This window comes from Xyrauchen texanus, chromosome 43 (genome assembly GCF_025860055.1).
Source record: "Xyrauchen texanus isolate HMW12.3.18 chromosome 43, RBS_HiC_50CHRs, whole genome shotgun sequence".
Classification (NCBI taxonomy): Eukaryota; Metazoa; Chordata; class Actinopteri; order Cypriniformes; family Catostomidae; genus Xyrauchen; species Xyrauchen texanus.
The window spans coordinates 18,185,224-18,246,171 of NC_068318.1; the positions used below are offsets into that span (position 1 = coordinate 18,185,224).

Genomic DNA, 60,948 nt, shown 5'->3' on the forward strand with positions numbered 1-60,948 from the left:
AAAAACTACAGTAAGGCCTACAACTTCATTCATTTTTTTGAATATTGGAACCCATTTGAATATTAGATGTCAGATTCTTAAAAAGTGGGACCTTTATTTTGAAAAATGATGTCACTGTCTCATTATCAACACATGCGCCAATGCAGAGTGAAATCACAGGACAGCACTGGTTACAGCTACTTCCATCAGTGTAGATTCTGGGGGGATGGAGGGGGAGGTAACCCTCCAAAATCTACACCCCTTCTTTCACGGGAATTCTGAGGATTTATGAGGTTTATCCTTCATAGTCACTCACAACAAACGGAAATGTCTATAAAAACAAATGACGCCAATTGTCCCGTAAATATGATGTTCAAACGCAAGTAATGTTAATTCCCAAGTTGAAGTTCCTCAGTAGATGGGTGCAGAGTACATAATATGTATGATTATATTAATATATATATATATATATATATATATATATATATATATATATATATATATATATATATATTTAGTATTAGACTAAAAGTACATTTTTAAAATCTATTTTCTTTTCTCTTTACATCATTAGGCTATAACTCTACTATAATGTACCTCGTGCATTCCCTTCGCTCGTGCTTGTGGCGTGTTGTCATAGCAACCGTGTTACGTTCCGTTTCCGTTTGTCCTCCGGAGGCCGTCTCGTTTAAACGAGGCTTGTTTAAAGGAGGACGGTCGGTATACTGCAGTCTTCAAATGACGCGTCCTACCTAGCACGCAGCCTTCGAAACGAGACACTGTATTCCACGAGGTTTTTGCTTGTTTTTTTTTTTTGTCAAAATTACGGACAGATTAATCTAGCGCTCACACACGATATTCTGAGAAAAATCCGTAATATGCGCGATAACAGTAAACAACATGTCAGCGTGCTAACTCACTAACACTAATTCAGTGTGACGAGCAAATCTCAAACATAAAATAAAGAAAAATCATGAAATGTCACTCTACCAATAACAGCCTCTTTGCTCAACTGCGTGAGGATGACATGCACCTTACATTGATGACATTACAGTATTCTGCATCTAACGCAGGTGCGCTGGCTGTCGCGTGGACGAGTACTTGTGGGTTTTCTTTTCTTGGATCTTCAATTGTCATGATAATTCGTTTTGAGGCACTCTTCAGCCAGTGTGACATTGCATAACCTTTGCATATGCTGTATGTGTAGACATACTGACAGTATATAGAGGGGCTTCAAGGTAAAAAAAAAAAAAAATCAACATCAACAAAAAAGGTTGGGAACCACTGGTCTGCCTCATTTACATAGAATAATAACAATTATAATAAAACAGCATATACAGATGCAGAATTGCTTCTTTCTGGTAGTTTATGTCATATAAGATATATTAACATTGTATAACTTTCATGAATAACCCATTTCGCATTATACAATGCTTAATAGACTGATCAAACTGAAAATACATTAATGTAGTTGTCCTGAAGTTTGATTTGAAAGATTTAAATGTTGATGAACTAGCTACTAATCTGTTAATAATTAGTCATACGTACAGTATATGTTTGTTAATGGCAAATGGAAGTATAAGGTGTCATCAATATATGAAAAGTTTATTAGTGGAGATCCGTCAGGACTGCTGTAGTTTGGTGCTGCCTGTAAGGTTAATTTAAGAATAATAATTTGAAAAATGATTATCAGAGAAGACGTCCTTTGTCATGTATGAAGAAACTTTTGTTAATGTATTCTGTAGTAATTTTAATGCATGCATGCTCTGTTGCGATACATTAGTTGTATTAACCTGAACACCAACTGTGTCCTTAAATATCATGAATGAAACCATTAAAATGTAATATTATAACGTCAACCGCATTAAATAAATGTGATGGCATTTAACTAATCTCACTGATCATAAATTAAATGCAATTAACTGATTAATTCTATGAATTAATCAATTCAAACAGTACATGAAAACATTTTTATGTTTTTATAGGTGTTGATATGTAAAATGATGACATTTAGATGGTGTCAATATGTCAGTATTGTACAATTCGTTGTCTACGTAAGAGAATGTATGTTTGCTAAAACCAAAGTTTATGTAAGAATTCATACAAAGTCTCATGAGATCACAGTCATTTCAGAAATGTATTCCAATTTATCATTATAATTTTAACATCAATATAAACTTTTGTTTTCAAAAGATTTGAAAACAAATGTTTATGACGATATAAAAATGTGATGTTTAAATAATCTTTTGGCCCTAAATTGATGCCATATCTGACTAACTGTAACTTTTCACAGAAGTGGAATGGTTTAACAAAATATACCCAACAACATACTTCTAAATTTAGTTAAAAAAAAAAAAAAAAATGTCAGCCTTTATACAAACATCGAAGACATAAGGCTTTTCTCACTTTTACATAAATTACAGTTTCAAATACACAGCAATACTCTGATAATATAGTTATTGCTAATTAAAAAAAAAAAAAGTTCTGCTACTACAAATAAAGGCTAAAATACATTAAAATGAGTGTTAAAAAACTACCAAAAAAAAAGGGGTAGGCAATATGTTTTATCCAAATAACGTTCACACCTCTACTTCTGATGTAGAGAATGTCTCAATATATTTCTATCTGTAAGGACAAAGAACACAGAGTATAAAGAAGAGCTCTAATACAACCCTGATGTCAGTAAGACGCTTTTTTTTTTTGATGGCTAAACCCAAATACCGTGACTATGGCAGATACAGAAATTTCATTACAGATTTGCTCTATTTTGGTAACCAAACGAAATAATTTGAAATGAAAATGACCGAATGATAATCAAGCATCCCAGTTTAACCTTCTGAGGTACTCAAGCGGTGTTGTAAACAGCATTGTGAACATTTCAATACAGCTGATTAAAAAAACAGTCAAACAAAATGGTTAATGCACTATACACTATGAAACACAAAGATTGCAGGTCAGATCCTGTGCAGAGACCATACAGGAATTTCTGAGTTTGTGTGAACACATTCTCTGTCACAATTGTGCCCTTGAAAATATATTAAATAACAAGCAACTTTTTTCCTATCAACTTCAAATTATCTTCAATTGAACCAGTGCTGATATTGTGCACACATCTTGCCTGCAGTGATTACATTACAAAATGTTTAATATCCACATCATTAAAGTAAACTTATAACTGCCTTCAAACATTAATCTCTCATTTAATCACAGAGTTCCAGGGCAAGGGAATATAATAGAGAGCAAGTGTGTGCAATATCACGAGAGAAATTTCCATGTCATTCTTGGTTTATGGGAAGACACCTCACTGGCAACCCAGGGTCCGTCAGCCCAGCTGCACATCCATGGGACACAGCACATATCTAGGGTCCAATTTTGGTGTGAAGTTACCAAAGCTTCTGGAAGCCTCGGTTCCAAATGTATCAAGCACCTTTCTGTTCATCAGAGCAAACCTGAAGAACAAGATCAATCATTCACAATGTACCAGCAGTTCAAATACATATAATCAGTAAAACTTTTCAACTAATACACACCTGCCCTTCGTCAACCGCAGTAGAAACTTCCAGTATGAGGGTCTCAGAGTTTGCACCTCCATAACAGCCTATGAGAAGCACATAATACAACATAGCTCAGATCAGCCCACAGCATGTTAAAGAAAAATTATTTCACGTTACAATATTTTCTTCTATCACTACTTTACATGCAGTGACAACTAGAAGTAAACAATTTTTAGGATGATTCCCTGAAAAGGGTTAACACTGTGACTCCTTTAATATTGCTGTTTTTTTTTTGAGCACTCAAAAAGTTGAGCGGTTGGACGTTCGCTTTCCTTTTCTGCATATTGCGGCGATGTTTTGTGGTCCATTCTGCATAACGCAGCAGCTCATTTTAACTTATCGCGGCCCATTTGGCCCGTTTCGCGGAAGACACATTGGCCGGTTTTGCAGCCGATACATGGCCCGCTCAGTTCTCCCGATGGCCAGTCTACCCCTGCCAACCAGCCAGATACACCAACATCAGCTCAACCAATGGTGTGAATATTGGGTGGGATCAACTATTTTCTCAACCAATGGCAGATGCAGGGTGTTTTCAGAAAGCTGTTTGAAAACAATGTTTCCTTCTGCAACTTGTGCAGAAGTCACAAACTTCATCTTAATAATCTTCAACAGATAACAATCCCTGGTAATTAGGACTGTCACACAAACTCAGTAGTCGATCCCAATAAGAGATTCATGATTCTCGACACCAATTTTGATACCACACCAAAACTAATATGATACTGAACTAAATCTTTTACTTAAAAAGTTAAATATTTATATTAACAAAATATATTATAAAAATAATAATATATTATTATAAAAAAATAAAATAATAAACATTAATAAAATGCTAACAAATAAATAATAATAATAATAATAATAATAATGAATAAATAATAAAAACTCAGTTGTTTTACAGAGGTAGAAAAGACATTAGTAGATACAAAAATATAGATGTAAGAAAAAAAGATACAATTTTATAAAAAATTATCTTAAAATGTTAAATTATATACATTTTAAATAATGTTGAAAATATATAAATTTAAGATCAATTCAATTAATAAAATGAAAATAATGGCATGTAACATTCAAGTATTTCTGACTTTCAGCTTCCCAGTTTTTAAAAGTACATTTTCAAGTAAACAGTCAGAAATAAAGAAATAATTTAAGAGCACAGTGTTTCTTTTTCTTAAAATAATTTTCTAATACATTTTAATATGATTAAAATTATTGACTTAATATACAAAAGCCTAATCCACAGATCTGACATTTTGACACACATCTGATTTTTTGTCCCGCTTCACTCAAGACAACCCAAATAGCAATAATAGATCGTTCATTTCAGTTCCATAATTTATGATCAGATAATGCCACAATTATCTACTGTGGCTTATTCAAGTGCAGACTCTCATTCAATAAATGACTAAAGCATCAGTAAGCAACAAGCTAAATTGGCTTCTAACAACAACTGCATTTTAATGACGATTTAATTTTCTCATGATATAAACTGTCCTTGGGTATCCAAAAGGTTCTCATTTTTTTTACTTACCGCTTGGAAACAGACAGCGGTGGAGATGGCATAGACTATTGTGTCAGCCTCAGGGAAGTACGGAAACCTGCCTGCCTCGATCCCTTTTAAATACAGTGTCTATAAAAACAGAAATTACTACTACAGCATACATATCTATACAGATATAACTCTTCTAAAAGTATAGTATAAAATACTAAACATAACTGACAAACGCCATCAACTATATGCAAAATGTACAATTTCATGCTGCCCTTCAAAAGGGGAAACACAGAAACTACACATTTTGTCAAATTCTCACTGAGTTATAAACTAAATTGGACCTCTAATTGGGTCTCTATGATCTGTCCTATGACAGATGGGCTTCACGCAACTGTTTAATTTGTAAATTACTGGACAATATAAACAAAAACTTTAAAATCATTTATTTTTACTTTGAATGCTGCCGTAGTTACAGCATTTTGGCTTTGTAGGGGCAGCGTTGTTCTCCAAGAATAAAAGTAGCAGAAAATTTTATGTGAAGCACAACCTGCTAATCGGAGTACACCCAAAAATGTAAGTTAATAATTACCTCCACTAGTTTGGAGAAGAGGTACATGGAGATGGAGGTGCTCTTGTAGAAGAACATTGAGATGCCGGCAAGAAAACCTGAAAAGATAGAGCCAAGAACTTCAAAAGACTGTGCAAAGTCAATCGGTTGCAGTCGGATTGGTAGCCAATGGGTTCAACATCCAATTTACCTGCTATAAGAGCGTGAAGCTCATCATCCAGGTTACGCATCCATCTCAGTAAACAGCTTGTGCCCTTTTGAAAAATGGAAGAGAGAGATGGAGTTTTCACTGACAAAGGGGAATACAAACAAAACCCACTAAAAGTTCAAAAGACAAATCACTGTCTCATAGGAAACACAGTAGAGGAGCCAAAGTACCTTATATATACTGACAAAAGATCCCAGGAAAGCTCCTAGCTGGAAGTTCTCTTTGTTGTAGAGCAGCGAGAGCAGACGAGAGGGTTTGGTGAAGACCTGTCTGAATGCTGATGGCACCTTCAAACAGCACTGAATCAGATAGCCCACACTGAACATCCGGATGAAACCCTTTAAAAATATAAGGCAACAAAAACCTTGAAGTGTTTAAGAAGCTACTCTTCGGCTTGCAACCAGACGTCAGTTAGTGAGCAAAGGGCACTGTTATCGACATAGTATAAATATGAAGCCTTCCTCTGGGTGAAAGACTCTCACATTCTCGGTCTCTCTCCCTTTCAAAACACAAGCACTCAGAACAAACAGACAAATAGTTTGAATGACAGCAGGATATGAAGTCTTAGAATCTTACTTTAACACAGTAGGAGATGCAGTTATCTTGATAGTGTTTGCAACATCTATGTCTCGGTCCATGTTTGCACCTGAAGGGGACAAGACACACAATTAATGCACACCATTGGTTACGAAGCAAGTGGACATACACAGGACAATGGAGCAGAGTTGAAAATGTAAACTCTTCAAGCTCTAAAAATAAAAAGGAGTTACTCACTAGTTGGCCGGTAACTTGATTAGGAAGGTCTGAAATGAATTAAACAATAGTCTGACCCTTGCTGATGTAAGTCACGTGAGCTCTTAAAATAAAACCATCTATTACACACACACACACACATACGTAGTGTTTCCATGTTTTATGGGGACTTTCCATAGACATAATGGTTTTTATACTGTACAAACTTTATATTCTATCCCCTAAACCTAACCCTCACAGAAAACTTTCTGCATTTTTACATTTTCAAAAAACATAATTTAGTATGATTTATAAGCTGTTTTCCTCATGGGGACCGACAAAATGTCCCCACAAGGTCAGAAATTTGGGGTTTTACTATCCTTATGGGGACATTTGGTCCCCACAAAGTGATAAATACACGCTCACACACACACTTCAATAAAATAGGTCCAAGTAAACAATAACATTGAATCAATGTAAATGTAAATATTAAAGAGAAGGTGAGACCTGAGAAACTTCCAACTTACAGAGCGGTTATCTAAGTTACCATAGACTTTGGCAGTTCAAACCAGTCTGGCCATTCTCAGTTGACCTCTCTCATCAATGAGGCATTTCCATCTGCAGAATTGCCCCTCACTGAATTTTTATTTTGCTTTTGGCACAATTCTGAGTAAATTCTAGAGACTGTTGTGTGTGAAAATCCCAGAAGATCAGCAGTTACAGAAATACTCAATCCAGCCCGTCTGGCACCAACAATCATCCATTTGATTATCTAATCAGTCAATAAGATACAGGTCAGGAGCTTCAGTTAATGTTCACATCAACCATTACAATGGGGAAAAAATTGGATCTCAATTATTTGGACCGTGGCATGATTGTTGGTGCCAGATGGACTGGTTTGAGCATTTCTGCAACTGCTGATCTCCTTGGATTTTCAAGCACAACAGTCTCTTGAATTTACTCTGAATGGTGCCAAAAACAAAAAAACATCCAGTGAGAAGCAGTTCTGCAGATGGAAATGCCTTGCTGATGAGTGTCACAGATCTACCGGACACTCCCAGCACTAATACTCTACAATCCCTCTCCCCCGAGTACTGATCATCTGCACCTTAGCAGGAAAAAGCAATGCAAAGCTTACCTTCAGTTGGTGCAGTAATTTTTTACACTCTTTGAATCCACCCCCTTTCGCTTGTGTCGCTTTAGCAAAGATCGGAAAAACCATCATGTTTTGGTCCTCCCAGCACAACTTGCCTTTATGCCTCGCCGCTCGTAGGACAGTCTCTGTCTTCTGACCACAAGAATCTTGCCAGAATATATCAGGGTCTGTAGCCCACACCGAGAAGATGAGCGAGAGCTCGGTGCGCTCACTTTGAGCCGGCGGCCCACTGTGTCTATAAAATTTGGAATAAGCCCCTCCAAAAACTGCACCATATATTGACCTTCCTTTCCCTCGAGGATACCAACAATACAAACACTATTAAGTCTGCTCTGATTTTCCATATCCTCTAGTTTTTTCCAAACCCGTTCCATATCAGCCTTGGTAGCCGTAAGCCTGTAGCTCTCTAAGCCGACTCCAGAAACTCGACCCGTTTTTCAACATCGTCTATTCTTGTGATCAGGGTGGAAAGTTCTGCCTCCATAGATGTGGTCGCTCAATGCATTTCCACAAGGCCCTCCATGTCGGTCAAGATTTTCATTAGTGCTGCATAAATGTTTGAGATATCCAATCTATGTCATGAACCTGGCTGCTGTCACTATCAACTGGACCTCTGCCATCTTGATCCTGCGAGGCGTCCAACATGTGAGAACGTAAGTGGATAATATTGCTTAAAAGAATAATTGTAGCAAAGTTTAAGCGGAGCTTGCCTTTAAGTGGCCAACTCTTGCTTAATGTCATGTGACTCCCCAATACAATTAAAATTTAATACAAATTAAATAAGAAAATGATTTAATTTTTAATAATAAAAATAAAAAAAAATAAACTTTCCTTGTCTTTCCCTTTCTCCTACTCTATCTTCTATAGTACTCTAGCCACTTTGGGAACTTGGAAGTGCAAAACTTCAGATAGTGTTGACATTAGTATGACAAATTGATTGTTATATTCCTCATTTGTAAGTCGTTTTATATCAAATCATCTGCTATATGACTAAATGTAAATAAAAGTTTCAAACACTTGTGGTAACAGTTTGATCGACTGCTGATAAGCAAGTGAATGAAGAGGCCAATGCATTTTCTACTAAAAATACCATAGTCTCAAATACAGGTTTGGAAAGTATGCTTGCCAAGTGGATGTGTCACACTCACACAGAGTCTAGCAGTCTGCATGTAAGCGCTCTGATGCAGCTCCCTCTAGAGACAGGTGTGTGCTCTGGTCTTTGCTCCGGCGGTAGCGCGGCTCTCTCTGAGCCTTGTGCGTATGTATGCTCGGACAAGCAAGAGTGTGTCGGGATCTCCTCCTTCCCAACTATAAACCTGTCACAGCCAAACATATAATATTCTTTAACAAATCAACTAAAGTCTTTATAAGAGGTTATACTCTGAACAGTGTGTTTTCTTTTGATGCCTTAGGATTAACTGTAAATTCTCAAGAGTATCAAAATAGCAAATACATGAATGTTTACGTCATGTCATATAAATCTATAAATAAACACTTACTTCAAGGCAGAGAACGCAAAGCCATTCAGTCCATCTTTACATCTGAAAAAACAAAAATCACAAATCAAAGTTAATGGTTGTTAAAGGGAAAACCCTTTTTTTGGGGAATGCCCAATTCCCAATGCGCTCTAGGTCCTCATGGTGGCATAGTGAAGCGCCTCAATTTGGGTGGCGGAGGACGAACCTCAGTTGCCTCCACATCTGAGACAGTCAATCCACACAACTTATGATGTGGCTTGTTGAGCGCGTTACTGTGGAGACATAGCACATGTGGAGGCTTCGTGCTCTTCTCAATGGCATCAATGCACAACTCACCATGCGACCCATTGAGAGCGAACCACATTATAGCGACCATGAGGAGGTTACCCCAGGTGACTCTACCCTCCCTAGCAACCAGGCAAATTTAGTTGCTAAGGAGACCTGGCTGGAGTCACTCTGCATGCCCTGGATTCGAACTTGAGACTCCAGGGGTGGTAGTCAGTGTCTTTACTCGCTGAGCTACCCAGGCCCCCAAAGGGAAAACACTTTTAAATCAAACGCTTGCCTTAGCAAACACCACTAATTACATTTTGAATTACCTAAACCGAAAAATGGTAATTTAGCACAGCACATGACAAATTTAGTTTAGTTTTGATTGAAAAACTTTTGTATATATCAAAGCAAAATAGGCTAAAGGTTTTCTTCACAGATCTCTTTACTTACAGCAATAAACTGACAAACTTACCTGAAGAAAAACATATAAAGAGATGCAGTCAGGCAGAAGAGAAGAACCTGAAAAACAAGTAGAATTAGCAAGATACAATAATAAAAATCAAAACTTTAATCCCTTTTTATATTCAGGTCAGGGTCAGTTCAACCGGCTGGCTGATTTCAACAATAACACTTTTGAAATAGTCTTAAATTCCATTGTCTCAAGAGTAATAGCTAAATCATCCTAGTGCATAAATCAATGAAGGTCCAGAAAAAAAGTGACACTACCTCTCCATGTTTCATAGGCTTAACGAGACCCCTAGAGACAGCCATCCGAAAAATTGTCTCTGTTGCCTGGAAATGACACAGAGCACTTAAGATCAAGATCAGCTTGGTTTTCTTGAAACAGACAGTTTTGACCAGAGCATGCCAAAAAAGTAATATAAGTGACAGATAACAGATGCGATGCGGACTACTGCCCGGAAATGGTCGAGAAAGTATGAAAGAACAGTCAAGAAGAATTAATGCAGCGGAACTGAAAAAGAAAAATCCTAAATTGTCTTACCAGGTTTGCCATATAAATTGTTAGAAGTCCTCTCCTGTAAAAGAGCAAAGAGTAAGAATATAAAATACTACATATGTAATATTTAAGCAGTAGCGTTCACAAGAGGCCATGCTATACTGTGATTACATTCACAATCTATTACAGCCATGAGTGCCTAATTTCTTTTCATAAAAAATGTTACAGCCTAATAAATTAAGGCTGCAAATTGTTAGTAAAACTTTGTTGTTAAAGGGATAGTTCACACAAAAATTACAATTCTCTCATCATATTCTTACCCTCATGCCATCCCAGATGTTTAAGACTTTCTTACTTCTGCAGATACACATTACAAATAATGATTTTTCAAGAATATGTCAGCACTGCAAGTCCATAAAATGCATGGTGATGCAAGTGAATGGTGACCAAAACTTGATATGCTCCAAAAAATATGCTGCACAGAAGTAACCCATACAACAAGTGGTTTAATGCATATATTCAGAAGCGATATGATAGGTGTGTATGAGAAACAGATCAATATTTAAGTCCTTTTTTAATATCAATCTTCATTTTCACTTTCACATTACTCTTCTTTTGCCGATTTGCATTATTTGCGCAGATCACCACATACAGGGCTGGGAGGAGAATTTATAGTAAAAAGAGGACTTAACTATTTTTTTTATATGACTTAAGACTATAATAGGACATTTTAAAGTCCTTGTTTACTTTAAATTCCCCTCCCTGCCCAGTAGGTGGCGATATTCACGAAAAATGTTAATCGCCAAAAACAAAAGAACAGCAACATGAAAGTGGAGATTTATATTTAAAGGACTTAAATATTTATTTGTTTCTCACCCACACATCACATATTTATGTGGACACAAGGATTACACAATTGGAGTCTTATGGGTTACTTTTATGCAGCCTTTATGTGCTTTATTGAACTTCAAAGTTCTGCCCACCATTAATTTGCATTGTGTGGACCTACAGAGCTGAGATATTCTTCTAAAAATCTTTGCGTTCTGCAGAAGAAAGAAAGCTATACACATCTGGTATGGCATGAGGATGAGTAAATGTTTTTTTTTTACAAAAAAGCATGATTGGGTTAACTATTCCTTTATGCAAATTCATGAAGTGTTCATGAAGTGTTTTGTATGGGTGCTGTGAAGTTATATACACAGTAGCTAGGAGGACAAGTGAAGCAGTAATGAACAAGTAAAAATGTTATGTTTTTATAAATGTTATGTTTTTATGTATGACTAAATGGAACTCTGTTTAAGCCTTAACGTTTTGCGGCATATTATTAAAAAGTAACTGTGTATAGTCGTTACTTTTTTCCATCAGAGCATATCTCTGTATGTTGAAGTTGCCCCTGAACTCAGCTGTTGTAGACCTTGCTTTCACATTCTATGGAAAAGACGGAAGAAGAGAAAAGATGAAACTTCAGCATGAAAGGAAATAGTCATAGCTAACCTGCTTTTACGCTCTATTAGTATAGCGATGTATGAAGCAGGCAGTGCTGCACCAAAACCAGTGGACCAGGAGTAGAAACGTCCCAGCAACCTCCTGAAAAAACAGCTAAAGTACTAAACAATGGAAGCATAGCTGGACATTTATATTCAGAATGTCTGCATGAATAAACTACTCAACAGAGGGCTCGAACAAACTGTGGTGCATTGAACCGAGCATGCTATCGCTGGTTAACATTTGTTTCAGTTAAAAGGGATTTCAATTAACCCAATAAGGTAAACAACATTCCAATGAGTGGAACGGTCATGCGGAACACTGGTCATTAATTCAAACATTCTCTCTGTGAATATTGCATCTGATGTGTCAAAGGACTAGTTCACCAAAAATAGAAAGACAGACTTTAAATTGCATTTTTGGCTGAACTATTCATTTCAGGATCATTTATGGATGGGAGTGTTCTTGTGTTCAGACTTTAAACACATTGATAAGGACAGGGATTCAAAGGTTGTTTTACAACTCCTGATCGAATGACAATGCACGTAGAAAGCACTCACAGAGCAAACAGTTCTCAGAACTGCTTTTAAACAGTATTTTGTTAGCTTACCGAAGAATGCAGAAGAATGCAATGTAGAGGCCCCCATTTGCAGTCAGGAAAGACGTGGACTGCAGGATCTCAGGAACCAGCCTTTTCTTGTAGTAATCCTTTTTCCGTCGTCTTAAGATGGCTGCAATCTAGAACAAGAGATGAAACTTCCAAGTTTAAGAAATTCCTTGCTTAAATATCTGAACCCTGCAAGCCATAATACAAAGATCAAATTTGATGAATCCTCCAATTGTCTTAAGAAACTGCACCCTCGTTTTCACCTGTGGGTTATTTTTGACCCACATTGTGAATGATAACAATTCAAAATGATTCTAACAATTCTAAATTCTTGATTAGTGTACAACAGCGCTAAATACCCCCTTAACAAAGGGGTTTATTGTGGTCCCAAATTATAAAATGATAGTGCATAATTTTTTTTCATAATTTTATAAAACTAAAAAAAAAAAAAAAAAAAAAAAAAAAACTTTAAAACAGCTAACTTTGCTAACATTGGCTAAGAACATCTCGATTTACATTTATTTCAATAACTTTTGGCATTTTATAATATCTCAACTATATTACAACATTTTCTGATTAATTCTGCTTGTAGAAAATCAACAGTAAATTATAGGGTTAAAACTTGAATCCACGCCTACTTCAATAATGAATGTCTATTGACTCCTCCAGCAGTCAAAATGGGCCCACTTTGCACGCCCATTGCAACAAATCAATTCCTTACAAATGCCAAACTTTGTTACAGTGTTAAAAGTGTTTAGGAAGGTGCCATAACAGGTACTTCTGCCATCTAATGTTCATCTAATGTTTTAGGAGAAAAATATATGCACTAGGTATTTAACCATTAGGGTTTTTTTTAGCCCCATTGGAACATAATCGTGTTAGTACAATTATTTACTAACATACTGTCTGTTCAAAACTTAAAATAGTTTTTTTTTTTTAAACTCTGTGTGTGTTTGGACATGTGTATGTGTGCACAAACCTCATTTGAAAGAAAAGTCTGCAAACTGTGTAAGAGTTGCAGTACCCAGTGGAGCAGAGAACAGTTTGGTCTAGAGGCTAAATTTGAGAAAATGTTAAATATTTTAGGCCAAATTTGATTAATATATACACAAAAACTATTTAAAGCTGCATAACATCCAGAAAGAATGAAGGTGAAAGGTCACAACTGGTTCTTCACCATACCGGTCAAAATTAGGGCTGGGCGTTTTTTCCGTTTAATTCAAATTTGTGTTTTAACACAATTGTTTTTGCTTTGTTTTTTAATTGAGAAAAGGAAATTATGCAAAAAAATATTGCAAACACTATAGTTAGATTTGTTGTCAGTCCACCAAAGGCTGAATAATGAAGAGAAAAATAATTAATAGTGCTTGTCTTAATGATGCTACCGATGTGATTAGCTGCCGATCAGTGTGTGTCATGCTTTAAATTAATGTAACAGGTTAACAACATGGACACTAACATAAGTGGCAGTGGTAATATTCCCAGTACGACTGTACACAGTGTGATCGTAGCCAGGGCTGGACTAGGAAGAGAAATCGGCCACGGATTTTACATAGCAACTGGCACAAAAGTTGTAGTTCACTGTCCTTTTCGTGGTCCGTTCTGCATAACGTGGCAGCATTTAGCTTATCGCGGCCTATTCGGCCCGTTTCGCGGCAGACACACCGGCCTGCTTGGTTCTCCCGATGGCCAATCCACCCCTGATCAGCCCTAAAGTGCGTCGGTCCACCGTGAAAATACCCGATATGCCAGATTACCAGTCCAGCCCTGATTGGAGCTCTGCTTAGTCCATCATGCAGGTATACACCGGCATAAGACCATAACTAGCCTCGGCGTGTGCATGTTGATGAACTGCCTCATTTCTTTTTACCCATAAAAAAGCATTAGTTAAGTGACAGTTATGGGTCACATTTCAAATCATGGAGAGGCTATATATGGGAGAATCAAACATACACCACTCCTTTTGCCATGATGATTCAGATATATCTATAATTATTGCTTTGTTCTGTTCTGCATATATAGCCAACATTTGACAAGCAATCATTTTGACAAACTTTGTTAATTGTAATGATACATTTTTCATATTGCTGCGCTGCTCAGTGTGAACCACTAGAGGGCTCGTCTCTATCTGCAGGGGTTTATGAATATACAAATTGTTAGATATACAATGAGTACTTTCTAGATCAACTTGATAATTTATAGATATTAATTTCTAAGTAACTTTCTAGATAGACTTGGTTTAGATAAAATGAATCCCTACACTGTCTAAGTATTTTGCTGTTTTCTTATTCTAATATACATCTGCATTTATTAGATTTTAGTATCTTACATTTACACTGTTGACAACATTGTGCATTTGAAAATTTTTCCTTGCACATCTTTGTTTCCTATAATGAAAATATGTTGGATTTCTCAAACCAGGTTGCCTAGCATTCTAATAAAGAACATACAATTTTAATAATGTTTTTTATTGTTATTTCTCTTTACTTTATTTTTTGTTTTGTTGTTTTGATGATTTTTTCAAAAGTCCATGTTTGGTTCCAGTTCCAAAAACTATGTGGTATTAATAAAGTAATTTTTCTCCTGTCTTGGTTTAAAAATGACCCTAAGACAATAAGAGGGTTAAACACTGAATAACACATGACAGCAACTGTTATTCATGGCCATTTGCTATATCTGAACTACTCACATTTCATACTGAATTTTATTTAGGGAAAAGTATAGTATAGGCCATTCAAAGGCATTATATTGCGATTAAGAGATCTTCTTGGGCTGCAAACGTATTGCATTATTCACACACACACGCATTTCTGTAGGTCTTGTGGTTACAAGGTGACCCTTACTGGTCTGTCAACACATCTCAATATCACCAAGGTACACTAAATATACTTTTCACCATATAGTGTACTTTCCAATGAGGGACCATGAACCACACTTTTTGCAAAACTGGAGTAGATGCCAATAATGCCAACACTGCAACCCTACAGTTCAGGCATTGCACCACCATGAAACTGCAGTTTTACAATGGAATACAATGACACTGTAAAAAAAAAACTTTCACTGATGGTCTTGGGTCATGCCATTATGCACCAATACATTTAATAATTTGTCCTTTATCTGACACTTTTATGAAAAGACAATTGCAATACATTTATTACAGAGACAACACTCCTAAAATGACCTGTGGTTGACTGGGTACATGGTGTGGTCTAGTGGCTAAAGTTCAGGCCTACAAACCCTAAGTTTGATGGTTCTGATCCTTGAGTAATCACTATTGAGCCATTGTCTTAATGATCAGTTGCTTTAAAACTGGTGAAGAAGAATCACCCCATCCAGATTAGAACCTATACCCTTTCACGTTACCAAGTTACCAGAATCCAAAGCCAACAATAACATAATGCAAAACACAGCAACTGACTTGACCAGTGTAAGGAGAACCAGTGGGCATCTAGGTCAAATAACACATCTAACCTCGAACTAAAATCCTCTTGTCAGCTTTGTTTTGCAGGCAAAGGGTGATTCAAAATGGGCAATTTCGGTTCAATGAGAACAACTGCGTAAACCAGGCGTTTATTATCAAATTAAGTGTCACAATTCATTCTACTCGCGGAGGTCCAACATCATGATAATGCAATACATTTCAATAGTTTTAATGCGGAAAGAAAAGGGAAAGAGCAGACGTTTTGGTACAAAGTTGCGGCCAGAGTATTTAACAGTTGATCAGTATCACTGCGAGAGCTTTTCAGAGCAAGATAACGTTGCTCTAACATTCCGTTTAAATATTAAAGACGTATACGTGTAAAACATGACGGGTTGAGACCATATATTGGGGTACTCAATACAAATTTCTCTGTACTTAGGCCCTTATATCGTCCAGCAGGAATCTGGTGGTGTAGCTGCAAGGCAAACTGCGCTCTCGCGCTAGATAAATAACATAAACATCCGCGCTATATACTCACCAGATATAGAGGAGCATATATTTTGAAGGAGACCTCCAGGGCACCGGCTGTCACCTGCAGTGTGGAAGAAATACATGAGGGATCCCATGTGTGCCCGATCTCGTAGCAGCTGTGCGGTATGGACTTACTGAGAGCAGCCATGTTTAACACCGCCGCTACGCGCATCCAGTCAGTGATCGAGCAGCGAGCTCGCACTAGACGCGCGCTCCCGGTAAATGCAAACTAATGGTAAAATTAAAATCACTACTTTCGAAAGTTTAAAATAAGTGAGTTCATTACGTATGATCACTATATTTTCCCTTACTGAAATATTAATTGGTCACCGGCTTCCTTCAAATAACCATACTCGTCAGTTATTGCTACTACTACAATTAGCCAACACGTCACGACATTATACAGACATATTCTGTATAATTGTTTCTGCATAATGTTGGCCTTAACCAACCCCTGCTTTGTAAAAAACACACACAAAAAAACAGATACTATTTAGCCCGTGACATACCACTGGTATTTAAATGATTGGGAGGATTTGATTTATAACGTGTCCTTCCTGCCCAGTAGGAGGCGATATGCACAAAGAATGTGAGAGTGAAAATGGAGATTGATAGTAAAAAAAAAAAGGGCTTAAATATTAATGTTTCTTAACCACACCTGCCATATCACTTCAGAATATAGGAATGTAATAACTGCAGTCTTATGGATTTCTTTTATGCTGACTTTGTGTTGTTTTGGGGCTTAAACAATTTGGTCACTATTCTCTATTGTATGGACTAACAGACCCGAGATATTCTTCAAAAAACCATTTGTGTTCTGCAGAAGAAAAAGTTGTACAAAAGTTGGACGGCTTGAGTAAATAAGAGATTTTCTTTTTTGAGTGAACTATCCCTTTGTACACTTATGAGCTGTGAATAACTTGTGTTCTTCTTTCAATTTACAAACATTAAGCTTTTTTTTGCTCACAAAACCATGATATTTTTCTAGAATATGTAACTCATAATGCAGCATCACAACATTGTGGTGTTCCGTTCAGTTTTCAAGAATTAAAAACTCAATTCAGGAAGAGTTCAGTTTAACAATTCAGAGACATGTTGACAGCTCAAGTGCCTTTTAATTGGACCAGAAAAACAGTTCAAAGCCACTCAACTGTTAAATGCTTTAACAAAAAAAATACAAAACAATTGGAGCTAGACTTTAAATACACAAAACTTGAAGAGCTAAGACAGTGAGGAGAACATGGAGGAACACACAGGCTAGTGACATCATTCATCCTCATCCCAGTCCTTCTTTCCTTGAGGAGCTTTGGGTCCACCAGCAGGCTTGGCCATGATAATCTGAAGGATAAAACGTAGACATGTTCAGACATTAAAAGCATAAAAACAGTCAATATTATTGATTAAGTGCAAATATTAGCATTGTCATGGGCACTGCTCTGTGTTTCCTCCAGGGAGGAAAAACTGATTTTAGTGCATGCAACATGCAAGTTAACCATGCCAAAATACAAGGTGAGAAATTATGAAAAACACAAAAATGCCACACAATTTAAACAGCGGATGCTTTTGCAGTGGCTAACTAGATTCAAAAAGTTAGATATATTAGAGATGCAGGGAATAATAATTAAAAATGACCTAAAAAATATATACATGTCATTCTCCTCTCACCCTTTGGGGCTGTTCACACTAAAGCATTTGTGTCCACCTTCACTGTTTTTTTTCTTAGGGATGTCCCGATACCGCTATCGGAATTGTGCTCGTAAAAATGCTCAAATACCAAAAACTGATACCATCTGACATACAAATGTAATTCCGTAAACATTCAGCACACGCAAATTAAAATCCCATTATGTCCTAGTATGATAATTAAAACACTAAGGCTGTGATTTAATGAGATAAATACACAGTTTGCATTTACATTTATGCATTTGGCAGACGCTTTTAACCAAAGCGACTTACAGAGCCCTTATTACAGGGACAATCCCCCTGGAGCAACCTGGAGTTACGTCCCTTGCTCAAGGACACACTGGTGGTGGCTGTGGGGATCGAACCAGCGTCCTTCTTATTACCAGATTACCAGTTATGTGCTTAGACCACTACACCACCAACACTCCATGTGCAGAAAATGGCATCATGAACATTGTATGCTCTGTATGTAGTAGATGACTGTGAGCAGAGTGTTAATTCACTTTGAAGCACATAGACTACATATTTAATTACATAGCAGCCTTTTGCATTTTAATAATCATTTTGAGTCATGTCGCAACCTGCTTTACCAGAATCTATCATCATAGCAACATAGAAAAACTTTAAAATAAAAAATTTGCAAAAATAAATTCTAAATTTAAATGGAAAGTATGACAACTGCATCACTGCTGTATAGTTATTTAAGATTTACTGTACTACTAATAATAAAATCAATAGTAATTGTATTATATAGAAGTATAAATAAATAACTTAAATATAAGTACTGTAAATACATTTAAGTACTTCATTTGACAAAAATATAATGTTGACAATTGGGGTATTTTTATTTTGTATGTTAATGAATTCCTTTATTTAATGATAAAATTGAAATAAACCATTTAAAATCGCATAAAGAAAAAAAAAACTAAAAAATGTATCATATCGGGGAGTCCTGAAAAGGAAGAATAGGGTACTTCTAGTCACTCCAAAAACATTCACAAAATGTGACATCACAAATGTTTCTATATAAACATGCCCTAGACGAATGCCTTTGACCGTTGGGCAGCGTCTCGCTATTTTTTATTTTTATTTTTTTTCAACATCTTGCACAGAATCACTGCGTTGTTAGACACAGTCCAAAAAAAGTCAACTGTTTTGCTCGCTGCACTGCACCTAGCTTTTTAGTGCAAGAACACGATCAGTCTGAACAGACCCCTATGTTGGTCCATACATGTATTACTTGTTTGGAAGATGTTACCAGAACGTTACCGACTTACAGACAATGTATGAGAACAAATAATAATAATAACAATAATATATTATTTTTTAAATAGTCTAAAAAAAGCATCAAGATTCTTTAATATTTCTCCATGTTCCACTAAAAAAACAAGTGATACAGGTATGGAACATCATGAGGGTGAGTAAAAGACCACACACTAGAAAAACAACTAATTCTCATTTTGGGTGAATTAACACTAAATTCTAAGATCATCCACATCTGAATAAACATTTATCAACATGTGAAGTCTTCAAGTAAAACAGCTAATATTATTATACAGTATAATGCTTCCCAAGTCAAAAGAAGAGAGAACAGAGTAATCTGTGACCTAAAGTATTTTGTTAGACCACACTCTTATTGTCAACTCAAATTCAAGCAGAACTTCCACACAGTGATCATGCAGCCCCATTTCAGTCCCCTTTATCACTCCTCTGGTTAAGCACTACAAACAGTGGCGTGATTTCGGGCACCTTATTTATTCATTTCTTATCAATAATGTGTATCAAATTTGTCTGGCTCCTCTTCCCAACCGTCTTTGTCCCAGTGTCCTTGCTGTTTAGGGGCTTTGGGTCCCCCTGCTGGCTTTGCCATAATGATCTGGCATACACATCACATCAGACAAATAAACAAGCTAACACACCACCGAAACTGACAGCAATGGGGAAATATGTATGGATAAGAAACTGAATTGATACACAGAAATAACTGTATGTACCTGATCTACACGGAGAACAGTGATGGCAGCGTTTGTGGCCATTTTGATGCCCCAGTGTTTGACCAGGTACGGATCGAGGATGCCGGCCTCCATCATGTCCCTCACAGCAAGTCCCTCGCCCTATACACAGTTTAAAAACATAAGTACTACCTATATTAGATCTATTTCTCAACAGATGTTCCATTCACTGTAGATGCTTTACCTCAATGTCAAAGCCTGTGTTCTTGTTGCCTTCGTGGTGAGCAGCGTACAGTTTGGAGATCAGCTCATTGCCCTTCACACCAGAGTTCTCGGCCAGAGCGCGAGGAAATACCTCAAACGCCTCAGCGTACTTCTTGATTGCATACTGCTCCAGGCCTGGGCAAGTCTTAAAGAGAACAGTATCTCTTACACACTGCAGTTCAGAAGTTTTGCAAATAACAGAATGAAATTAGGATTATTTACTCACTTCTCCAAAGGAGGTTAGTTGCTTGGCAAGCTCAATTTCAGTGGCACCAGCACCAGGACAGAGACGCTGGTCCTGAGAGGAAAAGAGTTCTGTGAATGTCCCATTTGCTTACGGCTTACACAATTTTAATTGCAAGCAGTTTTGGAAGGAGGAGTTTTAAACCATCTCACCCTAACAAGGACTTTAAAGGTGTTAACACCATCATCAATGGCACGCTCAATATCATCCATGAGATTATCTGTGGACCCTCGAATGACCAAAGTCGAAATGGCTCCATCCTCTTTATCTATAAAGCAAAAGATAGAATGCATTAGCTGTACTTATCTTAAGGGATTTCATCACTGCAAGAACAAACTAAAAGATTTAAAAGTTCCATTAGTTAATCAAGCTCCAATATGTATAGAAAGTGACAAAAACATGCATCTACGTGGTACAAACATTTATGCCTGCAAAACAACATCATCAATAAAGTTAAAACTGATGTAATTTCTGTGCCACTAGTGCCACCAAACGTAATTGCAAAAATAAACTTTTTCAAAACAGCTTTTTGAGCAATCCCCCATCGGTCAGAAAAAAAAAAAAAAAAAGGAGATAGTCCTGCCCCCAACACACGACATTGGTTAAGTTGTTGCGGCGTGTCTAACTGGGTCGCTTAAAACAAGAGCATAGCAAAACACTGTGCTTAAAATTTTCAAGAAAATATACCGAATAGCTTAGTTGTCTCTACATATAACGCTGGGATAGGAGAAGTGTTCTAAAACAGAAAAAGTTACATACTTGAGCTTTTATGATTGTTATTATGTCAAGAAATTTTTGGGACACATTTCACCCCAAAATCAAATGGAGAAAAACAATCAATTATATTTTGTATAAAGAAAATAAAGCCTAAAATTAGGGCCCTTAAGATTTTTAGTAAAACCAAATCATAATGTGATAATCTAATACTCATAATTGAAATGCTACAAAATAAACAAGTGCATCTTATTTAAATTGTTAAGTAAAAGTTTAGATGAGGCATGTTGACTGTACAGATGGAGTTGTGTTGACTGACCCCTACTGCCTCAGATTCGTAAAAACATCAAGATGGTACATGAAGCTCCAAATGATCCGATGGTAGCAACATACATTACAAAACTTACGTTTTTTTCTTATCATATAGTACAGTAATTAATCACGCTTTTAACACATACTGACAGCCATAGTTTTTTCCTTTAATTTAGGGGTGAAATATGACCCAGATATTTCTTTGTAAAATTTACCCAAGGAAATATAATTTTTATAAATATCCTTACCATGTTTAAAGACCACAACCTGTGTGTCTCCAACCTCTGACAGGTAAACACTGTCACAGTGTCCCATTTCCTCTGGGGTCGGTGGTGTCTGTTATCCAGTAGAAAAAAAAAAGAAAGAAAGAAGAAGAAGAAACATTGAGTAAGTCACAGAATGACCATAATACAATCAATTGATTTGTCACCAACTAATTTTGCTGCCTTACATCAAGTGGAAATAGTGAAGTAAAACTATATTTCTAATCTAAAAGACATTCTTGTCAACCTTTCTTCTTCCTCCAAACTCTAGTCTAGTATGAAAAGTTGGAAACTAAAATTTACCAGTCTTGGCAATGCTGTGGCTCCAACAGTTTTGCATAATCTTCTGAGGTCCCATTTTGAGTTCAGCCTTGGTAAAGTACAAACAGCATCATTCAAAAATATCAGGCATTATTTTTATTTATTCTTTCATTAAACATACTAATATGTCAATATTACTGGCAAAATGATAAATCAAGCACTGTAAAAAGTTGAAGGACTTCGTAAAAAAAATGAAGCTTACCTGACCACCATGAGATTGTATTTATTGGCGTAGTGAAGAGCCATGTCAGCTACTTTGCCCCCAGTCACGATAACATTGGCCCCCGTTTCAGCAATGCCCTTCACCTGGGCCTCCATCATGTCCTCCTCGCCTTTACTAAAATTCATTAGCTCCTCTGCATTCTTTATAAGTACTGTGCCCTATGAGACATCAAAACATACCACTTAAGAAAAGCCTGAATAGCTATGTGAAAGAACAAAGAGGAGCACTTTATTGCTGCCCTTGGCCGACAACAGGCTTACGTAACCAATTAAACCCACCAAAAAATTATGTTTCTACGAAGAAAAGCATTTAAGCTGAAGTGTGTAACATGGTGTTAAAATACTTTCTCCTATCCCAACTTAATATACAGAGACAACTGTAAGTAAGCCATTTGTAGGTTGTACAGAAACCGCCATCCATACATCTAAACTCAAAAACTATACATAGTATTTTCATACCTTGGTTTCTGTTACCATGCAGTCGAACACACAGGAGAACACAGCTATCTTTGCATCTTTGACTGATGTGATGTCACCTTCTACTTCTTTCTTAAATACCATCCCGTGAAGTACTGTAGAAGAGTTCAGTCCACAACCCTACATAAAAAAAGAAATGACTGACTTAGCCACACAAACACACAAAATCTCAATTCAGCTCATGCATTTCACTTACCAAAATCTTGCACACTCTAACATTATCCACATTGAAATTGCCGGACTCAGGGAAGATAGAGACTGCAAAATAAATGAATGAAATTATTTTTCATAGAGCAGATGACTGATGAGCATCAAATCATTCAGCATTTTCTTGTTTTTAAAGGGTTTATGGATGTGCTTAATGAAAAAATTCAAACTAGAAATCAGAATTTTATATAATTTCTCCAGCGTAACCTAAAGTATTCCAATTCAGGCTTTACCGCAGGCCTGTCCGATGAGGTTGGCCAGGAAGTCCTCATTGCCGAACTGTTTGCTCATGACAGCTGTGCGGATCATGGCTGTGGCCTCATCCAGATCGTGCAGGTTCTTAGCGGACGAACAGACGCAATCGGGCAGAATCTCCAGAGCTTTCTTACATGCCATCTCATAGCCCTCAATCACCTGTGGCAAACAATCAATGTAATCATAAAATCAAGCAAATAGAATGAGTGTGTCTATCACTTTGGCATGTATTTGCAGAGTCAAAAATTATGCATTTCAAACAAGATAAAACAGATAATACTGTCAACCGCTTCCCAGACATTTACATATTGGATAGACTGGGTGTTTACTAGAGATGCACCGATCGATCGGCCAGTGACCGGAATCAGCCGATTTTCCGCATGCTCAGCCAGACCGGTGCCCGGCCGGTCAGTCTCACATCTTTCAGATTCTGAGCTGGTCCGTTTTGTTGCCAGCGGCGCAGGCAATAACGTCACAGCCACGCGTAAACATATCGTTGGCGTGGAAGTTCTTCACTGTGAGTGAAGACACAAAGTTTGCAAATTGTAAGGCTAAAGTAAACCGTGGGGAAACCACCACGAAAACGTTCAGAACAACAAACCTTACTAGACACTTTAAACACCTTCACCCAGCTGAACATGCCAAGTTTGAAGAAGCTAAAAAAAGGGAAAGCGGCTAAAGCTAGCCAGAGCTCAGAGCCAGCCACAAGTCAGCAGCCTCTCCTATCTTTCCTTGGTATGAGCAGTGAAAAGACCAAAGTATTTATGAAGAAAATTATGGAATTCATAATTTTCGGCCCAGGATGACCAGCCGTTCTACATAGTTGAGAACAGAGGCTTCAGAAATCTGATACATTTCCTCAGCCCAAAATACACAATACCGAGTAGGTGGTACTTTTCCGACGTCACGTTGCCAGAGTTGTTTAATCATGTGTCATTACACACACGCAGCCTGTTACAAGGTGTATCTCTAGTGTTTACTGACCTCTGACACAGACAGGCCCATCTTCAGCAGCTCCTCCGCTAGCTCCAGCAGAGCGCCAGCAAACACCAGCACAAAGTTTGTGCCGTCACCCACTTCCTGCTCCTGCATATGGGATGCCATCACAATCATTTTAGCAGCTGGGTGCTGAACCTAGGGAGAAAAAGAGACACTACAAATGGAAATGATCTTTCAAATTAGTTTCAAACTATGTAAACTAATTCATATTGTGATTAAGGAATGTGTTATATTTCTATTCTGGTAAATTACATTACTAATAATTACCTCCAGCTCTCGGAGAATGGTGGCAGCATCATTTGTGACAAAAAGCTTCTCCAAGTGGTTGATGACCATTTTATTCATGCCTGTGCAGAATTAAATAAATAGGTAAAATAATCACCAAAAGGGTCTAAAATGCAATATTTGATGTAAGCCTCACCATTGGGTCCATATGCAGTCCTTGTGGTCTGTGCCAGTTCCTTGCAAGCCTGGATATTCCTGTAAACTGCCTCCTCAAGACCCGAATAGTGCTGATTGTAATAAACAAATAGCAACCAGTCAAATCATTTCATATTTCAAAAACTTTACAAATTAGTTTTTAGTAAGAGAGTTTAAAAATGTGTTTATAAATTAATAAATATCAGTAACAATTTTAATTAAACATACTTTTTAATACCCTTATTTACAGATTGTATATTTAAAAATGTAGGATCAGCTATTCAGGTTCTTAATGTTATAACCCAATTATATATTAATTGCATTGTGCAGTAATAATTACAGTGATTAAAGGGATAGATCAACCAAAAATATCTCAGCTGTGTTGGTCCATTCAATGCGAGTAAATGGTGGCCGGAACTTTGAAGCTCCAAGCACATAAAAGTAATCCAATCGAATCCAGTGTTTAAATCCATGTCTTCAGAAGATAAATGATAGGTGTGGGTGAGAAACAGATCAATATTTAAGTCCTCTTTTCCCATAAATTCTCCTCCCTGCCCAATAGGTGACAGCATGCACACAGAATTTGAATCACCAAAAACAAAAGAAGAATTTAAAAGTGAAAGTGGAGATTTATAGTTAAAAAGGACTTAAATATTGCTATGTTTCTCACCCACACTCATCATATCGCTTCTGAAGACAAAGATTCAACCACTGGAGTCTTATGGATTACTTTTATGCTGCATTTATTTACTTTAAGAGCTTCAAAGTTGTCCACCATTCGCTTGAATTGCATGGACCTACAGAGATATTCTTCTAAAAACCTTCATTTGTGTTTTTCAGAAGTCATACACATCTAGGATGATACAAGGGCAAGAAAATGTTAGCTTTCGGGTGAACTACCCCTTTAAAATCTTCTAAAGTAAGCCAATGGGAATGTTACATGCTATGGTGGAACAGAAAGAACCAGAAAGTAAAATACAGTCTGTCTCCATGCATTCTGCTGGGATAATAACCAAAATGCTTAAATCTAGTCAGATACGAGTGAAACAAATCTCAGTCTTTAAAAAGTTACATTTTAAACAAGATAATACATTATATCAAGTATTATGAATAAATATTCTGGTCACACCACCAAACGCCAACAGAAAAATTGTTTAATTGTCCAGAGATTATTAGGGGAACTGCACAGTGCTGCGGAACAGTGCGCATCCTCCATTCATTGTTATGCTAAATCATAAATAATTTCTGCAAAAAAATATTTAAATAGCAGTTTCGTGATACTGAGGTTTAACACAAACAATGCCATTCCTAACAATAACATAGCTTGATGAACGATGGAGATGTGAGATCATCAGTGACTGACTGGCAGTGCAGTGGTGTACCGGTAGGCGCACATGTCTTCAGCTAACATGCTAACTTCATTCAGCTATAACGTTCTGATGTGAACCACAAATTGTCAAACTGTTCTCTTAAGACCTTGTGTTCATTAAGTTCTTCCTATAAATACTATTTTTCGGTTGGTTGTTAAAGCGTCTGGCAGATTTTACCGGTAGCTAGCTGGCACAGAAGGCCCATGTTCGAGAAAGGTATTGAACTCACTAGGTTTGCTCTTAAAAAGAGCAGAACCGAAACACGCTTTCTGCGGCCCTACCTTTGCACCATCCTTTAACATCTGGGCAAAGCCCGGAGCTTTGGGGACGTGAAGGGCCATTTTAAGCAGATCCTGAGGATACTAAACTGATGAAGTGATAAGGCTGCGGCGCTCGGGAAGCATGCAGCTAAGAAAGAACAGGCGCGGCTGTAGAGAACAGAAACACGGATTACCAATCAACACAGGGGAGACAGTGGATCACCGATTAAATCCAATGATTCCCACCCTATAAGAGAAGTCTGTCAAAAGTACATATTTTGACTTTTAGCGGTTTTAATAAATATGTGTTCGGTTTTCAAATAATTTTACAATTTAAATGATAAAATAATTTTAATGTAATTTTAACAATAGCCTACATTACAATTTTTTCTCTAAAATTGGAATAATATTTCTGATTACTTCATTGAAAAAGTAATCTACTAATTAATTTACTTTTAAGATACTTTGGAAAAGATTTTCACAGAAATTTCCGCTCAATGAATTCAAAATAATCTTGATATTTCCTGCTTGTTCATTGTCCCACACCCTTCAGCTGTCACAGAAACACAAACAGAGGTACCTAATATCTTAAAATATAACAGAAGTGTATATTATGATTGCTATCTTTGTATTGTTTGTATGCATAAATAAAAAAAAAAAAAATAAAAAAAAATATCTTAAAATATATATATATATATTTTAGAAATATCTGTAACCCAAGTAATGTACTTAAAAGTAATAACTTAAATTGAATGTCAGAAACTGTAATCTCATTACGAGACTTTGTCTAAAAGGTAATAAGATTATATTAACGAATTACTTTGTAGCCTAATCAGATTACATTCAATACTGTCTGACACCAGCTTGTCTCTTTAATACATTCTCTTAAATTAGCCAACAACATAAAAAATGGCTGATGTTTTTGACATTGCATCCATATTTTTTCTTTGTGTTTTATGGTTATTTTCTTATTGAAGATGCTTATCATTTTTGCCTATATTGTTAATTGTATACGTTCAATGAAAAGTGAGATTTAACATATAAACAGACACTTCTTAAAAAATGTCTTGCTAGAAATGTATCATTTGATAAATGTACTTGAATAATAATCAAAGTAGACATTTTAAAGCTGTTACAAAGAGGTCTTGATCTATTCAATTGTTTTAGTATTTTTTATTATATATTTGCCTATGTAACATAAATTATTAATAATGAATATATAAAAATTCATTATTTTAATTTATGCTATCTCATATATTTTAATACAAATTATCATTTATATTTATTTTAAGTTATATTGGTTAATTATAATTAATATATTTATTGATATAATGTTATTATTTATCAATGAATAAAATGTTATGATGTACAATTAATACCATTTGCAATTTATTTTATTGCAATGTCTATGTCTCAGTTCTATGTCATGTGTTTTTGTATTCTTTTCTTTTTTTTTTCAAAGAAACTGTGCCATTTTTGTTATAGGTTTTAAACTATAATTGTAGGTTTTCGATATCTGAAAACAATACTTATAATAAAAACGTTTCTATCAAAGATATAAAACAAAAAGGGGGGGAAAATACTATCAAAAATGTAACTGGCATCGTTTAAATTATAATGCCTGAGTCACTCAAAGCTGATTGGAGAGATGGACATTGTTCTCGTGTAAAGTCATGCCATCTGAGCCATTTAATTGGCGTCCGGCTGGCACAGAGTGGCACTCCGAAGACTCGTGAAAAGCTGTGATTACTTTGGCTGTGTTTTGTGAACGTACTTTTGGTTTCTTTGTGTACATTTCGCGGATTGATGCGGCTTAAATGCGATACTTAATCAATTCGAGACGTTTTACAGTATAAACGCGGTGTAGAGGATCTACAAGTCTCAATGGAGTGACTTTAGCTCCGCGTCTTTTTGAGCGACGCTTGAAGCTCTTTTAAGCGCGTGATTTGAGAGATTTCTTTATTTACGTTTCTGTTGGCAGGTAATGTTTTTATTCTATTATATAAACATAATATGCAACGTATTCTAATATAATGCTGTAGTTACAATATTGTACACGCGTGTAGCCTTGTTCCACATAAATGTGACACAAAGACATGTAGCCTACCCTAACATTGGACCTTGTCATGTATAATGTGCAGTTTACGTTCATCAAGCTGTCACAAGTAAATCTGAAACGATTAATGAAACATGTTACAACTAATTGCTTATAAAAGACCTGATTGCTTGTATAATGTATTTCCATCTACACGTTAATAGGACCTTGTATTTTAAGTAGCCTAACACTGATTATTCCAGAGGCATTATGCGGCCCTTAGCCTATAGAAGTTTGGTGTCAGTCTCTGGCTGGGAGAGGTTTTATCTCCAATTGTTTAATCCGTGTCTGCTCCTCTTCCAGTAATAAATGATCACCTCAACTAGACGAGTCTCTGCAGAAAAACCTGAAGTACAAATCGCATTCAGCCTCGACGAATCATCAGGTAACTTATCTACAAAGATAGATATTAGTATTGTAGATGTTTACATGGTTGTGACAAAAAGACTGATTGAGGGACAAAAATAGAGTTGCCCCTAAACCCCCACCCCACACTCAATGTGCACGGTCCATGCATGGCTTCTACTAAAATGGCAACAAGTAAAACCCACCCAAAGCCTGTCAAGTGGGATTAATTCAACTTTTGCCATACTTTTCAGAGAAACAGGTGCCCCCTCTATTTTAGGTGATCTCTGGCATCTTAAAAACAAAATGTCTACCTAACCACAAAGTCAACAGTGCTGTCAAAGTGTTTTACAGCTATTCAGGCAAATGCTTTGATGGCAGCTGCTGCCTGGACATTGCAGCATCAGGTTTCCTTTTTAATACCTTGCTGCTGCATGATTCACTCATTTGCTTTTAGAACACAGGCCTAAATTTAAAAGCATTTAATAACTTCACGCTTCGTGGCTGCTTTGACCTACCTTTTTTCTATCTCACCCAAAAGTACAATGCAGACCCTGCTGGGGGGAAAACGTCTTGGTTTGCAGGTCTTAGCTGGTTTTAGCTTGTCTCCCAGAAAGTCCAGTTGTAAAAAGAGCCAAAAACCCTCAGCTGAGACCAGCTAACCATACTCTTAAAAATAAAGATCCTTATTCAGCATTTATGTTCATAATGGGAGTAAAGTTGGAAAATTGGATGTAACTTTACACAGAAAAGGCTAGTAAGCAATTTTATCACCCTAAAATCATGTATGTTAACACGCATATTGTTTACGTCTTGTGGCTATACTTTTGAAACTGGTTGTTTTACTGTTCTCTGATTGGTCACATTCACTTTCATTGTAAGTGCCTCACTGTAACCCACAATTTTCTTTTGTCGTAATCAACATTACTGTATGCCACAAATGCTGCTGATTAAGCTTATCTTGTATTTATCCCAGAATATTCCTTTAACATCCACGAAACCTTCTCATTGCACAAAAGTTTTTTTCCCCCGATTAACACTTTTTATTGATTCAGACAAATGAAACAGAAAAGAAAACATATTTTTTTTAATTGTTGATAAAGGTTCTTCAGACTATAAAACGGTTCTTCATAAATGGTTCTTTTAAGAGCCTTTCAAAAGGGTCTTTGGGGACTAAAAAATGGTCCTTCTGTGACATCGCTGCAAAATCCCCTTTTTGGAACCTTTGGGCTGGTTTTAGTTTTTTGTTTCAGCAGAGAAAGAAACACAAAAATGTAGACCATAACACAAAAATGCTAATTTTCGTTATTTTAGGTAGGCTATGCCCTCTTTCTCAGAATATACTTGTTGATTTTGTGTAACACACACCAGTCTTGTGTAATGAACAGTCATTGGTGTGCGATCAATCAGCCACAATGACACAAAACTGTCATGTTCACCTCCATCCGTCCACATTCTGCCGGAATAAAGCTAGATTCTTAATTTGAGTAATGGGCATATCAGGTTTTCAATAAGACCCATGTGCAAATTTCATGTATATATAACTTTTAATTGGCCTCCTGGCTGATGCTGGACTGTAAACAGCCCTGTTTTTAGCTGGTTGCATTGGAGGATTCTCAGCATAAGTGAATAAGCCCCACTTGGACACAGTTGACATGGCGGGAATCAACGCAGACAAGTTGTCTGTCAGAGTGCTCGCTAAAGACAAGTCATTGTGAAGAATCTGAGAGATAGTTACTCACAATCTGTCTATTTAGGATTAAACGTCCATGGTCAAACAGGTGCTGTATAAATTTGGCTATTTGCACTGAACTGGGACTAGTTTTTTGGTCTCCATTGCGTGATGTTTACCATGGAGAAGTTGGACCTGGATCAGCAAACTCCTAACATAACAGACTGCAGATTCAGTGAAGTCATTGTGGTGCCATGTGAGCTGTGGTATGTTTTAGCTGATTAGTTGAATGTGGATGTCACCACTGAGGCCTTGCAGTGAGGATCTCAAACATTAGTTGCATCTCATCATGCTCATACCAGACATGCTGATCTGGATTTCTTTTCCTCTCAGAGTTGAAAGATGCAGAGGATCCCTTTCCAGCTTTCCCTGACCTTGAGCAACGCCTGCAGGTAAAGTTTATTAATAATCTCAGAATAGCCTCTTATACACATGTATGGAGACCCTTAGAGGACAGGGAGGGACTTTATTTTCTGAAATAGTTTTGCGTTCTCTCGCAAACAGTTTTGCGTTTCTTTGCAACCATAGCTGAAATGTGGTATTTGTTGTAAAACTATAGTAACCAGCAATTTTCCCATGGTTTTACTATAGTAAATGTAAAAGTAAGCGTAGTTCTAGCAGGAAGATCTCAGGATTCATTCTAGCAGGCATCTCATCCAATCACAATACAGCCTCCGCTTCGTAAGCCTGCCAGCTACCTCTTATTGTTCGCATACTTCCATGTTTTCACCCCCCATCCCACCCCATCTCCACCAGTTTAGATCCCATCCTGGGTGGGGGTAAGCTCAGCTCACCTGCCGTCATTGCCTCCAGCAGGATCTGACGGTTCAATCAGCATTGGAGTGCTGAACCGTAGGACGGGTCTTACGCCAAATGACATAAGTATCTTTCCTTCGTGTTAATTCCAATAATCTTGAGTCTTTCTTATAGAACTATAGTTCAACTATGGTATTTGTAGTAAAACCATAACCACAACATTACAATGGTTTTAAAAGAGAAACCATATTTTAACCACGCTACTTGAAGTAGCCATAGTTATAATACTGGAAAATAATGGTAATAAAAATCATAATTGTGTTGTTACTATGGTTTTACTTTCCACCCATTTCCCTCGTTTCTTTTCTTTTTCATTTTTTTTGCTTGTCTACATCTTGCGTCTTGACTGTGTGCATTCGCTTTCTCCACTGTGTTTTACACGGATTATTGCATCAATCACAAACATCTTCTGATTAGGAACCACATTTATCTCAAATCCTTGCCACTCAAGAATATCCATAACAACAAAAACAACAAACAATTGTGGTAAGTCATGGCATCCGCTCATGTTATTTCTTCCTGCATTACATGCCAAATGTTTACTATAGCTTCTTCCATCAGCAGTAAGGGTTTATTCAGGAATATGGGGAAGGTTAATGAGCTAGAGACACACATCTGAACGCTAGTGGAGGTCAGTGAGAACGAGAAGTTGGTAGATACTGCTTCTGATGCAGGTAGTACAGTGAGCAACACACACACTTTGGTTCTGGCACTAGCAGGGTGATTGGGTGACGTCTCAGCAGCATACATGCTCAGCAAAGCAACACCACTCTCCCGTTCCTGTTGGGATTTCCAATCGATTCTCCCCATTCAGTGATGCACTCGCTGAGAATCATGTTGAAAGAGCTATTGGTAATTCTATTGTAAGGACTGTGGAAATAGAGACTCCAGCCACTATTGTTAAATGCATTTTGGGTGCCAGAGAGTCTAAATTCAGATCAAATTTACAAGTGCTGGCTAATGCTAAACGTAGATTTTCAAAAATTGTTATTCATTTCAGCACTATGATGTCCGGCTTCGCCAGTCGGAGATCACTAAAGATGTTAAAGAGGTGTGTGAACTTGCAGAAATTATGTCAGACTCTGTAATATGCTCTGGCCCCCTCCCTGCTCATCGTGGTGACGAGGTTTATAGTAGATTAGTGTCACTGAATGGCTGGATGTCTGAGTGGTGTCTGGAGAATAGCATAGGATTTATAGACAATTGGAAGAGTTTTTGTGGTAGACCTGACCTGCTAAATAGAGTCGGACTCCATCCCTCCAAGGAACGTACCGCTCTCCTCTCTAGTAATTTGGCTCTTAGTCTTAATCATATTATTTGACTAGCTGGGGCCCAGGTCAGGAAGCAGACAAACTGGTTAATCCGAATGTCTGTGAGCTGTTTTGAGATGTCACATAGGTCACATAAACTACAACACATAGAGACTGTATCACCTAGATATCATATAGAGATTGTGTATGTTCCCTGAACAACCAAACACAAAACTCTCACTAAATAATTTAGAAACATTTTTATTAAGGTCAAACTTGAAAAACAAAATAATAATTTAAGATAATCATCATATAAAGGTAGGGCTACAAAACATTAGATCTCTTTCTACCAAAGCACAAATTGTAAATAAATTATTACAGATCATAGTTTAGATGCTCTCTGTTTGACTGAAACCTGGTTGAAACTGGATGAATATATTAGTTTAAATGAATCTACTCCCCCAGATAATTGTTATAAACATGAGCCTTGTCTGAAGGGTTGAGGAGGAGGTGTTGCTACAATTTATAGTGAGGAATTTGGTGTTACTCAGAGGACAATATATAAGTTTAAGTCTTTTGAACTAATAATGCTTTGTATGACACAGTCAGATATAAATAAAAAATATCTGTCATCTTTTGCCCTCGCTACATTATATACATCACCCGGGCCTTACTCTGGTTTCCTTGATGAATTTGCTAATTTTCTATCTGATCTAGTAGTTATTGTAGATAGAGCTTTCATTTTTGGTGACTTCAACATTCACAAAGATGATGAAAATCTCACACTGAGATTAGCATTTATTGATATTCTTGGTGTCAGACTAAATGTAACAGGACCAACTCATCACCATAATCATACGCTAGATTTAATTCTGTCTTATGGAGTTGAAGCTGATACTGTAGAAATTCTACCGCAGAGCGATGACATCTCAGATCATTACCTCATCTCTTGAATGCTGTGATCAGCTAATGTCACTCAATCTACACCACGTTATCGTTCAGGTAGAACTATTCATTCAACCACTAAAGACAGCATCACTAAAAATCTTCCAGAATTCGCTCACATACTCAGTAAGCCAAAAAGCCTAGAAGAACTTGAAGAAATAACAGAAAATATAAATACAGTCTTCTCTAGCACTCTTGATAGTGTCGCCCCCCCCTTCGAATAAAGAATTAAAGAAAAAAGCCTTACTCCGTTGGTACAATGATATCACTCGGAAAATGGAGTGCAAGTGGAAGAAAACAAAATTAGAGGTTTTTCCCCATGCATGAAAGGATAGTGTCGGTTAGTAGTGTCGGATAGTGTAGATACAGACAGGGACTAAAAGCTGCCAAGTCAGCATATTTGGGCAAACTCATAGAAAATAACCATAACTTTACTCTTTATTGTAGTTTATTCAGTACTGTGGCTAAATTGGTTAGGAATAAAGCATCAACTGAGCCAGATATTCTGTCGCAGCACAATAATAATGACTTCATGAATTTCTTTACTGATGAAATTTAAATAATCAGAAATAAAATTGGAACTATGCAATCAACTGTCACAGCACCTTAGAAATCTGTGTCTCATAATTTTGCTCATGAGCAACTTCAATCCTTTGCTGTCATAGGTCATGTAGAGCTAATAAAGCTTATAAAAAAAATCAAAAGCCACAACATGAATGTTAGATCCAATACCAACTAAGGTCATAAAAGAGGTATTCCCGACATCGCAGTACCTCTTCTTAATATCATTAACTCCTCGCTATCCTTAGGACATGTCCCAAGAAACTTTAAAATTGCAGTTATCAAACCGCTTAAGAAGCCACAGCTTGATCCTAGAGAATTGGCTAATTACAGACCGATTTCACTGCACTGCACACAGCACTAAGATCTGTCCTTTGAAAATCTAATTCACAATGTTTGTAGAATAGAATTCTTCCACCTGAGAAATATTGCTAAATTACAACATATGCTCTATGTTGCTGATGCCGGAAAATTAATTCATGTGTTCATGACCTCAAGACTAGATTATTGTAGTGCATTACTGGGAGGATGTCCAGCAAGTTCAATAAATAAACTTCAATTGGTTCAAAATGCAGCTGCCAGAGTGCTGACTTGAACCAAGGAACATGAACATATTAGCCCAATTTTATCATCATTAAATTGGCTACCTATTTACATTTTGTATTTATCTTCAAATTCTGTTAACTACGTACAAAGCTTTGAGTGATCTAGCTCCACAATACTTAATTTATCTTCTGACACACTATTTTCCATCATGTTCATTACGTTCTGTACAATAGTTAAAGGATGGGCAAGGAGGAGGCGAGAACCGGCTTGTCAATATAAATAATAATTTAATGAAAACTCAAAAACACATAAACAAACACACATGACGGACATGCCCGTAATTCTCTCTCTCTCGAACAATCGTCTCCGGCCGCCTTTATCCCTCGCATGCCTCATCAGACCGATTGGGGACCAGGCACGCGATATTCCGACCCGGCCCCGCCCCCCTTCGCTCCACAGGTTCATATTTGGCTCCTGAACTATGGAATAGTCTCCCTAACAGAGTTTGGGATGCAGACACACTCACTCAGTTTAAGTCTAGACTACAGACTCTTCTATTTAGCCAGGCATACACATAATTTATCCATAAACTCACAATTAGGCTGCTTTAGTTAGGTCTGCCGGAACCAGAAACATCCATCATGATCTATAACTCTGCATAAAATTGAATGGCATCTATGCTAAAATTATTCTATTTGTTTCCATGTCTCAACCTTGGCCTCAAGCCTGCCAGATCCAGCTCTGTTCCTATTGGTGTCTGACTCCACTGCTACATGTCGATGAGAGATGATGACAAACTACAGCTGTTGCTAGCCAGACATCACTTTATTTATGTTTTTACTTCAGAAGATGAACTGATGCCAACTCCAACTGTAAGACATCGGATACTTCATATGCCACTGCCTGAACCTTGGACTTAGGATAGACCACACCGAACCTCACCGAAATGCCCTGCAAGTTGAACTGCGATGCACCTCATCATTAATCTCTGCCTGCATCATCTTTGTCAATTGATGGACTACACCCTTGAAATGGAATACATAGACTATCATTTAATTGCCAATAAAGCCTTCATCAGCCAACTATTAAAGGACAATGCATCTATGTGAACATCTGCAATTAATCCAGGATGAACTTCAAAGACATTAGTCATTAATCTTACAGTTCATAAATAAAATATTTTTATTTTTAAAACACTGAACCTTAACTTTTACTTAATTTACAACTTTAAAACCATGACTTTCACTGCACACACATAACTGATATTAGCATATGTGTGTTGTTTAGCCAGAGGGGAACTAGCCCCCACTGTGAGCCTGACTTCTCCTAAGGTTAATTCCTGTAAAGCTGCTTTTAAAGGATTTATGTTGTGACAAGCGCTATACAAATAAAATTACTTGACTTACTTCAAATACCATAGTTCAACAATTGTTACTGTTGTAGAATCATGGTAGGTTAACCCTTATGAAAATTAACCACAATTAATTGTATCCAGACCATGATGTCTGCCAAAAAAAACAAAAAACAAAACATGGTTACAGTCATTGTAATGTCTCCATTGCTCTCATAACCTTGGTTCCCTAAAAGGAAGGACAGAGACACTGCATCAGAAACTAACTCTATGGGAGCACTCCTCAGGAGACGGTGACCTTAAAACCCTTAACTGCTTGGCACTCCACCTCTGCTGACACCCTTTTGGGCATATAAGCAAGAGCCCAGCGTCACATGATCCAGATTTTCTTACTGTTGGAAGAAGAGTGTATCTCGCAGTCCCTTAACAGCAAAAAATCAGTAGCTGCAGCACAGCTATGCAACATCATGTTTCCTCCTTTCATGGAACCAAGGTAACAAGAGTAACCGAGATGTTCCCTTTTCAGATGGTAAATTTGATACTGCATCAGAAGCTGACACTATGTGAGCCGTAAACCATAACGCTGTAGCACTTTTGAGTAGTAGTGACAGGCAGTTATCGTTGAGTACCGGCTGGCAATAAATCAACAGAAGAAGAACAGCGTTTGGTCAACCAAACGTCAAGAAGTCTCCAGGATTCCGGGCTACATTTGTTACGCTTGGTCTTACCTCGCTAGTCGCTACTTACCTGTCGCTCCTGAAAGATGTAAGTAGACTTTATAATCATACTGTGCCAGCGGTTAAATTTATTTTAGCTGTAGTTTGCTAAAAAGTTCCCCCCCTCTTTTTTTGATTTCCACGATGCTTGCTAGCATACCTGTTGTCATTGTTTAGTTATTGTCAATGATGCTAACACTTGCTATGTAATTTGACACAATGAATAACTGCTATGAATGCTTACACACCCACCCAGTTTGACCCACATATGGAAAAAAACGCAATAGTGTATATCAGACATTAGTTTTGCAATGATTAGGAATTTTTTTTCCATTAACTATACACAATATTGTGTTTATAAGCTGGTGAAATAGTTTTTTCCTCATAAATGTAGTTGTTTACATCACTGGTCTCAAACCTGAATGTTAAGTTAAAGAATGTTAACTTTAACAACTAAAGTGCCTGTAGTGTTATTCTTATTTCTTAGCAGATTAGTTATTTAACAAGTCATGTTTGTGTTGAAACAAGATTTGCTGGTTTGTTAGGAGAGTCTTTTTTTGTTGTTGTAAAGTAAGCTAGTGTGAGTTCCGTTCTCTCTGCTGGTAAGATTAATACAGTGTCTGTTCTTCTAAACAGCTATACTGTAGCACATTTTAAGTTTTGCACAAATTTGTCAAGAAAATATGTTGTCCACACAGGCTCATTTAAATTTTTTTGTTGGAACTTTTATACTGTTACTGTAATGATTACCGTGTCTTGTCTCACCGTTGCCCTTTGTTTGTCATTTTTGTCACTTTTCTAACTCCTTAGTTTTTCACTTTTGTCACCCTTGTACTTCCATAGTTTTCTTGTCAGCCTTCGTGTGCTCTGTTCATTGTTTTCACCTGCCCTCGTTAGTTGTCTTTGGTTTTAGTTTATCACCCTGTTATCTTGTTTGAGTTCTGTTTGTTCATTGGTTCCCGTCTTCCTATGTCCATGTATTTAAACCCTGTCTGTTTGTTCAGTCTCTGTCGGTCGTTGTTTGTTAATGGATGTATTTGTTAGCTCCCGAGTTCCCTGTGACTACTCTCTCGTTCGTGGTTCCTGTTCCCCTTGTTGATGTCCCCGTGTCCTTCCAAGGTTCTGTCTCTGTTTTCCCATTGTGGACCTTTCTTTTGTTCCCGTGTTTTATTTATTTATTTTTTCAATAAAGCCGCGGTTGGATCCTACCTTCTGTCTGCCTTCTCCTGATTTCCCACATCGCGACAGAACGACCGACCGTTACAATAGATCCAGCGGTCCAGCAGGCCAACTACCAGCTGCTTTGCTTAAAACAAGGGGACCGACCGGCGTTGTTCCACATTGGCGACTTCCTCAAACTGGCTAGCGTCTCTGACTTCCCGGACTCTGCCCTGTTGATCTACTTCAGGGGCAACCTGAACGCCTCATTGAGGGAGCGGTTGCCGCCAGCAACGCACGAGTGGACTCTCTGCAGCTTCGTGGAGATGACTTTGCGGGTCTGCGGCTGGCCGGTAACCGTGGACGTCGCTGAGGAGGATCCTACCTCGCCTCCCTCAGTGGTGACTCTCCAGTCACCCATGGCGCTTCCTGTCACGCCAGTCCCACCTGTCAACGAGGTCACCCTCACGCCAGTCGCCTTCCATGAGCCAGCGCGGCCCACTTCGTCTGCCCGGAGGAGGGAGAGAAAACGGGCTTCCGCCTCCCGGTCCGCGCCTGCCCCGGTCTGCGAGCCAGAACCCACGCATGTCACTGTGAGTGAGCCAGAGCCCACGCATGTCACTGTGAGTGAGCCAGAGCCCACGCATGTCACTGTGAGCGAGCCTGAGTCCTCGTCAGCCACGGTGAGCGAGCCTGAGCCCTCGACCGTCCCTGAGCCAGCGCCTGTAGCCTCGACCGTCCCTGAGCCAGCGCCTGTAGCCTCGACCGTCCCTGAGCCAGCGTCTGTAGCCATGACCGTCCAAGCGCCAACGCCTCCCGAGCTTTCCAGAGCTCCGCCTCCCGAGCTTTCCAGAGCTCCGCCTTCCGAGCCTCCCGAGCTTTCCAGAGCTCCACCTCCCGAGCTTTCCAGAGCTCCGCCTTCCGAGCCTCCTAAGCTTTCCAGAGCTCCGCCTTCCGAGCTTTCCAGAGCTCTGCCTACCGAGTCTTCCAGGGCTCCTCTCGAGCTTCCCAGAGCTCCGCCTCCCGAGTCTCCCAGGGCTCCTCCTCTTGAGCCTCCCAGGGCTCCTCCTCCCGAGCCTCCCAGGGCTCCACCCCTCAAGTCTCTCGAGCCTCCCAGGGCTCCGCCCCCCAAGCCCCTCGAGCCTTCCAGGGCTCCGCCCCTCAAGCCTCTCAAGCCCTCTAGGGCTCCGCCCCTCAAGTCTCTCGAGCCTCCCAGGTCCCCACCCCTGAAGCCTCTCGAGTCTTCCAGGGCTCCGCCTCTCAAGCCTCTCGAGCCTCCCAGGGCTCCGCCTCTCAAGCCTCCCAGGGCTCCACCCCTCAAGCCTCTCGAGCCCTCTAGGGCTCCGCTCCTCAAGTCTCTCGAACCTCCCAGGGCTTCACCCCTCAAGTCTCTCGAGTCTTTCAGGGCTCCTCCTCTCGAGCCTCCTATGGCTCTGCCTCCCGAACCTCCTACGGCTCTGCTCCCAGAGACTCCAGAGCTTTCTAGGGCTCCGCCTCCCGAGCCCCCTACGGCTCCGCCTCCCGAGCCCCCTACGGCTCCGCCTTCAGAGCCTCCTACGGCTCTGCTCCCAGAGATTCCCGAGCCTTCTAGGGCTCCGCCTCTCGAGCATCCTATGGCTCCACCTCTCGAGCCTCCTTCAGCCCCGCCTCCCGAGCCTCCTTCGGCCCCGCCTCCCGAGCCTCCTTCGGCCCCGCCTCCCGAGCCTCCTATGGCTCTGCTCCCAGAGCCTCCCAAGCCTCCTACGGCTGAGCCTCCTACGGCTCCACCTCCCGAGCCTTCCAGGTCTCTGCCCCTAAAGCCTCCTACGGCTCTGCCTCCTGAGCCTTCCTCGGCTCCGCCTCCTGAGCCTTCCTCGGCTCCGCCTCCTGAGCCTTCCTCGGCCCCGTCCCCAGAGCCTTCCAGGCCTCCGCCTCTAGAGCTGCCTACGGCGCCACTGCCCTCGGCTCCACCCCCTGAACCGGTGCTTGCCCCATGGCCATCTCCTAGGCCACCAAAACCGGCCTCTGTCCTGTGGCCACCTCCCAGGTCCCCCAAGCCTACCCACATCCCGTGGTCAACTTCCGGGCCCCCAGGATCGGCCCCTGTCCTTCGACTGCCTCCCAGGTCCCCAAAACCAGTCTTCGCCCAGTGGCCTTCTCCGAGACCTCCTGAACCGGTCCCTTTTTCTTGTCTGCCCCTCGTTGCCCCCCGGACTGCCTGTCTGCCCCTCGTTGCCCCCTGGACTGCCTGTCTGCCCCTCATTGCCCCCTGGACTGCCTGTCTGCCCTTCGTTGCCCCCCTTGGTCTGTCTGCCCACCACAAGCTCCCCCCCCCAGTCAATGGACATTTGTTCTAGTTTTATGTGATGTTACTTTTGAGCGTCTGGAATCCGCTCCCTTAAGGGGGGACTCTGTAATGATTACCGTGTCTTGTCTCACCGTTGCCCTTTGTTTGTCATTTTTGTCACTTTTCTAACTCATTAGTTTTTCACTTTTGTCACCCTTGTACTTCCATAGTTTTCTTGTCAGCCTTCGTGTGCTCTGTTCATTGTTTTCACCTGCCCTCAAGTTGTCTTTGGTTTTAGTTTATCACCCTGTTATCTTGTTTGAGTTCTGTTTGTTCATTGGTTCCCGTCTTCCTATGTCCATGTATTTAAACCCTGTCTGTTTGTTCAGTCTCTGTCGGTCGTTGTTTGTTAATGGATGTATTTGTTAGCTCCCTGTTTCCAGCCCGAGTTCCCTGTGACTACTCTCTCGTTCGTGGTTCCTGTTCCCCTTGTTGATGTCCCCGTGTCCTTCCAAGGTTCTGTCTCTGTTTTCCCATTGTGGACCTTTCTTTTGTTCCCGTGTTTTGTTTATTTATTGTTTCAATAAAGCCGCGGTTGGATCCTACCTTCTGTCTGCCTTCTCCTGATTTCCCACATCGTGACAGTTACTGTATTTTTTTTTAATGTGCACCACCTGTACCACTGTACAAAGTAGATATGAGCAGTGGAGACAAATAGTAATGTTATTCAGAGTCAGAAGTGTGCATGCGTGCGCGCGTACTTCATGCCACCCCTGCATAAGTTTGTGCTCCACTTGGGCCACCCCAGTCAAAAAAATCTGGACACGCCACTGGTCATGAGTTGTATGAGTTCACATTGATCGCAATCAGTCTCAATGAAAACTGTTAGAAAACACAGGCTTAAATTTGGCCAATAGTTTCTGCAAGCTTCTTATAATTGACCAATTGTTGTGCGAGAAGGCGGGACTTACAAAGAGGGGCTAAAGCAATGCAAATATGCGCGCACACACAATGAAGTATTAGACCAGATGCACATCATAATGCAACTAAAGCCAAATCCCAGACATTTTCGCAAACTTAGAAATCCCGGCTGAATGCTTTTTTAAGGTCAGAAAGAGATGGATGTATGGTCACCCTATCTTAGTTTCTTCAATATACTCTTTTAGGATTGAAATGTAAACACACTACAAACCAGGAAGAGTTTTTATAGAGATGCTTTTTTTTTTTTTTTGTAAATCCATGGTTAATTGTCTAAAGCAATGGTTTACAAAAACAAGCAACAGCAACATGGTTACTACAATCATAGTTACTACAATATTACTACAGTAAAACCATGGTTAATTGTCTCCAAACCAAAAAACAAAACGGCAACATAGTTACTGCTGTAATGGCTACTATAATATTACATCAGTAAAACCATGGTTTATGGTTTCAAAACCATAGAATATACATTTTTGGCTGAACTATCCCATTAAGGGTTTGGTCAAAGTTAATAGTGTGAAAGGTGTGTGGAAAATATAGCAGAAAGGTTAAATCCTCAGCACTAATGTAAGAGTTGAACACCAGAAATAGCAAGTGTGAGTGGTTCGGCAACAGTGTGCAGTGATTGTTTCTGCATGTAAGATGAATGTGGAAAAGATAAATCTGAGAGGAACAGCCTCAGTGAGGACACCATAACAAGATAACGAACTACTATCATGTCGCAGAAATGGTACAAATTGCTTTAAAGGGTTTATTAACAGAGGACATTTGGCCCTCCATGGACAATTTATCACATAATGTTATAAAAGTTATAATTAAGTTTATTTAATAGGCCATCTCACCTTATCGAAGAGGGACTGTTTTAGTGTTACCGCAATAAGACCACAAGAGGGCAGTAACCACCTAGTGGTTCAATTGAAGTGAAAATTAAATCGAATCAGACTCTATTAACATTCTTTATGCATGTTCCTGGTTGATTTGTACATGTTGTACATACAGTGCAACTGGAAAGTATTCACAGCGCTTCATTTTTTCCACATTTTGTTGCAGCCTTATTCCAAAATTGATTAAATTCATAATTTTCCTCAAAATTCTACAAACAATACCCCATAATGACAACGTGAAAGAAGTTTGTTTGAAATCATTGCAAGTTTATAAAAAAATAAAAAACGAAAAAATCACTTGTACATAAGTATTCATAGCCTTTGCCATGACACTCAAAATTGAGCTCAGGTGCATCCTGTTTCCACTGATCATCCTTGAGATGTTTCTACAACTTGATTTGAGTCCACCTGTGGTAAATTCAGTTGATTGGACATGATTTGGAAAGGCCCACACCTGTCTAAAAGGTCCCACAGTTAACAGTGCATGTCAGAGCTCAAACCAAGCCATGAAGTCCAAGGAATTGTCTGTAGACCTCTTTGGCCTGAATGGCAAGCGTCATGTCTGGAGGAAACCAGGCACCGCTCATCACCTGGCCAATACCATCCCTACAGTGAATCATGGTGGTGGCAGCATCATGCTGTGGGGATGTTTTTCAGCGGCAGGAACTGGGAAACTAGTCAGGATCGAGGGAAAGATGAATGCAGCAATGTACAGAGACTTCCTTGATGAAAACCTGCTCCAGAGTGCTCTGGACCTCAGACTGGGGCAAGGGTTCATCTTCCAACAGGACAACGACCCTAAGCACACAGCCAAGATAACAAAGGAGTGAATGTCCTTGAGTGGCCCAGCCAGAGCCCAGACTTGAACCCGACTGAACATCTCTGGAAAGATCTGAAAATGGCTGTGCACAGACGCTCCCCATCCAACCTGATGGAGCTTGAGAGGTCCTGCAAAGAAGAATGGGAGAAACTGCCCAAAAATAGGTGTACCAAGCTTGTAGCATCATAAAAAATAGACTTGAGGCTGTAATTAGTCCCAAAGGTGCTTCAACAGAGTAAAGGCTGTGAATACTTATGTACATGTGTTTTTGTTTTATTTATTTTTGTTATAAATGTTCAAATATTTCAAACAAACTCCTTTCACATTGTCATTATGGGGTATTGTTTGTAGAATTTGAAGAAAACAATGAATTTAATCCATTTTGGAATAAGGCTGTAACATAACAATACGTGGAAAAAGTGAAGCGCTGTGAATACTTTTCAGATGCACTGTATGTTGTATTTGTAATCTTTCATCAAAATGTAAGATCTTGCTCTGCCTCTGAAACGCCTTTCCTTTTCAGCTAATATCACCAAGCCCATTTAATAGCCTGTTTCACTTGAAAAATTATATGTCATCATTTACTCATCCTTATGTGGTTCCAAACCAATGTGACTTTCAGTGTGAAAGACAAAGGGAGGTACAGTATTAGGCTCTTTTCACTTTCATGGCCTTGAAATGAAATTACTTTCATTTTATTTATTTTTTTACATGCAGGTGAGTGAGGGTTGTGTGGGGGGTGTTTGGGGAACACAAACAAAAGATTTTTAGAAGAATATTTCAGCTCTGTAGATCCATACAATTGAATGGGTGCCAAAAATGTGAAGCTCCAAAATCCACATAAGGGCAACATAAAAAAACACAAACACCTGTGATTATATCCATATCTTCAGACGTGATATGATAGGCACGTGTGAGAAACAGATCAATGTTTAAGCCCATTTTTATTATAAATTCTCCTCCCTGCCTAGTCAATCTCCACTTCACTTTCACATTCTCCTGCTTCTGTCTATGGTTTTAAACATCCTTTGTGCATATTACCCCCTACTGGGCAGGGAGGAAAATGTATGATAAAATAATGATCTGTTTCTCTCCCACAACTATCATTTCCTTTCTGAACGCTTGGATTTAACCACTGGAGTTGCATGAATTACTTTTATGCTGCCTTTGTACTTTTTTGAGCTTTAAAATTTTGGCACCCATTCACTTGCATTGTATGGACCTACAGAGCTGAAATATTCTTCTAAAAATCTTAATTTGTGTTCTGCAGAAAAAGAAAGTCATACACATCTGGTAAGCCAGGAGGGTGAGTAAATCATGTGAGAATTTTCATTTTTGGGTGAACTTTCCTTTTAATTAAGGGTAGGTATTGATTGTTGACAATAGATCCAAGATCAACATTGCATTTCGTCATTACTCGTTCATTAATAATCCTATAAAAAATAAATTAGATGGTTTCGATGGAAACCATCACCAATATCCGACACACTCACACAGGGAATTTGAAAGTAAAAGATTAAAGGAAGCATACTCTGAAATGCTTACATTGATTGTCATGTGATAGTCTTCACCATTTCCATAAAATGTGTCCATAATGTAATAAAAGCACAGGATATCTTAAAAAAAAAAAAAAAAAAAAAAACGTTATTATTTTATATTAAATTATGGTGCTTTTATTTATACTTTGGGTTGTATAGTAAGTCTATTATGCAGTAATAAAAGGATAGTTCACCTAAAAAGATAATTTTGTAATTTACTCACACTGATGTTGTTCTGAACCAATATGACTGTCTTTTTTTTCACTGCAACACAAAGGGAAATGTTCAGCAGAACGTTAGGAAATGACAGCATCAGTCACCATTCAGTTTCATTGTATGGAAAATGCATTAAAGAAAGAAAGTCATACATATTTGGAACAACATGACGGTGAGTAAATTACAAAATATAAATTTTTGGGTGAAATATCCCTTTAAGCCTATTATAATGCAATAGTGTTTACAGTATTGATTACATATGCATTCAATAATAGAAAGCTTCAGATATGTACTGCTTTTTAATATATGACCAAAAGGACTGGCATTTAATAGAACAATCCCCCCAAAAGTGTCCCTTTCGGCATTGTCCTGTCTGAAAGAACATTGTGTAGACACACATTATGGGTTATGAGGTGAGGGGAAAAACTTGGAGAAGTGGAAGCGGTTTGTTTTGGTGATGATATTTTAAAGGATGGCGCATGAGTCATCGCGAAAGCAGAAGTTAATGACACAAAAAGAATTTAAAAAGTCAGGCGTCACCAACTGTTTCCACATATTGCGTTTCTTCTGTTTATTAATAACCCTCTTGTCTGTCTGAACAATGATTTTTGTGTATATTCCAGAATGTATCATGCAATCCATATATAACATCACAGAGAATAATTCCTTCATTCCTTTTCATTACTCTTTTAGCCTTTTACGCTGAATATTGAAGTTTGTGTCACAATTATTAGGTATAAAGTTTGATAAAATATTGATAGTTTAATTGATATAGCATTATAATGTTATCCAATCATGTTATCTTCTGTTTCCCTCGCTCTAACAGCCAGTGCTCCCATGCCAGTCTCTAAAGGAGTCTGTGGAAGTGTACAAAGACCACTGCAAGATGGTCAATGAGTTCAACCAAGTTAAACATGAAATCGCCAGGCTTCAAGACCGAAAGTAAGCCTTAGAAATAAACACCACTCCAAACAATCTCAGTCCATACATTTTAATGAATAAGATCATTGCTTTCTAATTCAAAAACTTGAATTCCCTTATTTTGTTGTTACGATAAGCATATGCTGATATGCGCTGTACAAACACACATCTTTGGAGTGAGTGAGTGAGAATGAATAGACTGATCAAAGCTCTCTTTGTCTTTTAAATGACTGGGTTTTTCTTAAAGTCATGCTGCTCTACTGGTTAAATAGGCCTGTGTAATCATGTCAAGACCTTAGAAACTGTACTGTGGTATGCAAGGCTTTCTGTTTAAAAAAAAACACACAAAAAAACATTCACATTGCAAAACCACACTTTAAAAAATGAAAGTGCTTGTATTTGTTCAGATATCTTTGGAATATTTATTGTTTGTGTTATTTATGCTTTTCAATTAGCCACTAAAATAAGATTTGAGCTTTAGATATGACAAAAAGGCTTGTGTTGTATGTTTTAGATGGTTTGAGGTTGATGTTTAAGACCAAATATGAAATGATGAGAGTTACAAAGAGAGACGTTAAAGGAATGTTCCAGGTTCAAAACAAGTTAAGCACAACCAACATCATTTGTGGCATAATGTTGATTACCACAAAAATTTATTTTGATTCGTTCTTCCGTTTCTTTAAAAAAAGCCAAAATCAATGTTACAGTGAGACAGTGGCAGTTCTAGAGGGGCCCCCCAGTTCGAACAGTGGGTAGTAGGGCCGTTCATTACATAGGATACCTTGTAAAAAGCTTGATACATGTGTCTTTATGGAGGGAAACACAAGGACTTTCTTGGCATCTAAATGTCACTGTAAATTTCCAGTGCTTGTTCTCTTTTTCTTTGTCTTTTTTTCCTAGAGAGGAAAACACATAACATTTCTCAGTTATACTGAGAAGTGATGAGCTCAACTGTTTAGAGTAGGAATATACTGTAAATCAAATGTCCATTTTCTTTGACCCAGTACCAGCCTGCACATTTACTAAACATGCTGGAGTTGATGCAAAAATGTCTGATGTGAGATGCCGCTTGTCAGCGAGTCGGCATAATGTAACTGATCCTAGTGTAACGGAACACTCGGAAAGAGCATGCAGATTTTCTGTGTGATAATGTTGGTGATACAGAGGTCAAGTATAAACGAGTGGCATGTTACACTGATTTTATCCTTGTTCAGTTATAGATATTTTTAGATATTGGAATTTGCTTTGATTAAACGGTTAACTTGAACTAACGGCCATGCGTAGAGCAGTTCACTCACTGGTCCAGTCCCAATGTAGGTCACAGCACATACAGTTGAAGTCAGAAGTTGACATACACCTTAGCCAAATACATTTAAACTCAGTTTTTCACAATTCCTGACATTTAATCATAGAAAACTTTCCATGTCTTAGGTCAGTTAGGATCGCTACTTTATTTTAAGAATGTGAAATGTCATAATAATTGTGGAGAGAATTATTTATTTCAGCTTTTATTACTTTCAACACATGCCCAGTGGGTCAGAAGTTTACATACACTTTGTTACTATTTGGTAGCATTGCCTTCAAATTGTTTAACTTGAGTCAAAAATGTTGGGTAGCCTTCCACAAGCTTCTCACAAAAAGTTGCTGGAATTTGGGCCCATTCCTCCAGACAGAACTGGTGTAACTGAGACAGGTTTGTAGGTCTCCTTGCTCGCACATGCTATTTTCAGTGAATCATGGTGGTGGCAGCATCATGCTGTGGGGATGCCCACAAATTTCCTATCAGATTGATGTCAGGGCTTTGTGATGGCCACTCCAATACCCTGACATTGTTGTCCTTAAGCCATTTTGCCATAACTTTGGAGGTATGCTTGGGGTCATTGTCCATTTGGAAGACCCATTTGCGACCAAGCTATAACTTCATGGCTGATGTCTTGAGATGTTGCTTCAATACTGTAACATTTGGTGTCCTAGGAGTCAAGAGGAGAAGGAGCAGGAGTAGGAACTTTAAATTCTTTAATTACAATCACTGGAGTGGAACAAACACTGGAGTAACATCAAACATAACAATACAATTCAAGGACTGACAACTACTGACAAAACTAGAGGGTATATATACACTTGGAACTTGATAAGGGAATTGACATACAGGTGGGGATAACGAGGGAGTGATCAGGGCAGTGACTTCTGTGAAACGTAGTGCAGGAGAGAACTTCAAAATAAGAGTCCTTGAATGTGGTGAAGACAGACTGTGACATTAACCCCCCCCCCCTTTTAATGGGCGACTCCTGGCGCCCCAAGACAGATGACAGTAGGGAAACACAGAAGAAAGATCCCAGGAGGATGATCGGGGCCTGGGGGGGGCGGCTTCCGGGCTGGGACTGGATCAGGAGGCCTGGGAGGCGGCCGCAGGATAGGGACTGGTTCAGGAGGCCGCACTGGCAGAAACAGAAGAGAAGGTGCCCTCTTCCTCCTCTTTCTCCTTCGGCCAGCAGGGACTGTGGTTACTTGGACAGTCGAGGCTACAGGCGCTGGCTCTGGCTCGGGCTCGCTGACCGTGGCAGGCACGGGCTCTGGCTTGCTGACCGTGGCCACTACTGCTGACTTGAAGACAGGGGCCGTGGAAGGCCTGGAGACAGGGGGCCGTGGAAGGCCTGGAGACAGGGGGCCGTGGAAGGCCTGGAGACAGGGGGCCGTGGAAGGCTTGGGGATGTCCACTGTGGGAGGAGGTTCAAAGTCCTCATCCTCCACACCCACAGTAAAAGGGGAGCCGCTAAGTTTCAGTGCCACCTCCACAAAGTTGCACAGCGTCCAGTGAGGAGCCGCTGGAGGCATCTGCTTCTTCAGCGCACTATTCATACCAGCTCTGAAGACCAGCTCCAGAGAGTGGTCCTCATAGTGCACCAAATTAGCAAGATGGAGAAACTCACGCACGTGGTCCTCGACTGGATGATCTCCTTGTTCGAGGAGGAGGATTCACACAGCTGGTATATCCATAGTATGGGTCAGTACTTCTGTAACAGTTGATGTCCTTGGAGTCAAGAGGAGATGCAGGAGTAGGAACTTTAAATCCTTTAATTACAATCACTGGAGTGGAACAAACACTGGAGTAACATCAAACATAACAATACAATTCAAGAACTGACAACTACTGACAAAACAAGAGGGTATATATACACTTGGAACTTAATAAGGGAATGACATACAGGTGGGGATAACGAGGGAGTGATCAGGGCAGTGACTTCTGGGAAACGTAGTGCAGGAGAGAACTTCAAAATAAGAGTCCTTGAATGTGGTGAAGACAGACTGTGACAAATACATCCACATAATTTTCCTTCCTCATGATGCCATCTATTTTGTAAAGTGCACCAGTCCCTCCTGCAGCAAAGCAACCTGACAACATGATGATACCATCCCCATGCTTCGTGGTTGGGATGGTGTTCTTTGGCTTGCAAGCCTCACCCTTTTTCCTCCAAACATAACGATGGTCATTATGGCCAAAAAGTTCCATTTTTGTTTTATTAAACCAGAAGAAATCTCTCCAAAAATTAAGATCTTTGTCCCCATGTGCACTTGCAAACTGTAGTCTGGCTTTTTTATGGTGGATTTGGAGCATCGGCTTATTCCTTGCTGAGCAGCCTTTCAGGTTATGTCGATATAGGACTCGTTTTACTGTGGATATAGATACTTGTCTACCTGTTTCCTCCTTGGTCTTTTGCTGTTGTTCTGGGATTGATTTGCACTTTTCGCACCAAAATATGTTCATCACTAGGAGAAAGAATGCGTCTCCTTCCTGAGTGGTATGATGGCTGCGTGGTCCCATGGTGTTTATATTTGCGTACTATTGTTTGTACAGATGAACATGGTACCTTCGGGCATTTGGAAATTGCTCCCAAGAATGAACCAGACTTGTGGAGGTCCAAAAATAAATTCTGAGGACTTGGCTGATTTCTTTTGATTTTCTCATGATGTCAAGCAAAGAGGCACTGAGTTTGAAAGTAGGCCTTAAAATACATCCAGGTTTACACCTCCAATTCAGTACACCTCCTACCAGAAGCTAATTGTCTAAAGGCACAGTTAAAGGCACATCATTGTCTGGAATTTTCAAAGCTGCTTAAAGGCACAGTTAACTTAGTATATGTAAACTTCTGACCCACTGGAATTGTGATATAGTGAATTAAATGTTAAACAATATGTCTGTAAACAATTGTTGGACAAATTACTTGTGTCATGCACAAATAAAATGTCCTTAACAACTTGCCAAAACTAGAGTTTAAATCTATTTATCTATCTATCTAATATTAAATCATGGAGTGGTTAAAAAAACGTTTTAACCTAAGTGTATGTAATCTTCTGACTTCAATGTTATAAAGTAGCTAGATTTGATCACAAACTAGTGGAACAGCAGTTTTACCTTCAATAAAATTATCTCTCCAGAGTTTTTTGTATTATCTCCAGGTACTAGACTAAATCGTGTTGACAGTTTTACTTCCTTTAATATAGTTTCAAGCATGGAAAAGCAGCCTATAGTCACTTGAGTGACACCCAAGCCACATGTCATGTGTTATTTTGGTACGCTTCCTTTCTAGCATAATTAGGCATTCAGTCTAATCATGTGGCAATACACATTTGACGTAATGACAGATTGTGAGGTGACGTAAAAATGTATTGCTCTATTATCTTTTTACCCTGTTTGCATGTGTTGTACACAGGAAAGAGCTAATTGCAGAGCTATTAGAAGATGAAAAGGCATCGATGGAGGTCGAACGACTGGAGGAGGAATACAGCATACTCACGGAGGAAAACCGGAATCTGCTCACGGTACACATTGAACGTGCCCAGCAGCTTGAAAATCTCCGGGTGATCAGTCAAAAGAGGCAGGGCTCCTCATGATCTTTGACCCCAATAGTCTGGCTCACTACTTTCCTACTTATAAACATCTCAGTGATCTTTCAGTAGTTATGTAATGATGTACTGAAGTGTAACGCAGATCTTGAATCAGCATTCTTAGAATGAGCACTTAAATCAATGTATACAGATATGTAAATTATGTTAAGCTATGGGTCCTTGATGGCCTTTTTTTTAGAGCTCAACATGTTATTTTCATTTGTTGACCTGAAAGGTCACCCATATTTGTCTGACACAGTGTTCTGAATAGGGTACAGTACAGAATACATGACGATCTTATGTGTTTTGGAAGGGTGTATTTGTTGACAAATGCGTTTCACTGCCTATTGTTGAAATTATGTCAGTGTTATAACATTCAAATTGCTCTGCTTACTATGAGTAAATTTTACTCTCATTAAAAGATTTTACTGATGTCTCTCTGTTGCATAAATAAGGAATTAAGGAATTACATTTCTGTACAACCATTCAAGTTCAAACAAGGTGACGATATGCGTATGACTACACACCATTGTTTAGTTACTCAGTAATAGGGAACTTGGTTTTGGAAATGTGATCTGCTCATTTTAGAAGTTGTGAAACCCTTCAAAAATATCAATGGCTTACATCCCCCACCACACACAGCTTAAATACCAGCAAATATGCAGTTCCTAATGTATGTCCTCAAACCAGTTTAACAGCAAAAAAAATGTGCTTGCTTCAGAATGAAGGTTTCGGTTTGCCGTTAGTTAGTTTAGGTTTATTTTCCCTTTTCATTTACATTTAGTAATTTGGAATACCTTTTTATACAAAGTGATATTAACCAGCATTTGTGTATTTGTGTAGCCTATATTTTATCAGTCCATGTATCATTATTAGGAATCGAACCCATTATAGCGCCATGTTCTACCAATTAAACAACACGATCATAAAGAATTACATTGAAATTACAAAATATATGTATTTTGTAATAGCTTTATGTTTCTGTGCATGACATTAATTTTAAATCGTAAACGCGACAGCCTGTGCTATGGGCTGTGCCTAAAACTCTCAGAAAGTCATAATGTTTATGATTGACAAGACTGATGGCCAATGACAGGAGGAGCCTGAATGAGAAGGCGGGACAAAAACAATTTTGGAGGTGGTCACATGATGCAGAGTAAAATACAAGCGCCTCCTTGTTCTCGTAGTTACAAGTGACCGCTTTAAGCAGTCAGAGTTATTATGTTACAACAAATTCAACTTTTACTCTCACTCTCCAGTGACATGACAGGTGAGTATGCTATATACAGGCGACTGTGTTTTCGTTTAATATATATGTCGAGGACGAAAAAAAGAGATATATAGAGATATTTAACGATTTAAACTAAAAAATTTAAATGAAATGTAATAACGCTGCGAATGGCTTTTGAAATGATGTAATTTTTATCCATGTGGATGTGTTGTGTTTTAATTGTGTTTAAAAAAATTTGGCAATGGAATCTCTTAAATACTCTAATGCTTGCTCTACGCATTGTTTTACGTCTCAGAACAAGCGTTTGGTTTGAAAAATGTGTTTATTTGTTACATAAACAATACGTCTGTTGTTTTTAGCCGATACCTGTTCAGCGATGCGGGTTAATGAGTTGCCGTTTAACAACAGACAAATACTCCAGCCGGTCTAGAGCAAATGACCCGTAACTTCCTTGGAAAGTCGAGGAGATCAGTGGAAAAGGGACAGACGGGGAAAATGCTTGCTCATCCTTTATCAGCAAAACCCAATGAGTCAGCAGTGAACACACACACACGCGCACATTTTGTTTTATATCATCGTGGGGACTTTCCATATACTTCTATGGACTGTATACAGATCTAACGATAATTTCTATCCACTAACAACACTCACAGAAAACTTTGTGCATTTTTACATGTTCACAAAACATACTTTAGTATGTTTAATAAACCCTTTCCCTCGTGGGGACCGCTGGCTGGGCCACACAGTGTAGGTGATCTCAGGTTTTTACTATACATGTGGGGACAGTTTATATAAATATGTAGTATAAATGTAGTACACACACACACACACACACACACACACTTGACTGTCACATTCTAAGCACTCTGTCGAGATAAGGAGCTCCCGTGGGTATAGAACGCGTATTCTTACAGCTTTTTATAACTGTATAGGGATATTTACACCCGCCCGTCGCCACTGTTTTTGGCCTCTTATGGGATGTTCACACCGAACACGTGTCTGCACTGTTTTTCAATTGTTTTCTTACGTAAACTTGAGCTGTAAAAGAGTACAGACGTCTTTGACCATTACGTCGCGTCTCGCGCAGGAACGCCGCTTCAGGTTAAAAAGTGCTTAAATTGTCAAGTGTGCGTACTATTTATACAAAATAATGTGTGTGGGTGTGTGTGTGTGTGCTTGAATCCCTTTAATATATTTACCATAGTATTCGTAGTTTCTGACAAGATACCTCAGTTACAGTTATTGTTTATAACATTAAATATGTTGTCATTTGTTTTTAGCCACGACTGTAATTTAAAAAAGAAATTAAACAACATTTCTGAAAGCTTCAAGAAGGATCTAGATCTCATATAAATGTTTGTAGCTGAAGCAGTGACAGTAGCCTAGTAACTAAGAACAAGTAACTATTTTATTTGAATTTTCAGTTGTTTTTTGTTTTGTTTTTTACAAGTTGTGATTTTTGGGTCTTTGATAGTCATGAAAATAAATACAATCCTAATGAACATTACTATAATAGTGAATATATATATTTTTTACAACCTCTACAAAATTATTATAAAATATTCTTATCCAGTAAATATAAAACAACAAAATAAATTCATGAAAAATCAATGGTTGAAAGGTATCTAATGAATGAATTAATGAGTTGCATAGCCAAAATCTCACACTGCCCACTGCTGTGATGTCTGGATGGACTTGACAGCACTAATTCTTATTCAGCACATGTATATCTTTTCTTTATGTTTTTATGATATAGGTTAACTCAACATGTCGATTGAGAGCTTGAAATCCTCAAAGTTCACCTTTCAGTCCTCTGTGCACAGTTCCCATGTTCTGCAATGTCTGAACGAGCAGAGGAAGAAAGATCTCCTGTGCGATTTGACTGTTGTGGCCGAGAACCTGAGTTTCCGAGCCCACCGTGCAGTTCTGGCCTCCTGTAGTGATTTCTTTAGCGCCCGGGTGTCCAGTCATACAACAGCTCAAGGCCTTGTCATCAGCCTCCCTGATGAGGTAGCAACATAATCATAGATATGTGATGACCATAATGGAATCTCTCTGGACAAGCATGTAGTTTAATCAAAGCTGAAATATTTTAGTCCATAAATGCTTATTAAAAATAGGATGCATCTGGGATGTAAAAGGATGCATTTGATTTCAATTTATTTGGTTCTTCCCCCCACCCCCTTTTTTTTAGGTTACTGCAGGAGGATTTGAACCCTTATTGGAGTTTGCCTACACCTCAAAACTCATCTTTACCAAAGAGAATGTGCTGGAAATTCGTAACTGCGCTACTGTCCTTGGTTTCAAGAACCTGGACAAAGCCTGCTTTGACTTCCTTCTCCCGAAGTTCTTTGACAGCAGCAGAAGTGGTTCAAAAGTCCAAAGGCAGCGATGCTGCAAGACCAAATGCTGCATATCACGAGATGCTGAGTTGGGCTTTATTAACAAAGATGACATCAGTGATGAAGACAAATTATTACTCCAACCCTTACAGCTTCGGTTCAAAGAACCGGAGCCATCTTGCCCACCTTCTGTGGCCATTGAGGATGTACCAGGAGACTGTCTAAAAGTTCAAAGTGAGAGTAACACAGACTACCCCCTCCTATGCCCAAAGTACCGAAAGTTTCAAATAGCTTGCGGGAAGGAGCGATCTTGTCTGGATGTGTGCGACTTGGAAACGGCCCCAGTGTCCCTTGTGAAGAAAGACGAGAACTGTCCCCTACCTTGCTTTCCTTGCTCAAGCAATGGGGACTGCAAGGAGATCTCAATCTGCAGTAAAACAGCTCTCAATGGTGATGAAGATTCGCTTCTTTCAGAATGTTGTGCTCCATCTGTTTGTGGCCCTTGCAGTCCTTGCATGAAAAAGCCATCATTAACGAGCTGTAGGGATTCAACAGAGTCCATTTGTGTATCAGGAGACTCGTCTAAACAGGGACTGCCCTTTTGCTCAGTCATGAATGATGCAGAAAGTGCTGTTATGAACAGTAACATAGAGACTTGCTCTCTCGACCAAAGTAACACCCTGAGAAGTGAACAGAGAAGTAGTGAAGAAATAGAGGTGGCCAAACAGCTCACGTTCTGGCCGGAGTGTCCCGCCCAGGGATCTCCATCTGGCTTGGTAGGGAAACCCTCAAACTTCAACTGTCTGAAGAGCTGGCACATGGATCCCAGAGCAATCGAGTGTCCCTTCCTACAGGATTTTGGTGCAGTGGGCGCACAACTACACGATGGGGAGGGCGGATCGACATCACAAGGCAGTCCATATGTACCGTCTAACCAATCAGGGGAGGATTCTGATAGTTTTGACACAGAGGGGGACAGTGAGTCTTACAGCAGTGAACGAGTATGGGAGGTGAGGGCTGGTTGGTTATTTGTTTTAATGGATTTTAAATACATACATAGGGTGTATCTCATGAAGAAATGTCAAAATCAAAAGAGGGTTATCTTTCCATTCAGAAAATAATACTGCTGAATTTGAGAAATTATTTTCATGACAATTGAGCACATTTCCCCCAGAAAGTTTTTATTACTGAAATGCAAAGGGGCCTAGGTAACTCAGCAAGTATTGACGCTGACTGCCATCCCTCGAGTTCGAATCCAGGGTGTGCTGAGTGACTCCAGCCAGGTCTCCTAAGCAACCAAATTGGCCCAGTTGCTAGGGAGGGGGAGTCACATGGGGTAACCTACTCATGGTCAGGATAAGTGGTTCTTGCTCTCAATGTGGTGCATGTCAATTTGTGGGCAGATCGCAGAGAGCAGCATGAGCCTCCACATGCGGAGTCGGGTTCACATATCCTTCATGAAGGGGTGTGAGCCGCGCATTTTCGTTTCGGCGCCCGTATTAACCGATTACACCGTTCACACTGCAAGCGTGAGGTGGCGGGTTCACGTGTGACAGTGAGCATATAGTTTCGGCGTTGAGACTATTTTTGCCTGCCGGCTCACACTGAGCTCAATGCTCTGGGTGCAGTACAACACTAAAATAATCAGGAGAAAAGTCACACAAGCAAGTAAAAATGATTCAAACCAAACTTATAGTGCACTACAATTTATGTCTGCATGCAAGTAAACTCAATACAATTATTTAATTAAGGAAAGAATTAATAAACTGCCGGACAATTCTGTGTATAGAGGTGTACAGTATTGACACAACATTAACCAATCACAACCAAGTGTCTTGATAAAGATAGTGACCTTATTATAATAAATAACTTTAATTATTATATTAATAAATAATAAATAAGCTTATGAACATATTAAAGAATACATTTGGCATAGGACCCCGTAGATAACTTTATTTTCTGCGCAGAGATGCTGCTTTTTCACGCGGAAGAGACGCGGCCAATGTGAACATCCAACGCGACTGCGCTGCTCACAGAGGATGTGTGAACCCGGCGTTAGAAAAATCTGCCTGCACGCGTTCAGTGCTCAAGCACTCTGCTGATGACTAAATTTGCATCATGGATACAGGACAACAGAAGTATACTTTGGCCCGCAATAGTCTTGGAGTTTTACAACATATAAAAAGTGCTGACTGGTCATTATTGGGCCTTAAAATGTGTTCATAAATAATGTCAGAAGGTTGAATTCAGTTTCATTAAATAGCTTTCCACTTGCACCCAGTAGTACTCATATGCACTTGAAGCAAACACATGCTTATATACAGTATATAAACTACGAAGGACAAACTATAAACTTGACTTTGGATTTGCTCCCTTCCTTCATCACAGTGTTGATAAGGGTAACAGTTTTTAGAATGGTTAATGTTTGTTGGACTTGACTCAGGCAGTATGTTAAATGCCTTTGGAGCACATTGGAACAGTTCCTACTTTACACACCTGATAATAAATTATCAGACTCGTAGTAAGGTTAAAGTCCACAGGCTTTAATAAAAAGAACCTTTATTAAAGCATTAACCAATTTTCAAACTTGCTGATCACTGAACAAACTTCATATTGTAATGTTACAAATGTAAACAGACCTGCTAACATGACTAAGCAGGAAGAATGCGACATATTTGTGTAGGTGTTGGTTGGCAAGCTGTGGACTATTGTAGTTGAGCATTTCCGTCCATTCTCTCTAGATGGCGCTGCCGCTGTCTGTGGAGCAGATCGTGTCTTTGAGCAGGAATGACTTCCAGCAGATGCTGAAGCAGCAGTGTTTTACTCGGGAGCAACTCGAATTCGTGCACGACATTCGCAGACGAAGCAAGAACCGTATTGCAGCTCGACGCTGCCGCAAGCGAAAACTCGACTGCATTCATAACTTGGAGTGTGAAATCGAGAAACTGGTGGGTATTTAAACGAACTTTTTATTCTTTACACACGCACGCAAACACGCACGCACACACACACGCACACACACACACACACACACACACACACATTGTAATAATAAATAAATAAGTTACACTTTGCTTAAAGTATATTAAACCTATAGGACCTATAATAGTTTTAGAGTTGTGACATTATGTTCCTGACAATCACATTTTCCTCCTTGATTCTGGTTTTTATGGTTCTCATTATTCATGGTGATGACTTTCATTACATTCTCATTACTGTAATACAATAATACAATACAACTTTTTTTAACATTACTGTAAAATACACTACAGTAAAAAAATATAATACAGTAGTTATTTTATTCAACATTAACATTCAATTTTTTTTTATTTAAAGGAACCTAAATTAAAGGCAGTACAACAAATACTGTACAATTTACAGAGCACTAATTTACAATGTGCTTGTGTGTGTGTGTGTGTGTGTGTGTGTGTGTATATATATATATATATATATATACAGGCTTTGTATGACCATTAAAATTTGTTTGCATTGTGATGACAATTAGGCACATTTTATATCCAAATATGTAAAAAAAAAAAAAAAAAAAATGCAAGTGATGTGTGTGTAAATATATATATATATATATATATATATATATATATATATATATATATATATATATATATATATATATATTGCATTAGAATAATACAAATGTGATTTTTGTATCACGGCAATGTGAATTTGTGGTGGGGAATGTGCTTGAAACTGCGACTGCACTGGAATGGAAAAAACTATATATTCACATTTAAGTATTTGTAATATTTTATATATTTAAATTCTGAAGTATTTGTACTGCTTTTAATTTGTTGCTTTAAATAAAATAAAAAAATGTCATTGTATTTTGCTGTAATATATTAAAAATAATTACTGTATTACTGAGAAATAATAAGTAATTACTGACAATTATGAACAAAAATAATTATAATAATAATAATAATCCCTAAAAAGTACAAAGTTTAGAGAATTTGGGGGTGAAATATGCACAAAATGATCCAGAAAAATGTAGAGGTCCAAAAATAGGCTTTATTTTCTTTATGTAAAATATAATTCAATATTTTTCTTTGGATTTTGGGGTGAAAATATGTCCGAGACATTTTCTTGATAGTTATTGTGAGACTTACTCACGCATAACCCTTTCAGCGGTTGAGATGTACACTGAATGAATCTGTCAAATATCTTATTCCAGTTAAAAGCTTTTACCTATAAAATTTCAGCAATTACGTTATTCAGCTATTTATAATAATTCGTTTTTCCTGCTTTGATGTCAAATTGTGTTAATGTTCATTTCAGAGTCTGTCTTCCCAATGTGACTGACTGAATGATGTATCTGCTGTTTCTCTCTTGTGTACATGTACTCTGCAGAGGAGCGAGCGAGGGAAGCTCACAGCCGAGAGGATGCAGTTGAATCAGATGAAGGTGAAGGCCTGGCAGACTTACTCAGGCCTGTATGAGAGGGTCTGTGCTGAAGCTGCCCTTAGACCCGAACAGCTTCAGGTACTGGCCAAATATTCCTCTCCAGACTGCCCACTGTCTGCCTTCCTTTGCCCCTCCTCAAACCATTCTCAGAGCACTTAGCTTCAGCAAGCTTCAGGACTTCCTTCATACACCTGTTACTCTGAAGCCAAACCATCACTTAGTTCCTCAATGGAATATACTGGTGGTGTTGCACAATCAAGCTTGCAAAACCTGTTACCTACAAGGCTTAAAGATGGTCAGTCACATTACAGTTCAACTGACACATGGCCTTCCAAGAAAAGTGGGTGTTCGATTGTGAATCTCAGAACGGATCTCATCGGCAAGCATGTATCTGACTAATAGCAAACTCAAAATTTCTTTGTTGAATATGGACCACAGAAAATCACCGAAGGACTTGGTCTTCAACTTAAATTAACAGACTTTTTTATATGTCGTACAAACACACTGAAGGTGCATTTAAGAAATCACTACTATTCCTTGTATGATCGTATGTCGTACATCTTATGTTTTTTTTTACTGAAATTCTGTTGACTGGCATATATCAAATTTATAGTCTCAATAAACATGTCCTCCAAACATCCTCACAGTCTCATGGAATCAGCCTCAATCCACAGGATCGTGATCATTTTTTGACTCATGCACAACAAACATGTTTGACAGCTAATAAAGACATTTTTATTCTTCTCAGGGGACATACTGGCTTTGGATTATACAGTGTTTGGACTAAACTGTGCTTTACTGTTTTCTAGCAGAAAAGAAAATGCCTGTATTTGCTGAAGCTGTTCCACTTTGAGCCCAGTCAGTAGATATTGATAAGCACATTTATACTGTACAAAACCGGCAACAAATAGACCAATGAATCTGGGATCAAACGCTCAGGTGTTCAGTACTGCACATGCTATAGAGTCAGTATTGATTTACTGAATTGTTGATTTTATGTAGTTGCGGACTAAATGTTGTTTTCTATCAGCTTGTTATTTGTAAGCAAAAATGGTTATATATGTAATGGTATATATTCTGTTTTAGGAAAAAGGCAGATCATTTTTGAACTTGATATAATTATATTTTAATTATTACACTCTTTCATTGCTTGTCTTACTTGGGTCCAAATTAAACAAATATCTATTAAGTAGAAACATAGTTAATACATTGTTAATAAATTGATTGTGAATCTAATTGGACAGTTTTATTCTCAATTGTTTTGCTTTAGAAAATAAGTATTTTCATAAGCAAACATATCCAAAATTATTTAATATTAAATACAATTGGGTTTACTTGAGTCGACTAAAATCTGAGATTCAGTATACCCTCATAAATCTTTTTGTCTATTTTTAAGATTTTTGCATTCTAACTAAATAAAAACATAATAATATAAAGATTTATCATTTTAATTTAATAGATTTTAGTATGAAATGGAAATGCATAAATCTTTTTTATTTTTTAAGTGTGTAATTTAAACTTTCAAATAGTATGATATATATATATATATATATATATATATATATATATATATATATATATATATATATATATATCAAGATTGTTCACTATTTCTGTTTAACTAATAAATACATTTTGTGACATTGACCATGTCAGCTCCTTTGTACAAAAGGACAGATTTTTTGCTTCTGTTGAAGCACACAAAATGTTCCCTTCCTAAATCATGGAAGAATAACATGGCTCATCTGGTTTTGCACAAACTTAGTTTTGTACCAAATACTAAGAAATTCATGTAAACTTTTCACTTATATTCTTATTCTGATCATATAAAGGAAAAATCGGTATTAAATTAGAAGGATGCCAAATTGAAGCATTTTACAAATGGACTCAGACTTTTGAATTCACTGTCCTTTTAATAAAAGTTTTGCAGTGCTATAGTTGTATCAACAGATGGCAGCACTCACCGAAACAAATTTGCCATCTCCAGTCATGGGGATAAACTGCCATAATAGCAGCACCAGTAGTTGTATTTCATCTCTAATGTGTAAACATTCTCCAGTCTATAGGAGGGCCGCTTGAAGATAAATCTTCAGAATATTGTCATATTACAAGCTGTATTCTCGCAGACTTAGGAATGGGTGCTGGGATATTTCATCATTGAAATCATTTTGATGGATACATTCTGTCTGATTGTCAGCTATGGAACAGTATGCACATGTTTGTGTTTCCCTTGGGTTAATCTGGTAAACTCATCAGTTTCATTTGCATGCATATAGTCTTTGGTTATCGTTTATCTTCATATGACATAAAGGATGTCATCGGCCCATCAGGAAATAGATATCTTTCTCAGTTTCCTATGTTAGCACAATTGTTTTATAGTAAAATAAAAAAGCATATCGATTTGTATGATGTTAAAAAAAGACATGATAGGTTAAAGCATGATATTCAAACGTATAAAAAATACAATCTGCAGTAAATTGATAAGCTATCTTTGTCTTCTAGGCATGTGATTAATATTGAGAG

General features: G+C 38.5%; 4 protein-coding genes across 6 annotated transcripts; 2 read left to right on the top strand and 2 right to left on the bottom strand.

Annotated features, from left to right (window-relative positions):
• Window positions 1-1,971: 1,971 nt before the first annotated feature.
• On the bottom strand, window positions 1,972-16,605 carry LOC127635896 (transmembrane protein 135-like). Its single transcript, XM_052116173.1, has 15 exons — window positions 16,450-16,605; window positions 12,494-12,621; window positions 11,893-11,985; window positions 10,444-10,477; window positions 10,167-10,232; window positions 9,913-9,959; window positions 9,189-9,230; window positions 8,838-9,005; window positions 6,378-6,447; window positions 5,972-6,139; window positions 5,784-5,847; window positions 5,615-5,691; window positions 5,065-5,163; window positions 3,510-3,577; window positions 1,972-3,428 (listed from the first exon to the last, which is right to left on the bottom strand). Exons 1-15 carry the CDS (start codon window positions 16,588-16,590, stop codon window positions 3,302-3,304), a joined length of 1,392 nt encoding a protein of 463 aa, XP_051972133.1. The 5' UTR covers window positions 16,591-16,605; the 3' UTR covers window positions 1,972-3,301.
• A 911-nt stretch (window positions 16,606-17,516) lies between these two features.
• cct8 (chaperonin containing TCP1, subunit 8 (theta)) lies at window positions 17,517-26,573 on the bottom strand. 2 transcript variants are annotated; one of them, XM_052116170.1, is made up of 16 exons: window positions 26,427-26,573; window positions 24,777-24,867; window positions 24,623-24,702; window positions 24,341-24,490; window positions 23,335-23,515; window positions 23,091-23,152; window positions 22,877-23,014; window positions 22,398-22,576; window positions 22,178-22,244; window positions 21,860-21,947; window positions 20,738-20,853; window positions 20,568-20,639; window positions 20,322-20,486; window positions 20,120-20,239; window positions 19,875-20,001; window positions 17,517-17,780 (listed from the first exon to the last, which is right to left on the bottom strand). In XM_052116170.1, exons 1-15 carry the CDS (start codon window positions 26,484-26,486, stop codon window positions 19,894-19,896), a joined length of 1,677 nt encoding a protein of 558 aa, XP_051972130.1. In that variant the 5' UTR covers window positions 26,487-26,573; the 3' UTR covers window positions 17,517-17,780; window positions 19,875-19,893. The 2 variants fall into 2 exon arrangements, with proteins under 2 accessions (XP_051972130.1, XP_051972131.1); XM_052116171.1 differs by lacking the exon at window positions 19,875-20,001 and having other exon boundaries at window positions 17,519-17,780.
• A 1,542-nt stretch (window positions 26,574-28,115) lies between these two features.
• Window positions 28,116-50,861, top strand: map3k7cl (map3k7 C-terminal like). 2 transcript variants are annotated; one of them, XM_052116168.1, is made up of 5 exons: window positions 28,116-28,386; window positions 28,804-28,885; window positions 30,911-30,969; window positions 45,452-45,567; window positions 50,259-50,861. In XM_052116168.1, the coding sequence occupies exons 2-5, from the start codon at window positions 28,810-28,812 to the stop codon at window positions 50,437-50,439; spliced, it is 432 nt and encodes a 143-aa protein (XP_051972128.1). In that variant the 5' UTR covers window positions 28,116-28,386; window positions 28,804-28,809; the 3' UTR covers window positions 50,440-50,861. The 2 variants fall into 2 exon arrangements, with proteins under 2 accessions (XP_051972128.1, XP_051972127.1); XM_052116167.1 differs by lacking the exons at window positions 28,116-28,386; window positions 45,452-45,567; window positions 50,259-50,861 and adding an exon at window positions 35,421-40,791 and having other exon boundaries at window positions 28,808-28,885.
• A 751-nt stretch (window positions 50,862-51,612) lies between these two features.
• Window positions 51,613-59,692, top strand: bach1b (BTB and CNC homology 1, basic leucine zipper transcription factor 1 b). The gene is made up of 5 exons (XM_052116169.1): window positions 51,613-51,703; window positions 53,421-53,674; window positions 53,859-55,016; window positions 56,748-56,954; window positions 58,372-59,692. The coding sequence occupies exons 2-5, from the start codon at window positions 53,432-53,434 to the stop codon at window positions 58,582-58,584; spliced, it is 1,821 nt and encodes a 606-aa protein (XP_051972129.1). The 5' UTR covers window positions 51,613-51,703; window positions 53,421-53,431; the 3' UTR covers window positions 58,585-59,692.
• The last annotated feature ends 1,256 nt before the right edge of the window (window positions 59,693-60,948 follow it).

Excerpts from the sequence above, each read along its gene's own strand:
- LOC127635896 (XM_052116173.1), bottom strand. The coding sequence starts at position 16,590 with ATGGCTGCTCTCAGTAAGTCCATACCGCACAGCTGCTACGAGATCGGG. Across the intron at positions 10,233-10,443 it reads CAATTTATATGGCAAACCTG|GCAACAGAGACAATTTTTCG; the intron begins GTAAGACAATTT and ends TGTCATTTCCAG. Across the intron at positions 3,578-5,064 it reads CCGCTGTCTGTTTCCAAGCG|GCTGTTATGGAGGTGCAAAC; the intron begins GTAAGTAAAAAA and ends TGCTTCTCATAG.
- cct8 (XM_052116170.1), bottom strand. The coding sequence starts at position 26,486 with ATGGCCCTTCACGTCCCCAAAGCTCCGGGCTTTGCCCAGATGTTAAAG. Across the intron at positions 24,491-24,622 it reads CCATTCTCCGAGAGCTGGAG|GTTCAGCACCCAGCTGCTAA; the intron begins GTAATTATTAGT and ends TTTTCTCCCTAG. Across the intron at positions 22,577-22,876 it reads GCATGGTAACAGAAACCAAG|GGCACAGTACTTATAAAGAA; the intron begins GTATGAAAATAC and ends GATGTCTCATAG.
- map3k7cl (XM_052116167.1), top strand. The coding sequence starts at position 38,247 with ATGACTTTGCGGGTCTGCGGCTGGCCGGTAACCGTGGACGTCGCTGAG.
- bach1b (XM_052116169.1), top strand. The coding sequence starts at position 53,432 with ATGTCGATTGAGAGCTTGAAATCCTCAAAGTTCACCTTTCAGTCCTCT. Across the intron at positions 55,017-56,747 it reads GCAGTGAACGAGTATGGGAG|ATGGCGCTGCCGCTGTCTGT; the intron begins GTGAGGGCTGGT and ends CATTCTCTCTAG. Across the intron at positions 56,955-58,371 it reads AGTGTGAAATCGAGAAACTG|AGGAGCGAGCGAGGGAAGCT; the intron begins GTGGGTATTTAA and ends TGTACTCTGCAG.